Source organism: Myzus persicae, unplaced genomic scaffold (assembly GCF_001856785.1).
Source record: "Myzus persicae strain clone G006 unplaced genomic scaffold, MPER_G0061.0, whole genome shotgun sequence".
NCBI classification, from domain to species: Eukaryota; Metazoa; Arthropoda; class Insecta; order Hemiptera; family Aphididae; genus Myzus; species Myzus persicae.
Genome location: NW_019104155.1, coordinates 838063 through 910151, shown reverse-complemented (window position 1 = coordinate 910151; position 72089 = coordinate 838063). Strand labels below are relative to the sequence as shown.

The 72089-nt window shown below is 32.8% G+C and overlaps 2 protein-coding genes across 6 annotated transcripts in view; both read right to left on the bottom strand.

Moving 5' to 3' along the window:
- Window positions 1-24065, bottom strand: part of LOC111039382 — a 31741-nt gene extending 7676 nt beyond the window's left edge. Inside the window, exons 1-5 of one of the 4 annotated variants that reach the window (XM_022322889.1) lie at window positions 23965-24065; window positions 12524-12675; window positions 12250-12435; window positions 11275-11376; window positions 7393-7542 (exon numbers count right to left, since the gene is read on the bottom strand). In XM_022322889.1, the coding sequence (XP_022178581.1) occupies window positions 7393-7542; window positions 11275-11376; window positions 12250-12435; window positions 12524-12675; window positions 23965-23977 (603 nt within the window). In that variant the 5' untranslated portion in view covers window positions 23978-24065. Of the gene's footprint in view, window positions 1-7392; window positions 7543-11274; window positions 11377-12249; window positions 12436-12523; window positions 12676-23964 lie in introns of those variants that run through there. The other 3 variants (XM_022322890.1, XM_022322892.1, XM_022322893.1) reach the window with 3 other exon arrangements.
- A 28969-nt stretch (window positions 24066-53034) lies between these two features.
- On the bottom strand, window positions 53035-70905 carry LOC111039381. 2 transcript variants are annotated; one of them, XM_022322887.1, is made up of 4 exons: window positions 69952-70905; window positions 65927-66255; window positions 56188-56466; window positions 53035-53728 (listed from the first exon to the last, which is right to left on the bottom strand). In XM_022322887.1, the coding sequence occupies exons 1-4, from the start codon at window positions 70133-70135 to the stop codon at window positions 53531-53533; spliced, it is 990 nt and encodes a 329-aa protein (XP_022178579.1). In that variant the 5' UTR covers window positions 70136-70905; the 3' UTR covers window positions 53035-53530. The 2 variants fall into 2 exon arrangements, with proteins under 2 accessions (XP_022178579.1, XP_022178580.1); XM_022322888.1 differs by lacking the exon at window positions 69952-70905 and adding an exon at window positions 68552-68807.
- Window positions 70906-72089: the final 1184 nt, after the last annotated feature.

Below are 72089 nucleotides of genomic sequence, written 5' to 3'. Positions count from 1 at the left end.
ATTTTACCTTATCCAATGCAATAAAGTTGTAACGCCATCATAATATTATGGAAAAACACAGCGGACCGTGTTCGAATTTTGCGAGTAATATTATAACAGTGATGGCGCAATTATTATATTATTCAACTACTACGTGCGTAGTTGAGTTCAATTTAAACCGTACTCGTAGATATTTAAATATAATATATATTTTATTTCACATAACCTTCAGCTATATAAGCCATTTGGATAGATTTACATATTAAATTTTTTTTTATAAAAAAATGGATTACATAAAAATGGATAGACAATCAACAACAGTATTACAGCGGTTGAAAGGTATTAAATGTTAGTTAAGATAATATCGTCCTGATTGAGAGATTCTGAAAGTTTAAAATTTCCTCTTTTCTCCAGGGTGCACCTATTATGGGCGGCATTTAGTAGAAATATATTTAATTTTGATAATAATTTGACCACCGCCGAAAATGCATAATATTGTGGCGCCCTCTTATACCATTAAGAAGACGTATGTCTAATATTTTTATGTGGTCAATTCTGAGTCTTGTGTAATTCCATCTAATTAAATGGATAACTCGACATTGGGAACCAAATGACCAAATTCTAAGGACCAATGATTAATATTTCCCTTGATTTTGTGAAGTTTAAAGTAGAATGAGACGACCATTGTTGGTACGTCAAGTAACTGTGCATATTTATGTGTTTATTCTTTTTTTTAATGTTTGTATATTATCTCCGAGTGAGACGATTTGACAAAGGGTTGACTGTGCCAATTGTACTTTAACAGTATTCATTTATGCTAGAGTCACTGGAATATTTAAATTTTGAAGTTATTATAACTGTACAGAAATTACTCGAGTAAAATGAAAGCGCCATGCTGGACTAGGGATTTAGGGGTTATTGTGAATACAGTGAGTTCGACGCGGTGACCATACTATTATTGCGCGGTGGTAAAATATAATATATAATCATACATAATACAAATAATAATATTCATAAATAACAATATATAAATGGGGTTTGGTGGTTATTTACACATATATTGTGATCATAAAATTGTGTGATCGATTATCATCTAAAATCATATGGTATTCAAATAGATTGACTATAATTATTAGTTATAATATTAAGATACTCATTAGCTATAACAAATTACAAGACGGTAAGTTATATCAAGTGAATTTTCATGACTGCTACTTCGGGGAGAATAAAAATATTGTTTAAAACGAGTCAGTGATGACTCTAGAAATATTTTTGCTTTTTATATTATTCTATTCTTAGAAAACTTAACTAAATACTTTTCTATATTTTTTAATATTTATCTCGATTGATATGACCGTACAAGCTTGAAAATATGAATTTTAATTTTAACAATAATTAATAGTTTCTTCTATATTTTTGATAAATCTGTAGACCAAAAAAAAAAAAAGTCCCCAAATAGTCGATATGAGACCCCTTCCCCTTTAATATCAATTAAAGGAGAAAGTGATTAAGTACATACAATGACAGCACGCTGGGCGTCTCCCAATAGGTACACAAGTCGCTTTGTGTGGTTTCTTCAATTAACTGTTTGGTCGATCATATAAAGATTATCGGCTATCGTAGGGTTTTTTTTAGTTAATCTACTACTTAAAAAATAATTTGTAATAATCCATTTATTACATTTTCAAACGTATAAAACTAAATTACGCTATATTATTATGTTTCGAATTCATAGTTTGATTGTTTTCTAAATATGTCCCACTTGGACGTTCGATTAAGACGTATGTATAATGGACTATAATTTTCAAAATTTGAGTTTTTCACTTCAAATTGATTTCCAAAATATTGTATTTTAGACGTTATTACTTCAGTAACTTTAAATCAGTCATATATTATTATATGCATAAAAAAAAAAATAGTAATTAATATTTGTTCGTAAGAAAAACGAAAAATGTAAAATAAAATTTTGTTATTATATACTCACCTGCAGTAAAACGTAAAAGAGCGATTTAGTGTCTTTTAATGTGGAACGCCCACGATTTTTTTTTTATCCGCCTTGAGTTACTGCCGGTTTGTTTTTGAGAAAAATACATCGGATCCGCCTATATTTATTATGTTATTATAATAATATTTAATAATATGTGCGTTTACAAGGCGGGAACAGACGCGATTTAGTCACGCTCTGGCCGCCCGCCCACAACACACTATAATAATAATATCCGTGATAAATGGCTTTCCGCAAATTCGTTCGGAAATTTTACCTGGCCGAGTATAATGGTACCTACCCATTACACGCTATAAACTCGAATTAAGTAATTGTTCAACGACCAAAGTACCAAACCACAATAATATATTATATAGTTCTCATTGATGGTTTGAAGACCGATCGAACAATATTATTATTATAATAATAAAACCGAATAAACATAATGTCCTATGCCATGCGTGTCAAAAGATCTAGTCCGGATGAATGGATCTGCAGCCAACTGTAAGACATATATTTTATTGAATATATTGTGTTTACTGTTTATACTGTTTATAAATGCTACAAAGGTATGATACGTTTAGTTAAAAATGAGCATTTAATGAAACCGCAGTGAAGTGTCGAAGTGCTCTCGTTTATACACCTTTTTGAATTTGAATAGATAGTTGGGTAGCGATTGGCATGTATTCATGTGCGGTCGATCAGAGTTCACTGGAAATATAGTCCGTTAACGGGTAAAATGTTGTTATTATTAACAGTTTTCACTCGAATTCGAGCGTCTTCGATATTTAAGTGGGTCATAAAACAAATAACATGATAAACTAGGAGCTTTGTGATTCACCGTGCATTCTCACTCCCCACCCCCCTCTAATTATGAATCTTATTTTTATAATATTTAAGTAGGTATAGGTATTTAATAACAATATTTTCAAATACCTATTTATATTTTTTCATACTTTTTTTTAAAAAACAATTTTTGCTTTAAATTGTGAAGTAGATTATCTAAGGATAATAATGGTCAACGATAACTGATGAGAGGTGTAGAAGATATGAAGTCCATGATGATTTGAATAAAGTAATAACTAATATGATTAATCTATGAACATTTTATAATATGTAAAAATTGTCCACAAATAATAAATTAGAAAATACTATTTTTGATATTGTATAATTTATTTGCATTTCTCCAAAAAATATTTTTAAGGACTAAGATACTTAGTATATACATTTTAATAGCTCAGAAACTATTTCTTTGCATTTTTATTTAAATACATCAACATTTTCAAAAAAATAATTTTCTCAACAATTATCATAAAAAGTTGGTTTTTATTTTTAAAAAAAGAAGCTTGTCCCAGGACACTCCTTAAATAGTAAAAAATTACTTAATCATTGAAAATATATTGTGTATAGTAATCCCAAAAATCAAAATTGAATAAATTCATTATTAAAGGATATTATAATTGAGACATGATATGGTGAATCATTATGTGTCTATGTTTAATGTATATATATATACTGTATAGTGTGTATAGTACAATATCATAGTTCCAGTGAAGAGTAACTTTTGGAAAAGTTCTCTCCTAAAAATCATTTCGCTGATCTGGGCATTATCTTAGTAGCCAGACCAGTGTAAACACATCTATGTATAATGACTCATGAGATCGAATTTAACTTCGTTATTATACAGTGATTAATATTTAATAAATATTTTGTGTTTGATTTTTCGGTTTAATAAATTACGACATCAAGTCAAGACGTAATCATTATGTTATTATTATTATTATTAGTTATTACATACTACTGTACAGTCGAGCGGAAATATATAATTATAAAATCGATCAATAAATTTTTTAACCTTGAATAAATATCTCAGCGATTAACAAGACTAAAACGAAATAAAAATGATCATACTGATATTTAAAATGGAGTCAATACATTAGCTTCTATTTTATAGCAGTAATTGTTTAAAACTCATGTTCAATTATGCAGTCAATTTTATATTCAACAGTTATTATTTCTGTGCAATATGATGTTTTATCTTCGACTATACACCAATGACCAATATAGTCTCGAGTAGTAGTAAAAAAAAACCCAAAATAGTCATTGGAAAGGTTTTTACAGAAGAGTCATTGATTGGAAATTGGAAAGAATAATTTATTATTTATGGAAACAAATGAAAAAGTGCAATAAGACACATCATACAACGATAAAATTGATCGGTTTGAGGCTGCACTGCATCGTGGCAGCGTAGTTATTTCCCAAGATAAGAATCAGAGGTACTACGATCACGGCTAGCCAGACGATCGTGACACATTTTACGGATTTTTGATGAAGTCGTACTACACGGCGCTGATGAATGCAGTGAATAAAAAAAATGTAAAAGTTAACAGAAACGAATAGCTGATATTCTGTGAGTCTGCACTCATATTATTGTAAGTTACTTAGAATATTATTGTGTAGAAATCATCGTTGTAATACTCGAGAGTCCCCGCAAGTACTTACTATCATTACAATCGTCGGTCACATAATACGACATGGAAAATTAGAAACGATGTACCATTATAATATATTAAAGTCCCGTAAGTGCAACTAAGTGCAAAATATCTCTGATGATACCCCCTAAAACGGATGCATATAACTGATAATTGCATATAGAGAGCGAAATTTTCAAATTAGTAATTACCGTCAGCACACGCTGTAAAATCAATGATTATTAATGTAATATAATAACCCCTTATGCACAATAACTGCAAATTATCTTTAGATTTTAATATGTACCATAGCATAAAAAATTGAGATTTACTGTGTCAAATGAAAGAGTTGCCGTGACCCTTTTACCAGAGATAAGACCATCGTATTTTACCGATGCAGAGCGATTTATATTATTTTCACTTATTTACGAAATCAATAAAAAAATAAACAATTTATATGTTATTACTTATTAACCAAAGAAAATCTGTGCTTTCAATATCGCGTATATCACAAATTAATAATGTTATAGTAAATGTTTCTTTTTCAGAACATTGTTTGTAGTAGACCGATATTTAATGTTTACATATTACCCGGGGTAAACATGGGGTGGCACTTCGCATCACAAAAGTACAACTATGTCATGACGTATACGTGCCTACACTATGGCTCTATAATAGTTCCTATGTGTATCACAATTTACAGCAGCAGGGCGTGTACTCGGCTGACGATTATTATCCGCGGCGTGTGGGTGTGTGTTTGCTCGTGTAAATAATATGGTACCTACATAAATGTATACACTATACATTTATTAAGAATATATGTGAACACAATACGGATATTACAATATCGTATCGCGGCCCGAAGGGTTGAAAACGAAAATAAATAACAGCACGCTGCACGCACACACACACAGACACATCATAATATACTATAATATTGTTGTGATAAAAGTAAAGAACGGAACATCATCGTAGTCTGAAGTGGAAGAGCGGGTAATACAGATGTGTGTGTGTGTGTGTGTGTGTGTATCCTGGTTATGTGTCGCGTCGATCAATTCCTTTTATTGGAACGTTAAAACTGACAAGGTACACCTATAATGTATACACGTGTACAGCTACCTAGTTGTAAATCGGGTTCTATTTGACCTTTTTTTCGCAGCCACGCATTATGATATTGTACTACACGTGTGGTTCGGCGCGTTCAAATATAAAATGCGTCACGAAGACGAGAGCAGTTTGCAGGAGACCCCGGTCGGCCAGGGGTGGTGGACATTATTTTATTATCGGACGTTCGGGATCTCTTTGCAGCGCCCGGCACCTATAACCGCGACTGCCCGACAGACAGCACCGGCGCAGAACCTCTCACACACCCACACACACACACACACACACACACACACACCTCATGCCGTTTAAACCCGTCTCGCGGACTCGTGGAGCACCGAGCACACTCACACACACACATACCTAAATACGTATATGTTATGTATATAAAAACCGCCACACCGTTGCCGCGTCAAGTTTCGTTTTCTTCACGAGGCGATCCCTCGTATATAAATGATGATAGTATATCGTAGGAGCCGACGCATTATAAATAAAATGTGTGTGTATGTGTGTGTGTGTGTGGACTAAATTATAATCACGTACACACCGTGCTGCAGTGACAGGTCAGACAAACGGAAGCCCCGCACTGCAGCAGCCCCCCAAAACAATCTCATTGTCCGACACCGCCGGCAGAAAAGCCCGCTGCACGTATATACGTATGTGCTGCTATACTTGGGTGTGTGTGTGTGTGTGTGTGTGTGTGTGTGTGTGTGTTTTTGAGAGCATTATAAAGAACACGTGTTCCGCCGGCAGTCGTCGCGAGCCCGGCGGGTGGTGATGCCGCGTACATAGGTGGTACGACTTTTTTCGTATTATTATAATATGTGCCTATACATAATATATTCGTATACAGTACGTATCGCCGAAGCGTTTGTACCAAATGCACCTACATATCATATTGTAGACGTCAGCAGTCAGCGGTACTTATGTATATAGTATATTATTGTGCTCTTTGACGGAAAACGGTGCGGACCGTCCGCCGCCGCGCCACTGCAGTTCAAGTCTGGTGCACCGCGGTGCAGCAGTCATTTATGCACAATGTGTGTATGTACATATAAATATATATGTATACATGATCACTGCCGGATTTACTCAAATTATATGTATATATATATATATTATACAATTACCTAATACTCGTCGGGTACGCCCAAGTATGATGAGGTCGCGAAAGACTTGTAGCGATGACGGGGTGCGTTGGGTTCGATCGTATGGCTTATATTATATACTTTTATGTATATCCAGGATACGCGTGTTACATATTTTATGTGTACGACGGTACACAGTTATAATATATACGCGTGCATGCCAGGTGCAACGTAGGAGGTCCTTGATCAGCGCACTATTGTCTGCAGCGCCACCGAGAGACGTACGTACAAAACGTATAATGTACATAATATATTATAATAATATGTGTAGCGTTCGTGTCGATGCCATTATTGGGTACCGACACGGTGGCTTACGAGCTTATTACGCACCATAATAGTTAGGCACTTATATATTATGCGGCTATGGTTTATAAATTATAATAATGTCCGCACTGCACCGAAAGGATTTTGTCAAGTCAATTATGTGTAGGTACCTACTGCGAGTGATTCAATTGTCCCGAGCACCGGGGAATGTCTCAGGGAATACAGGGAATTTATAAATTATTTTTAATTAAAATGAATGATCCAATAGGTATTGCCGATTAGTGTTAAGGTAATCCCCTTTATGTGAGTATATAATAGGTTTCGGGTATTTTAAGATTCATATCATCATCGAGTATAAAAAACTTTCTGTATGTGTGATATTATTATACCTATATATGTACTTATAACGCCTGATTGATGTTTAATTTAAATGATAACTCACTGCGATAAGATGTTTGGATAGATCGTCTAACATAAGTTTTCTTATTGTGTAATTGGATATAAAATGTGTTTCGTTGAATAATCGCATTTGTTCGAGCGTTACTGAAAAATTGTGCAATGAATCCCGTAACACAGGCAAAAGTATAAACACCTAGAAAAATATAACACCATACATTAAAATGGAAAAAAAAATGTTTAGTCAATTTAATAAAAAATATTACATATTTTTTATTATTTTATTTTTGCACATTATAAATATATATTTCGTAATCTGTAAAGTAATTTTTTTACAATAAGCGAAAGCGTTGTGTGTTAATTGCTGCTCGCGTGAAGAACCCATCCATTGATGGAACTACGTGGTTAATTAAATTGAATAATGTACATTAATACATTTTTTCTTACGGGTAAGGTGTCATCAATTGAAAGCATAAAAAAGCGGGTTGCTTTCAATATTAATAATATCGGATAAGCCACTCTAATATAACTGGTTCAATCTATTAAATAGACCTTATTTTGAATTGTCGAAATCGTGAAAAATTGTCTCGAGTATTTTTTGAAAACCGTTAAGGAATAACTAATATAAATGTGGATTAATCCCCCCCCCTCCACCCAATGGTCAGCGAATAACCTTAAGTAAGCCACTAACTGAACTAAAATCTTGCATCTCTACTGCGACTCTGATCTTTTCCTTTTATCTATATTAGTTGAACCAGTGGATTCTATTCTAATTATACTCTATTGCGATCAGTCCAAGATCAGAAGTAATATTTTTGGTAAATTTGTTGACAATTTTTTAAAAACTGTGAATTTGAGTATATGTATTACGTAATTTGGTTATTTGGTTATATCCCGACTAATGATTTCTGCATTTTAACTTCATATATTTTGTAGTCCATCTATCATTTCCGCTTTGCTTCAATATTGAAATATTTTCAATTGTTTTTTTGTAAAAGTTGTTTAATATTTCTTTTTAGAGGTTAATCCTTGACCATACTCTTTGACTCTTATATATAATAATTATTAGTTAATTTTAAAATTATATAGAAAAGCTATTTACTTATAAATGACAAAATATAATACTACTAGCTGACCCTTCACATCATTTGCACATTCTTAAACTCCGTTAAATGTAAACTGCTCAGATTTTTAACACATTTATTTGGGTAACTAAACTATATTTGGGTATAACACCAGTTTTATCTATAACAATTATATTATAATTATATCCAATGACAATCTGTAATCAAAGGCTATCTTTTAAATAAACAAAAAATATTCGATTTCCGTGAGCCAAAATAAAACTACTAAGCCACCCCATAGAAGCAATCCTTAGGGGTTATTAGAGGTTTAAGTTATAAACACTTTCGAAGTCTCAAAGAATGTCTTGATATAATGTTTTTGAAAACGGTACAGTAGTTATTTAGTAAATAAAGAATAAACAAACTCACTAACAAACATGCATCCTAACATTTTTTTAGCTAATCCTCCTAGCTGATGTAAATAAATTATAATGGATTTTCCCGGCTTTAAACTCCGTTAAATGTACACTACAGATATTTGTTACACAGTAATTTGGATAGTTTTAAATAAATACAAAATACACTTTGCACGTCTAATATTAAATACAATTATAATGTATAATAACCATTTCATTTCATGTAACCAATAGCAAGTAAAATAATATTTTTTTTCCGCGAACCAAAAAATCCCTATGGGAGCCTCTCTTTAAAATGAAAAATTAAAAAATGGCTTCAAGTTCAAATCCTCGGGTATAGAATTTTAGAACCACTATTGTCATGGACTTCGCTGTGGATAATTTACACCCACAACTTTTGCGTTTTATTAATATGGATGCAGAAACCGATATTCAATCATAATCATTATTCAATTATCTGTAACTAATGGCCCTATAAATGAATAAAACATATATTCGATTTTCATCGGAGGAAACAAAACGTATGTGTAATATCGTGTAATATCTCGATCAATAGAGGTTGAAATACAAAACAACAAACCCCTCCAAGGCTCAAAGAATCTATTGATATAACTTTATTGAAAATGGTCCAGTAGTTGTTGAGTGTAAAGCGAATAAAGAAAGAAAGAAATACGAAAAATTCATTTTTATATAAATTGTTATGTAATTAATTCATGTTTGCAAATAAGATACGCCATTAAAAATATGCAATGTATGAATTAAATCAATGCATTTACATTTTGATAAAATGTGATGAATGAATTTAATTTCTAGGATTTATTTCATATTTAATTAATATAATTATAAGATACGTAACATTTTCTAAAAAAAACCATTGAAATATTTTGCATTTTTTGAAACATTTAAAAAAAAATAGACCAATACCTAAACAAAATATAAATTCGTTTACGTTTCGTCGTTGCATCAGTCGACAGTAATTAAGTAGAACAAAAATGCGTTTTGTAAACTATGCATAACACGCGTTACGACAGCACATATATTATTGTATATTTTATCAACGTGTCCGTTGACATTAATTATTAATATGTGGATCATCCCACTAACCTATTCAATTTAATGAGGTAATATTTCAGTTTTTTTTTGTGCACACGCGCGGGCTAAAAAATATGTTTATTATACTTTTTAGCTATTCTGGCACCCGTCGCCGTGTCGAATATATATCACTTTCACGTAGGTACCAAGTGGAACAGTAATTTATCTCACGGATTGTTAATAATCGTCGCCCCTAAATAGCCCACCGAAATTGCCACCCGGCATAGTCGCAATGGTGCCACGTTTCATCCGCATTACTGACCCTAATTTATAGTCTATATTTTATTAATATATTGTTTTTTATTAGGTACTTGTAATTTAGTGATACCACGTATATCATTGGTAAATGGTAATGATGTCGTTTGGATTTTATTACTTTCTACTTCCTGTTCACAAGTATTTTTTAACACCCCCCGACCTTCTGTTTTAGCCTTTAGGTAAGTCCTTAGGCCTGTTGCGATTTAATGACGTTAAACGCGTTATCGTCAAAAAAAAAAATCGAAAGCTATTTTTACGTCAAAAAAATTTCGATAAACACTATTCCTCTACCGGGAGTGTGGTATTATAATAATATATTATACTATTATACTCGTATACCTATCCATGTTACACAACCAAACCAGGAAAATAATTTTAAAATTAATTTCCACATCTTTATATACGCGGTGTACAACGGATTGAAAAATAATTTATTAGCGTTATTGTACAGAGTATACGGATGTTTACCAGTCCGTGGGATTTCGGATACACAAAATATATTTCTAACAATGCATTTTATCTTCGATATAAACATTCTTTTAATGTCTACAATATAAATTGTAATATTATTGCATCGTAAAGTACTGGCGTACTGCAGCGGTATAAACCATGTACGCGGATGTTTATGTGATAATGCATCGGATGGCATGTGTTAGGACTTCGTTGGTCGTTATTATACTGTTATCATTTGGCTATCGTACGGAATTGTTTGAGTAGATATTTTGTATACACGGAATAAGCCCCCAAATAGTTTTCCAGACTCTGAATCCGTACTTGAGCATTGCGATGTTCACGTAATAGCCGATAAGAGGGTGTTAACAAATCATTTAAGCCACTAAAATGCCACTCCTCTTGCCTATGGTCATATCCAGTGGATCGACCAATAATGTTTTTGTGCAAAAATGATAAACATACGAACGCATCACTTAGGTTTAGGTACAATATTTATATAACTAATTTCGATTCAAAGTCAAATACGAGCGGAAAGAGAAATAATATCATCTTATTTTTCGATCCGAATATACCTACCCACCCACCTATTATAATTTATAATACAACTGCGCATAATATGTAACAATTTTAATTAATTTTGCTCACCTTGGTGTCCTTGTCAAGCTTTTTGACGTGTTTCTTGTACCAAACCAGTGACTGAGAGGGCAACCACTCGTAATGATAATTTGTTTGCATCACGGTCTTTACCTGTAAACGAGTAAACGTATAATCATATTGTATTATCTTCGAATACATCGTCAACACAGTTTTGGACAAAAAAACGACAAAAAAAACCTATGTTTTAACACTTTTAACATTGATTTATTATATTTTACAATAAGTTACACGGATAAATATTTTTTTTTTGCGTAAAGATCCGGAAAAAACGTTGACACAACGTATTATAATATAATAATATATTATATTGCATTCAATTGTACTAAGAATTTCAGAAATGTTTATGCAAATTCTCACGTTAGAGATCTCCACTGGAATTAAACACTTGTAAAGTGGCAGACTGATATAATGTGAATACCATTCATTTCGGATTTTTTTTCTACTCTACACAGATATTTTCAAAGTCGTGTTTCTATAACATTGTACAGGAATAGTTATGTGATAAACTTGATGGGAGATTACAACAGGTACCTGGTGCACTGAAAATCACGTAATTTAATAACATTGATAATTTATGGTCTGATTGATATATAATGCTGGACTAAATGACTCTGAATGTATCGGTCTAATACGTCAGGCTATAATATTATTAAATATTTAGTGTTGAATAATACATATAATTGACCTCGGGTGCAATTATTCACACCAGTATTAGTTTTTGGTTTAATGTCGTCGTGATGTGTATATGGGTACATATTTATTGTTATGATAAATAAATAATTGGAAGTCTATAGGTCAAAGAAATAAACGGTTCAATTAGTGATAATGTTGCATATTATCAGAGATTTAATTACCAATAATAAAAACGTACAGATTTTTAAAAATCTTTTATAACAATGCAGTACAATTAATAAATATATATACCTAATAATGTTTTTCAATCCAAGGCTGTAATATACTTACATCCGAATAAAGCCGGGCGATTACTTCTCGGTTATTTCGAAAATGATTTCTAGCTACTTTTAGCTGCGTCCGCACTCTTTTCAGTATTTTGATGTCATTGTTTCTATTTAAGTTTATCGATTCTTCGGTTGGGTTGCGGGATTTCGTAGACATGTATATTTCGTTGTTTTTTGCGTTCGCGGCTATCTAAACAAAATGTAAGTGGTAAACAGTGTACAGATGGCGAAGGAAGAAGTATTCCCAAATAGCATAAATATTAAGCATTGATACTCACTAGAATATGACCACAGTGTCTTATGGTTAACGAGGTAATGGGCACGACCGTGAAGTCTAAATCGTTATCTTTTGCAGCCGCTGGCATTGCTAAACAGACCAATAGCAAAAGTGATACTCTAGTTTTAAGTTTTCGACTTATTTTACGACTGGCTGGAATACAAATAAAATTTTAAATTACTTTTTATGACGAATTTGATGCAACGCTGTTAAAAATTAAAAATTAGAAAGTTGTATACCATCCATATAGACGCACGTAAATAGTCGATGCAAATCGTTTCGTGAAACAAGTCATTGAATTATTATAGTGGGAACTTGAATATTATCAATTAATAATAATCAAGGTATTTTTCATTATATAACATATTTTCAAGATAATAAATAGATTACAACTTTAAATATCTCTATATCAATGTAGTTTAGAATAAGTACCTATTTAAATATACAAATTAAAAATGTTGAAGTGTAATTTATGAATATAGGACATGTAGATACACATATCGAGTTTGAAATCTGATTTTCAAGATTATTTAATTCTAAAAATGTTAATTTCGGGCTAAATTAATTAACGAAAACGTGTATTCATTCAATTTTGCTTGAAAAAAAATTATTAGTAGGTATTTATTATGTGGAAATAATAGAAGGTAATAATTTTTCGATAAAAACTTTTTTTATTTTTTAAATCCACATTCTTGACTATGGACTCACTTACCTACACACACACACACAACACTAAATTTGTGAATGTGTGTATAGTGCGTATGTCCGTATTGTGTTTGTGTATTTTTTTACGTGTTGATTTGTCCACACTCAAGATTTACAGTGGAGTTTAATATTATACTATATTACACAACCACAGTACTGCAGGGACATTAAACCGGAGACGATAGGTGGGTTTACTATCTAAAACAGAACCTTAAAAAGCAATAATAATGTATGATATTCGGTAAAAAAAAAACGACGGTGGTGCTGCAGCTTCGAAATATCATGTACATCAGACGCAAACACCGTTGTCACAAAAAGTCAGAAACACGCAGGACCCCTCGGCGACGACCCCGATTGTGCCGCCCCGTGAACCCGAGGGGGTTAGGTTTGGTTAGGTTAGGTCGAGGGGGGCCTCGACATAACGATCACGTATTATTATATTGTAGACTCTCATTGAGATATGCAGATAATATTGTTTACTCACGGGTGCAGTGTTAAAATGTAAAAGGTCGTACATTATAATTCGTCGTGTTTTGTGTGTTGTATTTCGAATACGTATAGGATATGTTTAATTAATGTATGTATACTGTATAGTTAGTACAAATTATCTGGACGAACAGACACACCTGGATAAGCACATTTATGAACCGATCGGCTAGTATTATTGTTATAATAATATTATTAAAACTGTGATGATGACTTGGTCTGTGATTATTATTGGTGGCTCCGTACAATATCTGGGAAGTACCTACCTGTATAGTGTATATAATTAACATTATCACAAAACGTTTTTTTTCATATCGATAAATATGGAGAACTATAAGAATCAGGAAATGTCTTTATTAGATATAGGTTATCGACTTATCGTTATCATTTTTTAAGTTTTATGCATTTTCAATCACCACGTACATATTCAATTTCATATTCTAAATCTAATTCTAAACTCGTAGTTGATTACTATGGGTAATGTGTAAATAAAATAGGTACCTTCGTACCTACATAGGCATTTAAAGTATTAATAGTGTTTTTTTTGTAGAGTAAAGTGCCATCATACTTTAGCCATAGGGTACCCCCAAAAAATGCTGGTGCAGTACTCCGTTCATTTTAATTTCGGGTTAACTGATAAAATAATCACCCTGTATGCATTATATAGAGTGGTTCAAAACTCTATACAGTATTTATATGCCACCAAACACCCATACACTGTGGCTGTATAATTAACATGTCACCATTTTAATATATTATGTAAAGTTTTAAAATATTAATACTTCATAATAAAAACCATATATGCACTTTACACTTTTGAAATGCAATTCGGGTAAAAATAAATTGAGGGACACCGACGATCGTCGTGCATATTACATATTATTGTTAAAATCGATTAATTAAACATATCACGCGAGACGAAAAAACGTGGCGCACACCCAAGTCACTCGAGTCTTGTGAATGACTGCCACCGATCGAACGGTCTGACTATAGTTGTGCCAGACGGATGAACACGTGTGGAGGCGGCAGCGCGACGGCTTATGCGAAGAAATGCATCGACAGGACCAACGTGATAATAATTTTAATTTACGAGTTATATTACGGTAACGGTTGCATAGATAACCCAGATAGAATAACTACTATTAAAATCAATACAGTGCACAGTAAATTATTATATTAATGAAAATCGCGATACCGTACTTTGCGACTGATGATAAAAGTTAGAACAATGTTTTTGCCTGTACATTTTTGCCCATTTTATCCCGAAATTCATCAAAAATGTAAATACGATCAACTCTCCTGCACATGGATGATATCATATATGATTGTAACTTGTAGTAAACACTAAAACGATTGTAATAGTTTATAAAATAATGCATGTGATGCGGACGTGTGCGACGAGCGCCCTCGCTCGATGAATAATGATCGATCGCCTTCCCGTCGCGGCGCGAGACCGTCGGACGACGCTATAATATTATTTTCCGGTACTATACGTCCAATTAATTATTTCGGCAGGCCATCAACTGTGTAGGTTCAATAATACGTACACCTATATAGGTATAGAGATCCGCGGTCTCAGCTGCCGCGGGACACCCGCCGCGACCCTCGAGTCACGACCCATTTTGTCAATAATATTAATAATAATAATAGTAGTAGTAGTAGTAGTAGTAGTAGTAGTAGTAGTAATTATAAATTATGTATTATGACATGTGTGTATTTCGTTTTGTTTTTGAGACGACCTCTTCGAGTCGGATCGTAACCGAAAACTTTGTGGTAAATACCTTATTATACTACTCATGTATATTAAATCTGTATACATTAGCGTTTCAAAATCAAGGTCCATTGCGTATCTACCTTTTGACTGTCGAGTCTCGGTATATTAGAATAATACGCAAACCATCAAAATATCATAATATTGTTGTCTTTTATTGGTACCCACACATTTTCAACATTGAAGTTCGTCAACTACATGCTACCCGCGATTGCCGATTAGTATATATTGATATATCAAGTTTGGAGGGGCCGAGGGGTGAGATCAATCTGATGTGTCATATTTAAAAAATGTTAACTCGTTCTGCGAGTATTCACGCGCGTTTTCACGTATAATATAAAGATTACTGAGATAAGGCTTAGTATATCATTATTTTATAATTAATACATTATGAAATTATGTGATATTTATACCTGCCTTTATTATTATATCTTATATAACTTTTTTGAATGATATCATTCATTTGCATTATCATATTCCAAGAACAGAATATTTTGGAACCTGAATAATTTTGGTCCACTAGTATCCGAACATCTAAATTTTAAATAATTATAACTTATAACTAATAAAAACTCGATCGAAATTCAATTTGTATTCATCAACATTCTCAGAAAAATATTCTGCTTTGATAAAGAGATATTATAACAATGGGTGTTGTAATGCAAAAAGTAAAACCTAATAGTAATAGTGATAAGATCGTAGTAAATATATAATTATTTTTCAAACATTTTGACTCATAAGTCATAATGAATATAAATTGAGAAAAAAAATGTTAAGCATGTTGAAAAACTTTAGGTACAATTAAGATATTGAGTGTTTACTGTTAAAATAACCACCCTAGCTGTATCTATATGTATGAAAGATTCACCGATATATTATCTCGACAAAAAGAGATTCCCTACACATATGTGTCACTGTACTTCCGGGGTTTGTAAGGTGTGTGATTTTTTTTTACCTCAATACACTTTATACGTTTATAACCCATTCATATTGGCGAGACTAACGACTGTGCACATGAACGAGTAAAACATTGGAAACGGATTTTTGTTGCACGTGACGTTGTTTTATGGTCTCGCATTATGACGTTAGACACATAAAAGCACACGGATCACTCATTCGTTTTACATAGAAAACAGTGGCTTTATTTTTATAGTATTTCAATATTGAAATTTAAAAACGCAGTACACGTTTATTCGATATAACATTGGATTTTAATAAAATGTTCAAACTTGATAACTATATAAACGGTGGTAAAATATAAAATTAGGTATAATAGTCCATGTCGATTTTCAATGTTCAAATATTTTCTGTATTTTAGGTAAGTACTAATATATTTTTCTCATTTATTCAAAAGGGATATATCTTATATAATTTGATTGATTTATTAAGATATTATTTTCTTAACAAGAGAAACAACATTCTCCTTTAAATTAACCAGCGTAGTAATCTATCATAGGATTTAGAATTACTTTCATATTATTATTATTATTATTATTATTATTATTATTATTATTATTATTATTGTACTATGTTTTATAATATAAGATAAATATAATGTTTTGTGTATATTGAATAGTGTATTAATCAAAGTTCATAATAGTTTAAACAGTTAAATTTTAAATTGAGAAGATATAGTGTGTAGAATTGCGTCATGAATCACGTGGACAACTTTACTTCTAAAATAAACTCCGTTGTTTATTTTTTTTTAAAGAAAATGTTTGTAAAACCATGCACATTTTACTTAATTTACTTTAATTGTTGAATATGGTTTTTAATTATTAAAACTATAAAAGTTGGAGTTATGATATTCACGAAAGTCACAAAATAAAGAAATAATTACTTGAAAATCTATAAAAAAAAAAGGAGATATAATATAATATTATACCATAAATAATAACTATTATTCAAATGAATTAAAAGTATAAAAAGTATTATTATAAAATCTATTGTTTTCTCGATTTTCTTAGGTACTTAAATAAACCATGAAAATATCATACTATAATGTACCTATTCCAATATTTTTGCAAATTTCTTCAGCGTATATTATATTTTATTTCGAACAATATTAATATTTCAACTAGATACACATATTATAGTATTATACTATAGAACCGAAAACGAGATACAGCTATTAATATTATATTATTAGGATAATGAAAGTGGGATTGAAGTATATTCATTAGGGAGAAAAAACACCCGAAAACCCCCGTCCTACTTCACTGATGGCTATACTAATCAAAAATTTAGTTTGAAATCTGAATGTTTAATATATAATATATAAATAAATATTATTTACTAAATATTTATTAATATATAATATATAAATAAATATTATTTACTAAATATTTATTAATATATAATATATATTATATAAACATCATCGTAGATAAAAATGATAAATAATTACTATAAACAATTAATTATTAATAATTATAGATGACCAGTTCATTAAATCGGCTGCAATATTCCCAAAAGTATAATTTATACTCAAACTCGACATTTTACAACATTCTAAAAGTGCAACATTGTTTATAAAATTATTAAAAATAACTGGAATCACCTTAAGACTAAAATACATTTTTAATGTCAGAGATATTTTTATTCACCCCTAACCTCCCCCTCAAAACTAAAATAGTTCATCAAAAATCAAGCCCAAGTGCAGTTTGAAAACAATTAAATTTAAAAGTATCTATATCAATAAGGTTAGGTTAGGTTAGGTTAGGTAACCTAACCTAGTATTAATAATTAATAATAATATCGATGAACAGTTGTGAAGACTTAAGCAATTTAATTCAAAAGAACTGAATGAAAATGTATCTTTTTTTAATTTTTTGATTTTAAAAATGTTTTTGTTGATAATTTAAATGAATACTTGATTTTTAATAAGACAATTTTAATGAACAGCCACCTGACACCATCAACTACCAAAAATTATAAATTAAAATTGTATAAATATTAAATAAATGAATGTTAGTACATTAAACGGTTATTATTTATTATAACTTAATAAGTATAAACAATTATAGTATACATTTAGTAATTTAAGAATAATGTTTTGATATTTATCGTAATTATTTTTAGTCATAAGTTAAATTATTTTTCTTCTTTTCGTAAAGAATAAAGGAGTTAGATATTAAAAAAATGTATTAAACACGACAACCAGCGTAATATATTCTAAGCTGTACGATGATTAATCATTTGTATTTCATTAGTATATCACGTAATGTCGATGATGAATATATTAGGCTGCAAAAAAAAAACTACTCAAATCGGTAGGTACTTAATATAGGCTGAAGACAATAAATAATATTAATATTATCAAATATTTTCAAAAAAATATCCTTTATCAGTCAAATATAATAATTATGATTACCTATAATATCTTATATTTTCAAAGAGACAAATAGTTAAAAAGATTATTAATTTTTATAGCATAATACGTTTAAAACGTTTTGCAACCTTTTGGTAAAAGCTAATTTGATAACGTGCCATTAAAAGATGCAAAAATATGTACACAAGTTTGCTAGGATAAAATATTATAATGTAGATGCAAAAATAATTATGATTAATTTGAGATCATAAATATAATTTGTGTTGTTTAACGTTTAAATTTAAACAAGTATAAGTGGTTTGGATCATAAAATTGATCAATTTACACCATCATAATATATGATGTACTAAATACCGAAAGAAACCTCAAACGCAAAGTGCAAATGATTTATGGTTAGACCGTTGCAATGGAAACACGAACTACACCAACATTTTGGCAAAATTATAAACAATCTAATTATAGTGCACGCGCGGTTACTGTACAATGTTATGAAAAAGTCCGTTTAAACGATTTCAAACATCAAATTGACAATTAATTTAAGCAGGACGAGTAAAACGATTCACTCGTCTCGCTCGAAGACGAATGTCGGCGGGCAGCGAATAACCGGTGGCCGTGGCAATCAACATAACGACGTCCATTAATAATAAATAATAATATATGCTGTTATGCTACCAATGCGCTGATCGCATGTGCCGATAATAATATAATACAAAATATGCATAACTTAATATACCGTGTGTGTATATTATTGTAATGGAACGGTGTGCTCTAAAATTCGTTTGCAGTTTATTCAAGACCAGCCGTTTCAGTTAAGTGCTGACCAACGGACATGATTTCGCAACACTTTACAATAATAACATTTAAAATAATTATATTTAGCTACATGGCACGCGCAGTGATCTATATATTAATATTATTACTATAACAATATGGAATATTTGCAATTTAGCCGTGGATATATGCACCGGTCGAAAGTTAACTAAAATAAACAAATCTATGTAGGTAACACTATATCGGGCGCAGACAATTTTTGCGTACCGAGGTATAAATCATTTTACCACACTGCAATATTCTGCCTGTATCATAGAGCCCGAATGTCCGAAAAAGCGACTATGCATATATATATATGGATATGTTATTGATGTAGTACTGCCTTTCTATGCATTGCATTTCTGTTGACCATCGTCGATGGCAAAATATAATAGGCACCTATAATAGGTAAAAGTGTTTTGTAGGTCACGTTTCCGAAATATTTCGTAATTAAATTGCTCGAGATACAAAACCTATTGTAGTCTATACCTAGTATACATTTGTGGTTTATGAAGTTTTGATAATTTAAAATTGAATAAAAAAAATGAACTCCTTTTGCATGACGGCGACGATGTACGTATGTTAGAAACATGTGATTATGATTATTAGATATATACTTTTTCCACTGCGATATTGTGGATTCCGTGGTTTTGATTCCGGGGGACCTGGCCGCGCTGGGCGGTGGTAAACTCTCCCGATTTTATGGTAAACTCTCCCGATTTTTCAAAGTAGTAAACTCTCCCGATGGTAAACTCTCCCGGGTTAATATTATGTTTACCTGAAGTAAATGTGTAAACTCTCCCGGGTCAAAATTATGTTTACCTGATGTAAATGTGTAAACTCTCCCGGGTCAACTTTATAGTTACCTGTAGGAAGTATGTAAGCTCTCCCGAGTTGTTTTAAATGTTATTGCTACACTACGAGTTGGCTACACTGCAGAGATTGTGATTGACTATTTTTAATAGAAACTTAAATGTATATTGGATTTTTTGAAATTTTATTTTTTATTGTATTTTGACTATAATATCATGTTCATAGCAGCTAAAGACATTAATTTATATTGTTATTATTATTATTATTATTATTATATATGATTGACTATTTTTAAACGCAACTTAAATGTATATTAAATTTATTTTATGATTTTTACTAGACTCGGGAGAGTTTACATGTTCTCTTCAGGTAGTACTAAACTAGACCCGGGAGAGTTTACACGTTTTCGTCAGGTAGTACTGGAGTAGACCCGGGAGAGTTTACACGTTTTCGTCAGGTAGTACTGGAGTAGACCAGGGAGAGTTTACACGTTTTCGTCAGGTAGTACTGGAGTAGATCCGGGAGAGTTTACCATCGGGAGAGTTTACCATCGGGAGAGTTTACAATCGCCCGCCGCGCCAGAAATCGAAATAATTACTTACACGGAGAATCTCAAAAAATATATCGTGGGTAGGTATATCATAGTTTTATTCTGTAATGGAAGTTTTTCCACTGTTTCACCACGACAATTGATGACTGTAAGAGACCGGGTAAAGATAACTTTGTCCCAAGAGTCAAGGGTACACAACATCGTGCAGCAGCAGTCGAAATAAGACATTATAGTGTCTAATCTCGACGATTATTATATAAACCGTAATAATATATATTACGTATCCGTCTTGGGACGTGTGTATTTGTATATATAACAATTATAATACTATATACATATTAAATATAAGACACAGGTAAACCTCAAACGTCGATCTGATAGCCGATTGTGTTCAGACTTCAAACATCAGACATAAATCTGAGGAGGAGAGCGAGACAGGCGATCGTGAAATAATAATGATAAAGGTAGTGTAAACTAAATAAAATAAAAAAGAAGAAGAGAAGTACACCCAAATATATAGCTCCGGGGTGTTTTTGACCTGACCTTGATGTATATAACTCGTTTTAATAATAATAATAAAAAACGATTCGAAATAATTTTTATTTTAAGTAGATACACATATTATCACTGCAGCAAGGTGCGATGTGACTTTAATCAATTTATTAAAATTATATTAATATAAGATACGGTCAGGAGGGTGAAACAATAATTATAACGATGTATTTTTTTCAAACATTACTAGTTCTAGCTCCGGCTTGCAGGGTTCACGATATTAATTACACTGTTATACACCCCCGAATCTAACTAACAAACCATAAAAAAAATATCTTAATTTTAATGATTTTTTTCTATTCCTGGAGTCTTGGCCCACACACATATTCATCCGGTCCACCACTAAGCTGCCCTTTTAAAGATTTGTATAAACGAGTAAAAATACAGGTACATCAATACCTTCCCATTTTCCCTATGTCTATGTAGACAACGGTAATCTGAATAAAAATCCCCAACTCTAGGAAAAAAAATCCCCAGACTACAAAATTACTCACAAACACAAGCAAATTATTGGATTGGGCAAATATTTTTTAAATTTTAATTACCTTGCGTAATTACCAACAGTATTAATATTTAATTACAAATATATACTTATACATTGTAGCAATATATACTTAAAATTTAGACAATGTTCAATTTTTATAGCTATGGATTGAAAATTTAAAATATTACAGACCTACGTTTTGTTTTGACTTTAATGTAAATAAAATATTATTAGGAAGCGTTTTTACAAGTTTAACTTTATATAGATGAAATATTTAAAACATTATAAAATAAAAACAATCATCAGACAATAGTTAATGAAGGTAGGTAAAAAAAATTATTTCGAATGCGTCAAATAATAATAATAAAATAATTATCAAATAATAGTTAACTCACTGTTAATTATTAGATTGTCTCTTAATATTGTGGCTTATACCGAATTCAAAAAAATGTTTAATATTTATTTTGCCACCTACAAACCTGACACGAAGTTCAATAATTTGCATATGTTTGTGTGAGTAATATTGTAGTCTGGGGATTTTTTTTCAGCAATTCAGACATAACACCAGAATAATTTATCGAAATAAAATGACAAAATATAATTTACTATAGAGTGATCATTCCAGGAGACTTCAGAATGATCCTGGAGCGAAAATGGTACATCGTCGATACGTCGATAGCCGTTATCCATTCGTCGTATAACCGGCCAACCGTAGATCGGTATAGCTGTAATACACAGATGACAGATGGGGTGACCAATAAATACACAGCTTGAGTGACCAATAAAAACACAGTTTCGCAAAGTTGATAATATTGTACAGTTTTTTAAATAATTAAAATATAAGCTATACAGCGTACATAATATATATTATAGGTTATAAATAAAGAAATGAGCAATAATTCCTGTATGCATATTTAATTTGACTCAATGTTCTTTGGAAAGTGTATACCTTAGCCAGGGTCGTCCGACCTTTTGAAATTTAGGGGACCAATTAACACATTTATAAAAACTAAATGGGTCGCCAAAAGAAAAAAATATATTATTATTTGTATTTTATTTAATAACAAATGTATTATAATAATATAATATAATACACAAGTTATCACAGAATAGAATAGTAATGCCACGGGGCACGAGAGATTCACCACCGAAGTTTTTTTAAATTTATCACACTTAGACTCTAAAATTATTAAATATATGTTTTCTAAGTACAGTGCCAAAAAAAGGCTTGAAGGGCCGCGGGTTGTAGCACCCTATCTTAAACTAAGCTACCTATATATACACGAAATCTTAATTTACCACCATCAAATCATCTAACTCAACCTAACCATTCTTGGACTCCAAAATATAGCAATGATTATTAGCAAAAAATATTCTATAGTGTAAGTACTAAGTATACGTATTCTTTAATCTACACAGTTTCACAGTCACAATGGAAAACATAGCAATATCATGAGATTCCATGATTCATGAACTCGTCTAGGACGTAGAAATACTTCCGGAAGTAAACGAAAGTCCAAAATACAAAGCACTGCACATGGACGCGGCACGCGTATTAGTTACATTATGTTATGTCTATGCGTGGAAAATCATTAATTCGGACAAAACAAAAAAAGCCGTAATCCACCACCATCAGAGGCGTGCTGAACAATTTTAAAAATCGAGGTCAAACTAAAATTTAAGGACCCTCCAACCCAAAATCCGGTGCTTAAAATATATTTTTTTACAGTCGAAATATAAAATCGCTATATTTTACCGTGACGTATTTGTTGTATATTTTACGTTTAATCTCCCGACTACCCGTTTTTGGCTTGAGCCAATATAGCCACACAAAAATCTTCTTCGGCACGCCACTGAGTCTACCACTATATACGACAATGTTAAATACCTACCACGTTATAATATATACAGTGTAAGTAAAAGTTATGCGATCGTCTCACCTTTGAACACCATGTCGTCGTCGGATCGTGTGCGGCGAGTCGGTGCATCGACCGCGCTGTCTGCAGCCCATCGTGTCCGGCACTAGTAAATAAAAAGAACTCACTGCGCACCGTCGGCAGCGCGCACACACGGCGTGTCGCCGCCGCCGCATTCCCCCCTACGACACCGCTTAGTACCCCCGCGGCCCCCGACGCGCCCGCCACATTACGGTGCACCACTACCGCACATCGTTGTATAATATTATTATAATAATATGACGATTACAATACTACAACTACGACACCCGTCACACACACACACACACACACACACACACACACACACACACGCGCGCACACTTGATAATGATATCGTTACGAAGCGATAAAAAAACAATAATAATGAGTGACGACCACGAAATACGCGTCGTCGTCGTCGTCGTCGTCGGCGTCGGTAGACTACGTGGTACCAGCCATACGCCGGCTTTAATAGCGCCCAATATAAAATCGTTATTATTACTATTATTATTATTATTACACTCACGATGTAAAGCGTGCTTGGGTAAGACCACCGTGCGAACTTATAATATTATCATGTGCGAGACTTCAAACAATTATTTGACCCACCCGCCCATCCATTTATTAACCAAATATAAATCAAGTCCCTATAGTACGTATACTATTTATATCTAACACATCTAATCAGTCGCCCACCCACCTACTAAAAAAAAAACTTTATGACTATACGACTTACAATTCTTTAGACCCACAGAAGTAGTATAATAGAACTACCCGAGGCGCCGCCACTGATCATCGCGTGAAATAGGTACCAAACGTGATCGCTTTGGGCGTAGGCGGATATAGGTACGAGAAAAGTGTTGGGATAGACACAAAACATGCACCCATTAGACTTATCGTCATGAGAGGGGGGAGCTTTTATTTCTGGCACACACCACGTAATTATATGGAAATATGGTTTTGCGATAATACAATGATATTTTATCCTGATTCAAAATACAAATTATACACGTAAAATCGGATTCCTATGTTGGCTGTTATTATAGATTATTAATACCTAAGTATTATCATACCATTATTTCAAAGTTCATAAATCATAATTTTATTTTAATATTATATGTTAATTTATTATGCTATTATATATCATATTAAAATTTAGGATATTTTCGGTACAAACATCAATAACACATCAATGTACAGTGCATCATAGTGTTTTTCAATGTTGTACATGATGTATACATTTATAGAATACACGTCTTAGGCCGGACAGCAAAGCAGTGAAAAAAAACTGCCTCGACCAACTGCAGCACGCGGCGCGCTGCATGCCGACTGCAATAGACTATATAGCCACCCGCACCCGTTTAGCACTGCAATAACCGCACCGCTTTGGTATGCGGCCTGCCTCAAACTGTGTACATAGATTAATCAATACACTATACTGCAGTGGTATACGATCGTGGTAACTGAAATATTAAATTCGTATTTCTTCTCGCTCTCGTGGTCGGCGCCAGTGTACAATAAATTATACGATTATGTATAAAATGTAATTCCGTAATCGTCGTAAGATTACATTGCGAGCACGGGAAGTGCATTGTAATATTGCGTTTACATCTCATATTATGCTTGCAATGGTCGTGTTGAGAGGTGCTCGAAAGGTACGTTTGTGAGGTGCTCACACATTTCACGGAATGATAATATTATGGTTCACTCGTGATACCGCCCGCCGTTGCCGCTTCGGCGATGTGACTCGCGAGGAGTTTCCGATACGAAATACCTACCTAACATTTCAAACGATACGTCAGTGTTACAGCCGCTGTGAACGGCCAACCGGTATATAATATGCGTATAATATACAATAATAATGCCGGTCCGCATACAATATCTGATGTTATTATAATATTATACAAAACAATACGATACGAAACTCCGATTAGGTATACTGAACGTCGATTTCAAAACATGACGTTGTGCGGCGCAGTCTCCAAAAGCGACCAACAGAAGATCGGTGTAGGCGCATATCATTACAGTGTTAGTCGGCCATCCATACGGGCCTCTAACGATGCTTGTTTGACGTTGATTCATGCAGTTCCTGCACAACTTTACGCTAATGGTACCGTACTAGGTAAACTATTTGTTTTGCACTTATTACATTTATTATTTTTTTCAAGTACCTACCAGAACAGACCCGGTAAATATTTTTCTCGAGCACCGGAACCAGGAACCATTATAGGTACTGATAGAATCGAGTCCCCCGTGCACATTTTTTATGTTTTCTTTACCGTAGCTCCAGCATTTAAATTCGACATTCAGTATACCACGTTGCAGCGGTATACTGGTATCGTACCATGATATCGATTATTTTTATTCTATATGGTACTGACATAAGTATATACTCACTTATAATTACCCATAAGATACCGTTTCTCTGAATAGTGTGGACTCTGCGTCTACAGTCAACTGCCGGTCCGGATGTGGTCAGCGTCTGTACATGCCGTTCTGTTCCACCGTCTGATGGTGCAATGAAACCTTACCTTAATGCTCGTTTGGCCTTGTGTAATGAATCATTAAATTCAATACAAATGTATTTAGTTATAAATTAATTTAATACTTGTAATTTCATATAGTTAAATTGCTGCACATGATTATTATTTATTTTAGAGAGTTTACTTTTTAAACATTTCACTCTTATATAAAAATATTAAATAATATATATTAAATATCTTGGCTCCCCATGAAGCAATTTACTTTTGATAAAAGAAAATGTGCCAGAAAATATTAATAAAGTGGCCCGAGCGCTGAGACCGGCCATCGGAAAACTTTTTTAATTCCCGATTTGTCCCCCCCCCCTTTATCGTCTTCGTAATATTGAATAATAATGTTTGGTACATTATTACATGAATTTTCGGCCATTGTAAATGTACCATATTAATTGTTTAAATACACAACGCTAAAATCACTACATTTTGTTAAAAACGTGTACCATGTAAAATCCGAAGTCTGCCTATGTATATTTGAGGCTCTTTGTAGGCGTTTCGTAGCACCGCCTGCGCCTATGGTATAGTTGCGACACCGTGCACAAGCCGTGCAAAAAAAATAACAGCGTTAACCCTTTTTGTCACGATCGATACGGGGCGGAGAAACAAGTCTCGCGGGCGTGGATCATGCGCGAACCCGCCACTTGTCATGTGAAATAAGTACCTATATCCGATATCGCGTTATAACTTAAAACACCTTGTATACGCAATAATAATATTATATCAAATGTGTAATCTTATCAAAATATGCGTCATCAACTATTATTATTCTATATAACATATTACAGTGTCGGTTGTCCTCAAAATAATATGTGCTGCTGAGGATATTTTGGAGGACCCACCTACCTACATAATATGATGGCTGAATGTATTTAGTTGAATATATAAAAACTTTAAAATTATCATCCCCATGTTATCCATCACTATAGGTACCGAAAAAACACATCACTAAGATATTTCCAAATTTTAAACAATAAAACAGTAATTTCTAAGCAAATCTAATTTATGACAAAATCGATTTTTTTTATTAACTCAAAATTGTGGAGATTCGAAACTTTCACCAAATTTTTATGTATAAAATTAGAAGACATGAAATAATTTTCAAAATATTTTGACTCATTTTGTGCTATTTATCTATGGGTATTAATGTATTATACTAAATTTTCAACTTTTTAAAGTTTTATTTGGTGTTATGTTATGTTGGCTGATGAATAATTATATATTAAACAATGACCCATTTAGTGCAACATTTTTGAAAAAATATGTTACATTACATAATATTGAGTTATTGCATAATAAACAATTATTAAACACCCAACATCCAATCACCCATTCACCTACCAAATGTTATATGTTGCTTAAGCGATATTCGAATTATGGTCTATCTTAAATTGTAGGCTATCGCCACTGTATGATATTATATAGTGTATTACACAAAATGTGTTCTGGATGCAACTGGTTTACGCCCTTGCACAAAACCTGCGGAAAAGTTTACGCGTTAACCCTTTTTGTCGCGTTCAATACGTGGTGGAGATACAAGTCTTACGTTGCGTACCTAACGTACACATTATGTAAAATTAGTATACGACACCGTGTTATAATATATTATATATACGAAATAATAATAATAATAATATAAAATACAGTGATCGCCACTTAATGGGAATCGTTCATCTATTTGACTACCTACTATTAATGTAAAACAAATTAAAAAATACTGTATTCGCCTAGCTACACTGTCCATTGGCGTCAATGTATACTTTTAAGGGAATATTATTATCATACGTTTCGACGATTATTGCTGTTTCTTCGACTCGTCAAAATGTATTTACATTTTTAAAATTATTTTTTTACATTATTATTTAAAATCATTTTGAAATATTTTTGAAAAATCAGAAATCTACTTTTATGTCTATGTAATAGTATATCGTTATCAGTTTTCTTATTTTGTTTCATCGTAAACGACAAGTGACAACATTCATAGAATGAAACACCTAAATAAATGCATAATAATTATGAATATTTATAAGTACCTACGTCCTACACAAGTACCAACTTAACCAAATTTAATTCATCTATTTTAAATCACAATAGATGCCTATAATATGTGGTTATATAGGTATATGTGACATAATAATTATTAGGTACTCCGTGTATTTATTTTTAGTTTTTATTCTTCGACCTTTCGCCTCAAATCGACTCGTTCGGTCAATGAAATCAATGCTAGGGTCCCGAAGTGACGGAGTCCTACTGTACAATATAATATTTGCGATCGCGTCCAATCGTATAATCGGTTATTATTATATATGGGTACAATACGCGTATATTACAATAATAATAATAATAATAATAATATGCGCATCGGATCGGGCACAATAAGGCGAGTGGGCACACATCGTGGATCTCGTACAATAATAAATAATAATAATAGCAATAATCGTGTGGCGGTCGGTCGCGGGGCGGTACTGCGATTTTTATGCGTAATAATGATACGGCCGCGGCGCCCTCCCGGTGGGCGAGCTCGCGCGCGTACCCGCCGCCGCGGTGAGCGACGCCGTCCGCCCCGGAACACGCACACAATGCCCGTTCACAACAAACGCTTATGCCGCCCGTGTCCAATGCCCGTGTTGTCAATGTTTTGCTCGCGGGTATTCAGACCGTCCAGCCACGGTAAATTATAATAAATAATAATTTATAATTTATTACAATATACAGGGTGATTCGTGCAGTGTAATATATGCTCACCCCCGTATTTATTTATTTGAATTCTGATTTTTGGGATTTTCAAGTATACGTCTTGCAAGGACCATTTATATATACTCGGGCTTTTCACAACGTTAATTAATGGTTTCCTGTACAAACTTATTTTTTTTCAAACGAGTATTGGATTAATTAATACTATGATTTTTAAAGACTTCTAAATATCTTCCAAAACTATTATAGTTGTCCGTGCACTATTCCGCTTTCATAGGCCCATAGAAGATCGACCTATAACTATCTTTAATATACAAACTACAAATAAACATTTTTAAGACTGCTTGTTTGAACTTCGATTGGGATGTATCGAATTTTTCAAGAAAGTCATCTGCTTTATAATTTACAGTAAAAAAGAATGGTTCTCGTTTGAAAAAATAGTAGTACAGCAATAGCAGGCCATTCGATATTTTTCCTCTACAAGGAAAATCTTTGAATCATGAATATATTTTTGTTAATAATAGTAACCACGAAAACGAAAATCTTTCGAATAATCGTTTAGAAATAAAAACTTGTATCTAGCCAAAAAATATATTTATGCTAAATTGTAAATAGAAGCTTCAAATCGTAAAACGTAAGTACCTAACAAGTGATGATGAGTGTAATTAGTAATCACTTTAGAGCTTAGCTGTTTTGATAACAATGTGTTCAATATAAATGTACATCTAACTCAGATTTTTTGTATGGTTGTTAACTTTGTAAATTAAATTGCTTATTATAACAAGTCGATTATTTCTATAATTTTTGTTACGACACCTAGCTAAATTATAACTTTATACATAGTTTTAATCATAAAAGTATACTTGTAATTGATATATATATATATGATACACATGCGACTAAATTCATCTAATATAAAGTAATAACTAATAAAGTGTGAAGGTAAAATAAAAATTAACTTTCTAACTTGGCTCAAACGTTTTAACAAGTCATTGCCTACAGTTGTACATATTATATATATACCTAAAGATGTTGTACACTCGTTATGATACGACTTTATGACATGATGCGACCTAATGTGTGTCGTACGACATAATATAATAATTATATTATACACTGTCATTCACATATACATACATATAGGGTGTCTCGTCCTGCGGCGGCGTATTTGACTTGGTTTTATTACGCCGGTGGGGGGTAAGCCTACAAGTTATCTTACTAACTATGACACCCGGTGCACCTACTCCCACATATATATATATATTATGTACCTACACAATATATTTTATGTACACAATAAAATACTTGTTTGCATACGGCTCTCGCCCCGATTCTGCCCGTCTGTTCGTCTCCCTCGGCCGCCGACTCTCCGCGTTGTTCGCCGCCGCCGTACACCTATAATACTACCTTTTATCATCTGCGCGCGATGCGTGCGGTGTTCGGGTGGGCGCCCGCTGAGTGCCTACCCGGGTAGCTGCAGAGGTTTTAAACGGTAGTTATAATGACGTCGTATACACCGCGAGGTATATATGGGCAGGCGAGTAATAATATACTACACAAAGGCGCGTGTATCGCATGCGGGCGGCGCGGCGGAGGCGGCCTCGTCGGAAGCCTTTTTTTCTCCGTCTGCTGGAATTTGCCACCCACGCCATAATAATAATGATATCGTCAAACGACCGACTCGGGACGTCGCCGCGATTCATACACACACATGTATAGCAATACTAATAATAATAAGTGTTATATAATAAATAACGAACGAGCGTCGCGTCTCGTCGCGTACAATGCGCGCGATTGGCCGGTCGGAAGACCGAAGAAAAACGTTCGCGGACAATGCAAAGTCGACACCGAACGAATGTCACACGGTTTACGGATCTCCTCTCCCCCTCCCTCCTCCCTCACTCGCCCACCAATAAATAAACGTGTCGATGTTGTTTGAATAGACCATATTTATGCATTGCCATATATTATTGGTATTTGGTGGGCTCAAGTGACGGATTCTTTAATTGAATTCCGCGACCGTTCTTACAACGAAAAGTACAATTTGATACTGACATTGTGCATTATATTAATATAATGTAATTTAATAGGCCACTTTGCTAAGATTATTTCACCGGCCATCGGCTATTATTAATAATAACTTATTATACCGATGCAGCCGATGATCGATACGGTAATTTTAGTATCTCGTCGTCATCGCCGTCGCACTGTGAAATCCAACATACATATTACATAATACTTCACATATTTTTTTACACGCATGTAATTTATAACAGTGTTCAGTGTGTTCACTGTTCAATGATTTTCAGTAGGAAAATATTTATAATTTTTACGACTATCGTGTTTTTTCTACCTACTTGTTTGAAACGTATTAAGGCTTGTTTTCGACATTAAATTAATTATAGGTATACATTCTTTCGTTTGAAAAGGAGTAGGTGACTGTATGTCCACCGCTAATTAATGTACTTTATACATATTATTATACTACATCTTCAACACGGTCATTAATGTTTGGCTATGTGCAGTAAATTACGAGGAACGTATTATAATGTTTGGAACATTCGCTTTGGCACGTATCCACGCCTCACGTTTATATCGTATTCCGCAAATGGTTCACACTGTGGCAGCGAGTCGCGTCTTAAAAGTTTAAGTGTACCGGTTGCACATTATAAAACGGTGTCTTTGAAAGTTTGAACGCCGACAAAAGTACCTACGTGATGTAATACTTTTTGGAGCGTCAAAATGACAGGCTATTTATTTGAATGATAATAATTTATAATTTGTTAATAGTAATATAACATAATATAAAGCAATTAGAATTTATATGTTATTTAAATAATATATATATTATCTATTTAATATTTCTGCTAAAATATATAGCGGTGTACTCTGAACTATAATTTTGTATTATTTATTTATTATGAACACCTCGGCACCTCGCTGGTTAAAGTTACAGAGTTTACAGTTTTAAACTATACAAATTAACTAAATTAAAATATTCCAAATATAAATTATACATTAAAGATATAATACGAATACTGAATGAATTAAGTTATAGTATATTTTTTTATTACTTATACTCAATATGTAATGACCTTAAAGTATAGAATCATGAGAAAAATCGGAGTTTTCAATTTTGTTGCTGGAAACAAACGCCGAAGTCAGATGTTTGGATTCACTTTGCACTTGTCACGGTGAGAGCAATTGAACGGGTTCATTCCTCTGTATAATTCATACAGGGACAGTGAATTCAGCATAGACATTGGCCCCATACGATGGAGGTAAAATTTTGAATTATGGAGAAACTCAGAATCAAACTTGATTAATATTTAATTTATAAGTTATTAAAATATGTCTATATATTATTTTTCTTCACTTCTTAATAAGATGTCCAGTTGATTCCAAGCTCCCTTAACCAGCACCTTTATATTAATGGACTTATTTTATTTAAAGTTTTAAAATAATAATAATGTTATTCGCACACCATTGATAAGAATTGTGAACATTGTAAATATTCATATAATTCATCTGTTCTATTCAATTTCGTTTGATTCATTTAAAAATCATGTTTCTACTATTATAGTTTTACATATACAAATTGATATACTTTTGACTGTTAATTATTTGTAGGTTTCATTGTTAAATATATTTTATGTATATTCCTAATTATATTAATTTATGCAATTGGTTCCAAACCCGTTTAATACGTCAATAAATAAATAAATGATTACACAGTTTATTTTAATAATATGACCTCTCAGAGTACATCGGGTTTTTTTTGTTTCGCAAAACATTATTTTACCACTCACGCAGTCACGCACTTGTATACTCGTGGCACATAATATGTATTTATGAGAGAAAGGGTGGCCGCGATTATAATTTTATTATTTATCATAATAACAATAAGAGTTGATGTGTTCAATATTGATCGGTATTTACCGTTTTCTTTGCTGTGGGGCATCGGAAACGGTTTTCGATTGAAACGAATAAATCGTCGGTGGTGGTTCGTTACAAAAACCCGAGGCGACGACTAGCTGCAGTAAAATAATAATATTATCATCGTCATCATCATCATCATCATCATCATCGTTGTCGTCGTCGTCGTCGTAACTGCCGAGGAAGACCACAGCGATCTCTGTATTGTATATAATATATTATATGTAAGTATCTACACCTATCCTCCGGGGCGACCGTCGATCCGATATCGGCTTTCGATCGCAAAACATAATTTTGCTTGCCAGAATAAGGCGGCCTTGTCTCGTTTACGCGTTACAAACTTACAACCTATATATACCTGTGTATACGAACGGTTGAGATATTATACGTGTGTGTACTACACTATGCCATTTTCTCTGGACACCACCTTAATCGACCACCTAGGTGTGCCGCCACTCGTCAGCGACTTGCCACTAATACGAGTATTATATCAACTGGTTTGTCACTTGTTGCATACACGAGTTGTCGTTAGGAAATCAAAAAGCCGCCCTTATTCACACAATAAGCCACAATTTCTTATCTATGATACCTAGACTTTTGCCAATGTAAATACGATAAAATATTACATTAAATTAGGTACTGTATTTTTCACACTCTTAAAAGTTTACAAGCCCCCATAATATGTATAGACTCAATAATTATAAGCTTATTATAATAACATAAAGTATATTATAATATGGTGAACATTTTATTTTATTTTCATCTATTCATTTTTTTTTTTTTTGTAATGTAACATATTATAATGTATTAACAACTTGTTCATCGTGACCCACATACTAATAAATAATATAGAATATAAAAATATAGTATGAATTATGATGTACCTACACCTATTTTGATGCATGAAAAATATTTCGTAAAAAAAATATATATTTTTTAATTTGTTTCTATGGGTGGGTTAATACTATGAGTATATAATTAATAACTTTACTCATTTTTCAAGAATAAATTTGTTTATTTTTTTTAATCACAGATTCGCCGATGATTATAAAAAAGTAATAATTATATTTAAATATGTATTGAAGACTTAATAGTAAACACTCAACAGCATAAGCATTGAACAAACATATACAATTAAATAATTTTACCATATATGTACCCAATATATCTATATGGCTATATAATTAGTTAAGCACTAAAGTACCTATATTGTAAAATATAGTATTTGCAGTTTGAAATGCTTTGGAAAACACTGATTAAGTGCCAATAGGTATCTTATGTTTGTTTTTTATACATTATAATTTATACATTTATCATGGATTATATTATTGACCATTTAAAAAATTATAAGACAACAGTTAAAATGCATTGTAATAACATATTAGATATTATACAAGTGTCATGTCTATTAGTTTATTATTTAAATTTAATAATATCAATTATTTTATTTCTTTTATTAAATATCTTATATAAATTATTAGATGCCAATTAAAATAATACATCTATAAAATAAATAGATATTGTAATAATGTAAATCAGTGTTGCTATTACAATTTTTTTTTAAATTATGTATTATTATAATAGAATTCTAACTTTTACTGTGTTACAAATTTACAGTTAAATATAAACTATGAGTAAAAAGTAATGTATTGTTGATAAGTAAATGATACATGTTGCCATGTTGAAATGTTTCTATAATGGTTAATTTTAAGTATTGTAATTATTTAGTGTATTATTTCCATTTACCACCAACTCTATTTGATAAGACTGTGTTATACACTTGTGTATTATTGACGATAATAGGTTAATATTGTGTAAATACACACATTTGATCAAAATAAAAAATGTAATTCATAAATTAATTGTTTATTATAGGTTTTTTTTTTAAATTTTTATTAAAATGGAAATATTTTATATAGTTTTATTACTTCAGGGTACTTCATGACATTTTCTAACTACCGGTATATATAGGATATAGGCACACATATAAATAATAAACATTAAAGAAAACCATGATTTTACAATTACTTTTCGACGAACACTACAAAATTACAAGATTTGTTGACAAAATATACCCAACCTGCGTGTATGGGTTTAATAGTGTAACCGTTTAAAAAATGACACTTATTATGTAAAGTGCTGATTTCAAATAAACATTTAAATAATTATAAAAGACATAAATAATTTTGATTATTTATGGATGTTTTCATACATCATTATTAAAATGTGTTCGTGATTTTCGAATACTCATTATTACACAATCATATAAAACACATACGCTGCTTATACAGTGTATAAACATCTTTTTTTATGGCATACACGAACGAAAAATTGCATGCGAGTCGAGTATTGATAGGGCTATTAATTAGTGTACAGTGTTTATAAATATTATGTCTATAGAATATCCTCGTGTCGCATGGAAACGATTGCAAATGCGTTTAGTTAGTAAAAATTGAAATCATATGTGACTACATGTCTACTTGTAGATTTTACGTTATTACACACGGGACTCAAATAGTTAGTGATTTTAAAACCGTAAAAAAAGTAGGCAATTAAAATTCCATAAAATAACGTTTCTCGGCCAGTATCATAGGTCATCGTTGAGCAATAAACACGATTTATTATAAAATCAAATTAATTCTGAGTACAGGCGTGTAACATAACACGGTATATTATAATTTATAACACACGAGGTGTCTAAATATTTTGGGTACACCGTACACATCTCCTTACTCCTCAGTATATTTTCTCACGGTACACTGACTGACTTTTATCACACATTCTTATTGCGTGAAGTGCATACTTTACAGTAGTTCTATGGGTTTATAGTGAAAAACAATTAGTTAATTTTAATTCAATGAACCCGTGTAAAAATTATGCGTAAAAGTTATTTTTAAGTCAATGACGGTAGCGTTAATAATAAAATTAATCGAATAATCGATTAGACACGTTTTTAGGACAGGTCACTTCTCACCTCGGCGATGAGAACATAAAGCCGAAAAAAAATCCGGATAAGAAAACTGTGGGCGCGAGCCAAACCAGGCCATAAGCCAATTGTGTATTATGTTTAATGTACGATGTATGTCTTTATACCGAATACGTAGTATTTGTAGTCTTATTGTAAACTACGACAAAGTCAAGGAAGCAATCTGAAACTAGTTCCCCAGTATTGTCGCTTTACACAAAAAAAAAAAAAAAAAACGAAAAAAGAAACAGACTTTTATTAAAACTGTCGGAACGAAATATAATACAATTGCAATAAATTATACCAGTCAGTCGGTCCGTTTTGATTTTGATGTACAATCAAGAGAAAACAAGTAAATAGTCGCGTGTCGTAAATAAAAGATTTACAATAAAACGATTATATTATTATTATATCCGGCCGTAAAATATAATATACGTTAGAGTTATTTTCTGCTGTTCAATACAGACTGACAAAGCGACAAATTATCATGGTCGGTACATAAACATTTTCCAGCGAGTTCAAAGGTGAGACATCTGAGATATCGTTACGATCAAGCCAGTATATACTCAGGTCAGCGCATAACATATGGTAGGCGTTGTGAAAAACTGAAACTTAAATTTATAGCATTTCGTTAACTACGGTACTTTAGATTTACAACTATATTTTAATTGCACATATGATTATTTGTTTTTAAAGTGTGAAAATCGTTGGAATTTAACGAACTTAATAATATGTAGAAAACGTCCATGCCAAGCATCGGAGATATTATGTAAAAGAAAATAGTGCTTATAGGTACTAAACGCATTACCGTGGTTGTGTGCATATTTAAACAGGAATAGTGGAAAAGTGATCGATGAGTGAATAATGAATATGTACATTGTTATAATATACTCACTATACACCGTTATTTCGCTAGTTTTTCGTATATACTGTACTGTGTTAAAATCATTCGACGTTTCTTTTTTATTAACGTGAATATTATTATTGTACGTGACGCATGTTAATAATATTGTCTACATAATTATAATATTTTCATAAACCTACATAAGAATTTGAACGACTGCAAATAAATCAGCGTTTCAATACTCATTGTAATACGTCATTGTAATTTATGAATGGTTGTATTTTCGACCAAAACAGTATTATGATGTCAAATTGGCTCTGTATATAAGATGTGTATATTTGCTGTTCAGACATACTTATAATAGATACGCATTGTAATTGCATATTTCAATATTTGTGCACGAGTACTTATGTATAGCTGTATGAGGTATTGAAATGTATATTTGGTATCTACAAAAATATGATATTCATAATGACCCATGAATAATGATTGAAGAATTATACGTGTCACAATTAAATTCGTATTATTTATAATCACTTACCATATTTTATACTGTGGTTGACAATCGAGTTAAAATCCAAATTTTCACAAATGGAAAGTAACCTCTCCCCAATATTCATGTCTGTTCTTCTACTAAGGAAGACTATACTCGTTGGTTAAATTGTAGGTATTATTAATAGGTACGTGAAGTAAAGCTAAAAAAAGGTAGTCAAAATAAACGAATATATTTGGTATAACTGCTAACTATAATAATAGTATAATATATATATATTTATAATAGCCTAAGGTCAAGATAAAACCTGATTCGAAAACCATTGGAAATGTATTTCAACTTGTAATGGGTTGTTGTCATAGTGAAAAGTTAGCATGGTAATTTAAAATAAATGGTCTCACAAAATCTACAGGTTTTCAGAATGTACTTCTCCGACGTTAAATATGTATTGGCTATTATTATTATAGGTATGTTTGCAATCTATATACCTACATTTTACAATATACATACATATGTTATGTACACGTTTAACGTATTATGACGTTTAAAAGGTATCTAAAATGTTTAGAAATGTTAAACGCGGATTAACTACGATTTAAAACGTTTCAAAATTTAAAATAGCATGGACACTGTAGCTGTATAATACGCATACGTAATAAATATCATAAACGCATAACGCATGTAATAAAATATTATTTATTAATTTCAATATGGATTTACATCATATTATCACGTTAGTTTTAATAGGACCAGATTATAATTTATCAAACTAATAGAAAGGAATAAAGGGTGCATATTATTATTATGCTTGGTGTGAAAATTAATATGCGTTATTTAATTTCAATTGATAGTCAAGTAGAGTGAAAAGTGACTACATAAAAATGTATACTTAATATAGAAAAATATTAATTTATTGAGATCATAAAATAGGATAGCAAAAATATCCAGCTATAATTGGTTTTTGTATTTCTATTATTATTTTTAACATTAAATTTACCTCACGTTAATTAAAAAACAAATTTATGGCTCAAATTATTGAAATTGAAGGTTTTAAATTTTAAGTTAATTGTGTATTCACAATTCCAATAGATTTTTTTTAATCGTTATTAGGTATTGTTTATTTCCTGAGACAAAAATGATTGGGTACACCTTTTTTTTTTAACCGATTTTCGTAACGCTTTGTTTATTGCTGCAAAAAGTAGAAACGCAAATCAACAATGCATACAAAATTTAATTTAATTTCTAACAAAATGTAGCGTGCTACACATATCTAGATATTTTCTCTCTACGCTATATACAAAAACATATCTATCTATGATTCCTCAATTTTCCTTACATAGAAAAAATATCTAGTAATATGTTCCTTAATATTACAAATACGGTCGACATTATTTTATTTTATTCTTGCGTAATTATTTGGAAAATCCCTGTTAGCTGTCTGATAATACAGGCACTGTTTCGTTAAGCTGTTAACTGATCGCAATGCCATTTTTAAATACACTCACTATAACATTTTATTACACAACGGTAATAATACAGTACGTCAGTACCCAATAAAAATAAATAAAAATTATAGGTGCAAAATTATAGGTGTAAGTATAAAATTCTCCCTAATAACTCAAACATTATTATTATTTGTTTATTATTCAAGTTCAGTAATAAAAATATAGTCATGAAATAGTTTTTTATATTATTAACTAGTTTGGAAAAATATTTTTTGTCTAAAAATATTCAGTATACCTATCTTATATATTTTAATAATATATAAATCAACGAGCGTCATTATGAAGACTGTATGTGCATACTGCGTACAGTAATTAAATTGATTCAGTTTCATTTGTTTTAACCTTAAAATAAATTAAACTCCTTTAATAAATGTATTTGCTAATAATAATAAAAAATAAATAAATAAATGTATTAAAGACAATTATACAATATACAATATACATAATTAGTAGTTACATTGGATTTTTAAGCTATTATAAACAAAATACATACATTTACCTATTGCATATTAAATGAACTAAAATCTAGAAATTATTCCATCTACAAATATAAAACTACAAGGTTACATTATATAGGTATAATAAATAATAAACCTACTTTATGAGTCAAAACCAAATTACTACATCGATTTTAATTATAAACGATTTAATAATAAGTATCGTATGATCATCATATTTTAAACACATCACTTCCAACAATTAGAATTTCGCTAATTGTCTGCATTCTACACCATACAGCATACGTCTCGGCAATAATTAAATCAACCTCTCAATGTATTTCTCATGTATTTACAAATAGATTTTATTTTATGTGCACATTTGTAGGTACCTACTTATTGTTTTAAAGACAAATTTCGGAGTATAAAAGTCGAATAGTTAATTTGCTTTCAAGTTAATCATATGGCATAGAACACGGCCATTATTCAATAAATTATAAAAAAATCTGACAAATCAATTAGATACTTATTATGTAATATTTTAACTTAATCAGATTATGAAAATAAAGTACACGTGTCGACATTATTGTTTTAAATCGATGATGTTAATAATGAATACCTAATTAATAATATTATGTGGACGACCCGCTTGGGATAACGCTTTCTAGTTATGAATAAATGATATAACTTTTAAGTAATAATAACACATTTTTTCAGACGATTATGTTAATTAGTAACAATGGTTCATTGATTTGCGTCATTTGTGTGACGTTGTTGATGTTATAACAAAGTTTCAACACACAAACGATAATATTTCCACTATATTTTCTACCTTTGAAAATTCAAACAGTCAATAGTGCCTGGTTACAATTTACTACAAATCAAACAGTCGTTTCATAAATTCGAAGAACTTTCGTTTTTTTTTTTAGTCACGTTTTTGTTAACGACTAGACGACCGTACGAGAAAAAATAAAATTTCAACGGAGGGAGGCAGTTACAGCGACGTATAAAAACAAAATGTTTTTATACTCACACCATGAACTAAGTAACATTTTAAGCTTATATATTTCTAATATTTATACCAATTTATATCAATATTATATTATGAAAAATATTACTATGCCTCATGTCTATTTTTAATAATGTAGTCATAGTGTGAAGCTCCATTTTACCCTCCCATTCGGACGCTTTTGAGAACGGCAGTTTTTTTTAATAAACGGGAAAGCATTAAACTTTTTTATCAACGACATATTATATTTAAGCAGTAATCACCATTATAAGGTCTTTTTGTCAGTATATTTTATACTGTTTTAATTTGATTTGGGTCGTACCTACTCATTAAGTTTTATATTATTATATTGCTTTTAAATAAGTGTTCTATTTTAATATTTATTTATTAAAATTCTGTGCATTTTGATTTTAATAAAATATCACGATCATTGTTGATTTAATTAATTACAAAACTAGTACCTTGACAAGTTAACCCCCAATTTATTAAAACATAGTTTGATATAGAGCTAATGCTTAATAGGGTAATCGGAATACAAATCCTCAGACTACAATTTTTCTCACAGACACGAGCAAAAATTATTGAACAAATAATTTTTTTTAATACTAATTAGTGTAATTACTGATTCCCATCATTATAAATATATTTAATAACAAATATATAATTAGTATGTATATACTAATAATATTTTATTTTATACTGCGATATTATGTAAAATTCTGTAAAATTAAATTCCTAAAATAATTTTTTTTTACTTTTCCTATAACATTTTTACGATAGTATTATCTGCAGTATAAGAATTACGAACTTCAATTGTTACGTATTGCTGTGTAAGGTGTAGTACTGTAGAGTGTACCATTGATAATCTATAAAATAAGGTAATTTTGTTTGTATTAGGTATTTAGCTTATTTATATCGATCATTTGATATATTTGTATGCTTGTATATAATTATGCTATGTTTTAACTTTCGAGTACCTGCAGTGTTCATTACTTTAGTGTAGTTTGATAATTATTTTTATTTTTATTTTATAATCTTTTAAATATCTAGCATCTATGTTAAGTATAACTAGAAAAAAAACATCCTAAAAATATTATAGGTATTTACATTATCGTCTAAATATAGTAGGATACGTAATATTTTCAATTTTCAATTCTTAGCTATACAGATTTATATATATTTTCTACATTTTAAGTTTATTTTTAAGTATATTACTACACTATAAGTATATATTTGTAAATAAATATAAATAATGTTGGTAATTACACTAATTAGTGTTTAAAATAATATTCGTTTAATAATTTGCATGTGTTTGTGAGAAAAATTGTAGTCTCTAGATTTTTTTCTGGAGATTTTTTTCCTAAAATCCGTGTTTATTAAGAGAATTACTCAATATAACCTACTTACCTTCATATTTCATTCAACCTTTGAAATTCTATGCTTTGCGTGATTGTCTAAATCTGTGATTCCTACATCCGATGATCTACATAATATACTAATACCGTCATATTCAATGTTTTCTTATGGTAATATTATAAGGTATAAAATATTAAATTAAAACAAAATTACATAAATAGCCAAATTGTAAATGTATGCGTAATTTATGATAATTGACCATACAAATGTTTGGAAATCTCAGAAATATTGATTGTCGATTGGAAATTATTATTTATTGTATCAAAACATTCAAAACCCCACTGGGGCTTAAATTATTAAGAATGTTGAAGAATATATTTTATATGCACTTTCCGATGTCAGATTACTTACTGTTTTAAATGTGTATGTATGAATTTGTTAGCTTCTTTTCTATGTTATGCAGATATATCAAATACTTGTCAATTTTTAACTTAAAAGCTATAGGTACATCAAAGTTATTTTCAAAACAACGATTCAAAAAACAAAAATATTATTTTAAATGACATATATTATTACATTAAGTTTTAAACTTTAAATATATTTACTTCGTGAAAAGGTTATTGAATACAAATCTTTCAGCAAGATATAAATCGGACCACTGATAGTACTTGTGAAAATCTTTCGTTTTAAACAGTTTCCACTAGTAAATTTGTAGGTTTATGGAGCAATATTTTACGGGGCATCTGAAATATTTTAGAACTTTAAGTGATTTTAGCTGTATGGTTCATTTATTATCTCTTTATACGAAATAATATCTTCGTATTGTCAGTATCGAATCCAAAATAACACGAATTTTACAAAAACAACGTAGTATAGGTTCTTGACAAAAATGTTATAAATCTAACATGCTATAACATCCATAATAAGAAGACTGTCTCACAGCCAGTATGCGACGTGCTTTACAAGCTGCAACTGTGTGGCAACTCCATGCAACTAAATATTCTCCCATTGGACTTTTAACGTTTCTACTAACGCAAAAGTGACATTTATTATATCGTGGAGGTTTTTTTTTGCAAAAAATGTCGAGTCTCTACTGCTATAGCATTCTCGAATCGAATCTCATGTTCCTTTTCTACGAATACATTGACGCGGCGCTGTGTGTTGTTTTATATGCGGTCGAGTTTCCCAAACAAACACGATTTTTCAGGATTTTTCGAAGAAAAACGATCGAAAATTTATACATCTAGGTACTTGGCGTGTGCACGAGTGTACGTGTCGTCGTTTAACACCTTGCTACCTGAAAACATGTACCAATCATAAATTATACCATAGTTATATAGTTATAATTGCGGGGTCAAGTTGCACGTATACGTGTGCCGAACTCGAACAATTATTATATCCAGTACAATGTAAATGTCATATTATTATAAGCTATAGTCGTTGTAGACAAAGATACTTCACGTGCTTCGTTTTGAACGAATTCAAACTCAGAGTCCTCCATTAACGATGCCTTCTTGTCTAATGAATAGCGCGCTGCTGTGAACGGAATTTCCGAGAATACGAATTATCTTTACTACCTATATATTGATATTATTATACCTAGTGTGTTTATTATTGTCCTACCGTATAGGTACTTGAACGCGTAGCGGAAAAAGACCTAGAAATGTGGGTTAAATATTTGCAACAAGTCATATTGTTGTAGTAGGTACACGTTTCTATATGAGTTGATTAAAGACTATTATATTACACCTCGACATTGAAATTTGCTGTACACTCGGCCTTTTTGCTCACACGAAACATTGCAGATTGATTTTTGAATTTACCTATACAGATTATCACATTCAGAATCAGCAGCAGCTATCCTCAAAATAGTGTTGCTTAGGATGCAGTGGTGCGAGGACCCACCTACCTAAACGATGCTAGTAATTAAACTGGAATTCATAATTTCTACAAAAAACTAGTTTTTGACAAAATTGAATTGTATACCTATTGTCATAAATATTCTATATTAATCACTTTTTTTTCTGGCCCTAGTTTATTTTCGACTTTTTTTCTTCGCTTAATAATAATTATGAATCGAGGGTGAATGTGGTGCCTGAAATTAGGCACCACACTCAGCTGGTGGTCGTCGGTGAAAAACCATCATGTAACGTCCAGAGCTGCTACGATTTACTTGGCATTCAGTGTAGGATAAAATAAAAATAATAACCCTATAACCTACTCCTATATAAGTAATAATCTTTCACGTGGTTTTCGACCACCGCGAGAAAAGACGGACAAATACAATTAATCGTTTATGAACACCACTAATACTACAAACGAATGGTTCAGACCATACGAGTATGCCAACACCAGTTGAATATAATGATAATAATACTTCGACGTAGTACTTGTGACTCGACTCGCGGCTGTTAATATATTATTATATTATTCTAGTGTAATGTACGGTGTAACTGAGGTATTTTATGGGTAAACGAACCACCTAAAGCATATGTTTTTTTCTTCTTTTAAATAGGGGTTTTTTTCATGAGCCTTCACCACATGAATGTTATATTGTACGCAGCGTAGGTAGGTAGTGAGCCATTAGTACATCTTTTCTATAGAGAGAAAAGAAAGGTTGCCGGTACACCAGAGCTCGACGAACGTTTGTTGGTTTTAAGGTTTTCGCCCCGTTGGTTCACAAAATACTCGAACATAAATTATCCCGGGAGTTGTTAGGTGTTTCCGTCCGAACCCAAACTGCGCCGTACGGATATTGTTCACCTCTGGAGTACAAAACAAAAAAAAAAACTGAAGTGATTAAAATGTCTGTATAGGAAAAAAAATTTGGTTTTAGGATCAAAATTTAAACAAACTCAACTTGAGATTACAATGCCATGTAGACTTATTTATAAATAAAAATGTATATAAAATATATTATTATAGTCTATAGGTATCATGAGTAGTTTAATAAATAGATTTGAGGTTAAAACATATTATTAACCCTCCGATTCCCACAATACTATTTATTCAGAATACCATCATTCAGATTGATAGAGATATATAAACTTAATTTTAATTTTAATTATTAAGTGTGATTAAATTTTACGAGTCCCCAAAATTAAATGTATTTCCTTAGAATACGTACTTAAATATATTCACAAATAGAAACAATTTAATGATTCAAAAGCAAGTTAATAAACGATTTTAATGTAATTTAATAAATGTTAGATACTCGATTAGTTGTAAAAATATAAATTGCAAAGTGTTGTCACTCGACCTTGAAAAATGATCACCCCTGTGGTATATTATGATCTGTGAGATCAGCTGTGAAATACCTTATTGAATAGATTGGAATTCTCGGTGCTTACAAATTACGAATTACATATGATTTTTTTTTTAAAAGCTTCAAGCTTATAACTATTACAGCTTAATAATTAAAATAGCATTATGAACGCTTATGTTTTCATATTGTCCGTTATAAAAAGTAATAACAAATCGCAAAAATCTCGACAATAGAATCGGCCTTAGTCGGGTGTGTTCGGATCGGCTGTATGTTTTATAAACCACGGACGCCCCGTCGAGTGACGGCGGCCGACTGTCAGTAAAACAATGGTGTCAGTTGGGTTGCGTATGGGTTGACGTAACTCAGGAACCGGCGCGAGTCATCTTTAAAACAAAAGCAATAATATGATATTATTATGTCGTTATTATTATATTATTTTGTTTTACTGTAAATTATTAAGCGAATGCATTTATTGGAATGTTGATGCATCTAAATCAAAATTTAAAAATATAGTTTCTGAAATATTAAGGTTCGTGTACTAACAATAACAATTATTAAGAAGCTATACCCGGCTTTTTGTCCCCGTAGTGTAGGTACAATAGCGTAAAATATAGGCAATGTATGTTGCCGTGTTGATCCCTTCAATTTGAATTGTATTAATTTTTAGAGTGAATTGATTTATTTATCTTATATCTTTTAATATATTATAATATTATGACGTGTTCTAATGGAGGTGTTTTCCCAATATTTAAATTTTTAAGTTAGTAATAATTTAAAAATATTTTGTTACATACCTTATGTAGCTCTATTTAATATATCCAAATAAACCTCCAGCAAAACCCAGGCAATATTATTTTTTTTTTCTTTATATTATTGAGTTACCATTTACTTTTAAGTTTGATGATAAGCCAATTTTATTTACTTGAATAGTAAAATTAACAAGACCAAATATGAACTGCTATACTTACATTTTCCATATTATGCATTTATGCAATACAGTACGTCTTATAAGATAGAGACAATGAGGCAAATGAGAGTCCTCTTTATAGTAGTTATGATGTTATATGCGTCAATCATAAAATAGATGTATAATTTAAAGTCTAATTGTTATTTGTCACATATTTTAAAAATATTTATATAAATTAAAGATTGTTTAAATAAATAACCATGGACGTGCTCTAAGAGGCGAGGAGTGGTTTATAATAATACATCAACATTTTATAATTTGTGAAAATTGTCAGAATATAATATTAATACTATATATATTCAATTATAATGATCATTATAACTTAACTTAGTCTACATTGTATTTATGTAAAAATATTTTTAAAGACTATTCAATAGTAGTAAGTATTTCATCCTTAGTATATTAATTTTATTAACCCAGCAACTATTAGTTTGAATTTTGATTTGAATATATCCAAAAATGCACAATATAAAAAGTCGTTTGTTATATTTAAAAAAAAATATGGAAGTTAGGTTACCCTGGGATATTCCTTAAATAGTATAAACATAAGAATTTTGAGTAAATTCATTATTAAAGAAAAGAATAGGGATGACTAGGCGAGCATATAGGGAATCTTTGCCCCTCTATTATATATAATATATAATTGATTTATATTAATTTCTATGTATTAGTTTCAATTAATATTTGATAATCATATAGCCTCCATCATAATATACATTCATGATCATATTTACTAAGCCTATTAGCATTAACTATGAAATTATTTTAATATCAGTTGTGTATTTTGTTAGTCTTGGATGTTTCAATGAAAAACAAGCAGAATTAGCTTCATCCAACAATATATTATTGTTCCTCTGTTTTGATTTGAAATAATTCATTGTTTAAAATAATCTTTCACCGAAATTTATGTTGCCGTGAATGTTGAATTTATTCGGAATGAGAGAAAATAAATTTTTTGTCAAAGTATGAAATATTATGTCTGGAAGCATTGATAGCTTTATTATTGAGAAATAATAAAAACATTTGCCTATATTTTTTTTCACCAAATATTGCAAGATTGAATAATGAATTAAAAATATTTTTACATGCTGTGATAACGTCCTCAACAAGTTTGATAACTCAGATTTAAAACCAACTCGTTAACAACATCGAAAATCTACGGATTTCGCGAAGATTAATATAACGTACACAATAATTATTATCATAGAATAAAAATTAATAACCGTATTTATTTATATTTTATTTTGTTAATATTGTGGACGCCCAGCCGAGTGACGGCGCCGACTGTTGTTAAAACAATGGTGTCAGTTGTGTTGCGTACGGGTTGACGTTCTTATTAAGAACCGGTATTCATCATCATTAGAACAAAAATGGTTTTATTGTTAAAATATTATAATCAACAATAATCAAATGAAATTAAGATGAGCCTGAGGTTTACTCACTTTTTATTTTTTTCGGATAAAATCATAAAAAATTCGAATTCAAACGTTTTTCGACAAATTCATTTGAGAGTGATACATTTTCATATGCGTGCGTGTACCTAGTGCTTACACTGGCGCGTAATCAGGATTTTTAAAGATGGGAGGGTTTTCAAATAATATTTGAATACAACTTGAGGGGGAGTTGGTTACACATCTTATTTTTTTTTAGATTATACAGACGAAGTGGGGGGGGGGGGGGGGTTTATACATCTTATCTACAAGCCTGCATCTACGCGGTATTGACATTTTTCTTATAAGCAATTAGTTATATATTGATTATAATTGAAAATATGATAGGAAATTCATCTTTACGCTAACTTCACTGTGTAGAAAATTGCTACTAATACAAAGGTAAGCTAATGCTATAATGCATGTACTAATAATTGCACAATATAAAAAATGCTTCAGGTCAGAAGATGTATTTCTATATACCTTTGATTTCATAACGTTGGTACTAATGATACTGATTTCAATTATGTATCATAGCGTATTATTTTCCGTAGGTAAACAAGGTATATGAATCAATATTCTGTTTTCACACAAGTTGTTATTTCCATTAAATTTGTACAAAGCTTATAATTTTCATTCATTGTCAAATTACGTATTATTATTTATTTCTATGTTATTATGAGTATTATACATGTAGATATATTATTTTATCTTATTTGTACTTAGGCACTACAAAAATAAAAGATAAATTTAGTTTTTTTCACGACTTATAAATTTATTATTGAATTAATTTTCTATTAAAACGCAATACTCCTGAAAATACGTCGAAACGTGTTATTTTCGGAACCAACACTTAAAAAAAAAAAATAATATCATTTAGAATCTATTTATAACGAAAATAAAGATAAATTTGCTTTTTTTATAAATGTGGTGAATTGCTAATGAATAACTAATCATAAAAAAAATGTAATTAATTAAATAACAAAATAATATGTAAGCATATCAGTATTGTAATCGGAAATTATCTAAATTTGGCTTTTTTTCTTAACAATGTAAGTGCAGAATTCAGGGTCACCGGTAGTCATCAAAATAATAATAATATAATGCGTATTATAGATTTTGTAGGAGGCAATAAATTCATTGTATAATAACGATTGACCACTTATATCTGATCATATGCCACAAGAAGCAACCATATAATATGGTTAGGTTAGGATAGGTTACTATTGATCACTATTAAAAAATGGGACTCAATTTCCACTCATCTAAATTTTAATGTAAAATACTATAGAAACTTTATGCACTCGATTAAGAATTCTATATAATAACAAAAAAAAATACAGTAGTATAAAACGACTTATTTTTAAAAATCCCAAAATTATGTGTCTGGTGTGGTGGACCACTGCAGTATACTTTTTGGACGGAGTAAGAAAGCATCCAGCATTATATAATTTATTCAAAACGTATAATGTAAATTCACCACCACGAAAATTGCAATAAATCATTAACGTTAAAACAAAATCAATCTAGCGGTTGAACAAAATAAAAACAAAAATGTAGAATGTTATAGATAATTTTCCAATGGGGTTTTTTTATAAAGCCACTCACTGTTTAACTATCTGACTTTATCCGGGAAAAAATAAACAAATATAAAATATTTATATACACAAAATTATATAAAATAACGTATTATATAATATTTATACCACGGTGTATCTCCGATCTCGGGTTTTAATGTAGCTTAGTTCACGGGAAAATCAGCGTCGCTGAACCACGCTTTGTGTACCAATTTAACCGAGATAGGTAACCAGATTGTGTCGGATTGGATATAGCACTTGTTTTATTTTTGAAAGTAATTCAAGTAGTGCTCTAAACTTTTCTGATATTTCTAAGAACAATTTTTGAAACTTACGTAATAATCGGTCTAGTAGTTTTTGCGTCTATATACTACACACATATGGACAGTATTTAATGACTAGCCCTATATGGCTATATTATATAAGCAAACACTATTTGATTTTCGTGAGCAGAAACAAAATTCATGTGTGAGTGACGTCTTAATTCTCAAAAATATGTATGCAAAATTTGCTGCCAATTGTTTCAGTAGTTTCCAAGTCTATAAGCCTCATCAAAACGTATACATTCATTTTTATATAATAAATATATAGACAATATTGTGTCACTATAAATAATATGTATAATGATGATTTGTTTGATATTTATTTTATGATTGTCGTTTGCAATGTTTATTTGATGTAAACACTAAATAGGTATACATAAAATCTGACTATCAAAACAACGAAAATATAATATATAATATCCGGTATTATCGTAAACATGATTTGTTTTCCAGTTATAAATTTTGTCATTTGATGAACAAATAAAAAAACATAATTATTATACATCGGATATCGATTGTCGCTCAATATAGAGTAGATTGCATTTGGATACCCATCTAATATTGTTAGACAAACCTAACAAATTTATCACGTATCTATGTGAAGTTAGTCTAACCTAACTTACTCGGTGATATCCACTTCAAACCTCCAACAATATTTTGCAAGTAATATGTAAGTAGCTACACATTTCTTTTGAAACTATAGGGTTAGAATAATTGCCAATTATAAGTTATAAACCACTTATAATCAATTTTAAAAATGTAACTGAATTGTTTTTATCAGACCAATAAATTTGTAATTTAAAATGTTAATCGAGTAAGGTACCAACAGCTTAAAAATGAATCATACTGGAAAAATACATTAATTTTCGCAATGTGGGTCTATATACTTTACCTATATATACGGTGAATTAATAATTATTATGACTTCATTCGATTTTTTTGACAAAAATGAGTTCAAGTTTAATACACAGTATTATTAATAGTAGTATAAATAAATTATAAAATATCCATAGAAATGGAGGTCGACTATAACCTAACTTGACACCTATCACGCGGTATCTGCTAGAATTGTTTTTCGTATAGATAACATCATTTGTGTTTTTGACAGAATACTGTTGTAATATTGAATTCAAATTTAACAAATCCACTACAGTGATCTATTTAATATGTACACTGGAAACCATCTATACAGCAGAGTGACTTCCCCGGTTTATTTTTTATTCAAAACGTACATTTGCATATATGTACCAACTACCTACACATTGTACTTTTCAATTCATAGATAAAATATTGTGAATGAATTATATTATTAAGTTTATTTCGCGGAATTTCGTATACTTCGGAATTTTCAGCGCTCACATATTTTAAGCGTATATTTTCTATTTTTTAGTTAATTAGATTTACAACACTAATAATAATACAACTTAAAGTTAGTCATTTGTTTCTTGTTCGTAGGTAATGTACTTTATCGTCTGACAGTATAGAAACCATTGGCCGGGAGGGATTGGAGGTTCAATGGTTTTAAACGTCTCTTCGGATTACAAAATTATGATTTCGGTTAACACCAATATTCAAAACTAGACTTTTCCAAGTGTTAAAATATCATTATATGTCGTCCTTTTCTAAAATCAAATCGTTTCGTTTTTATTGTAACAACTAGCTATAGCTTGTAAAAAATAAATATAAATACACATTATTCTAACGTACCTACGCGTTGCCACTATATCACATACACTGTCGGACACTAACACGCGTCGCCGTGTACGCCATTTATTATTATTATTATTTTTGTCGTCGTCGTTTTGTGAGCATAGGTACCTATTGAAATTGCAATAATAATGTCCAACAATGTATACCACACACGCGCCATCGGGTCGTTCCGGTCGTCCGCAGCTCGACCAGATGGAAACGGGACGAGAGTTTTATCCCGTTTTCACGGTCACGAATATTATCGCCGGCCGCGGCTTCTTTTTGATATATATTTTTTATTTTTTTTTACTGCCGTTTCAAAGACCGTCTCAACAAAATTATATTTCGCATGCACATAATATGGGTATTACGTATATTATACAGCCTTGCGATATTTTCCACAACTCGTTACACATATATAATATCGATGTTATTGTCGTACGAATGTAAAACTCCACACTGCACGTACTTACAATAATAATAATGATAGTGATATTTCACCTTCATATACCCTCGAGAGTCATCCTTAAGTGGCAATTTGCAAGCAGTCCGGGAAGGAAATTAGTGTCGGAAAAAAAAAAATTATTCGTCACCGCGGCTGTTTGCGGCACCGTCGTTTAGGCACAGTATTATATAATACAGAATGATTTCTCAAGCGTGCTCAACCAAACTTCCCTATAAAAATGAATTATTTAAAATTCTGATTTTTCACATTTTTAAATAGTTTATAATTTTAATATTTAAAGACGATATTTTCAAGTGATTGAGTTTTTGGTACTACTTATGAGGAGTTCCTATTTTATAAACTTCTGTTTTTCAAATGAGAACCATTCTTTTCTACTATATTTAGCGGATAATTTCTATGAAAATGTTGACTTATCAAAATCCAAATTCGAACGAGTAGTGTTTGAGGTATTCAACTTTGAGTACACTGCTGTACACCCATTTGATAACTCTGAAAATCAAATTTCGAATAACTGAATTATTATCGAAGAAAAAAGGAGTGTCAGTATGCTTGGTGAATCACCCTGTATAAAACACTTGGTGTGTACACTTACCACCCGTGTGATTTTATGCTCTCATACACGAGAACGAAGACATGTCATATAATTTGTATTTTATATTATTATTATTTTGATGATGTATAGCGCCCTCCCACGTCCGCTGCGAAAACCTTTCGATCCCTTTCACCCGTTTACGGCAACGGTTATCCCGCAGCGCAAACAACGCCGAAGAGACGTAAAAAATCCGTTTCACACGTGTAGTCTACTGCAGGGATGAAATACCTGATAAAATGATTAATATTTCGAGTATACAATAGTTGTGGGTGAAAAATATCATACAACATTTATATTATAAAAAAATAACAAATAGTTTTAGGTTTTCCTTTTTTTTTACAGTACATACCGTACGTGTGTATTTATTAATAATGATTTATTTGTCATAACAACACTGATTTTTCCTTTTAAGCTTTTATACTTTTCAATAATAACTATAATAATAATAATCATAATAATAATAATAATAATAATAATAATAATCTAAATAGGCAATAAAATATCACAGACAATACTTAAACGAATACATCAAGTAACATACCTACAAAAAAATATTCGAACAAACAGTAGGTATATAATAATATACTATATTAATACGAGGGACAACAGCTGTATAGGTAAATCGCCGGATCTCGTGTAACGGACTCAACACTACGATAATAATGAAAATGATGATAATGATAATGATAATGATGATAATAAAAATAATAATAATAACTACAATGACTTTAACAAACTAGACACAATGTTTGATACAATTAGGTCGTCGTAAAAACAATTCGATAAACATTTATACAACGTGTAAATAACAGTCTGGATACGCAAAGGTACCAAATAAATAAATAAATAAATAAATAAATAAATCAGTAAATAAAAAATTGTTAACACTAAAAAATATATATATCTAACTACCTATAGATATAATACACATTACAATAATATGATAATATACGTACGCGGTAGGTAATATAATAATACGTTTGTACGCTAGTGCGCGGGTCGTTTAAAAACAAATCGAATAAATCAAAATCATAAAACAAATAATGACTTAAAACTATTTTACGTAATGCATAATATACGAAAAACAATTGGAACGAGGTGATGGCGAGGAGGTGGGAACGGTAGCGGTGGATGAATCGGAGGGTCTGGAGGTAGAGATGGGGATGAATGATTTACGTTTGATAATATTAAACATTTAAGCACAATATAAATATTATAATTTTACACGTAATTAACTAAACGTTAACGCGCGGCGTCCGTATCCGTAGTGTCATATGTATAGTATAGTAATAATAATAATAATAATAATAATAATAATAATAATAATTTATATATATGTTGTAATAATAAGTGACGTGTGCGGAAAAGAGAACGAGTGGCGACGACGAATATTTATCACAATAATAGTTAATAATAATATGTATCAGCGGTGATGATGTGTTATGCGGTCAGAGACAGCGGCGGCAGTGGCGATCAGGACGCGTCTATTATCTTTTCGTCTTCAGGTATCCGAAAGCTTCGATCACGTATTGGAGACTGGTCATGTACTCGCGCAGTATTAGCCAGTCCCTGAGCGACTGGTTGTCACGCGAAATCCTCGACTCCATCGGCATGATGTCCCTGGATACGTGCGATTCCGGGGTATCGTTGATTTCGTAAATTGCCATCGACACCTCGCACAGGATCTGAAAGAAAACAAATTCAAAACGAAACCGTTTTAGTACAGATAGATAGACCTACGATGAAGATAGTACCATTGTAATAAACACAGGTGCCCTCTACGCATATACGTTATATACTATAACCATTAGGCTAGGATTTTGTAGAAAATGTTTTTTTGGCAGGGACTGTGGTAGAAAGGTAATCCTTAAGTATAAAATCGTTTCTGAAGTGCGCTTTATTTTGTTTCTTCGCCCTAGCTGTTGTGTTTTTTCCCCTGAATGCATGTTTTTACATAATTTTAAAATCATTCCCACAAAAACGCAATAAAGAGTACCATAGTTGTATTAAAATGACTGTTTTGACTTTTGGAGAGGATAAAAAGAATTTGCTTTGTATTTTACAAGTTTAGACTACATAAATGCTTTTTCGAAAATGTATTTTGATACAAAATCCTAGTTATCAAACTATATCTGTATCTGAATTAAAATAGTACGATAACAACGGACTGCAAAACGCACAATCTCCAGTGGGCAGACAAATAGTGCCTATACCATAGCAATTGGCAGTGTTTGGGTGTCAGACACCTACTCTTTTCGGCGAGACGTTTAAAATAAACGATAATATAATTGATTTTGTTTTTCCGGCTGCGACTGGCGTATTTGAACATATTTTAAGGTCTATCGAAAGAACACGCCGTGCGTATATTATTATTTAAAACTGCAGTTATAATTAATGGCAACCCACGCCGGAGCCGAGAACAGCTGACTTTAAACGCCAAATAGATATTATTATGATAACCCCGAGACAAAGGCGCTCGAGGCAATATACGTGGAATAGCGTATCCCAACGGTTCGTAATAGCATTGATTTTATAATATTATACAATCAATAGTAATAGATTTCCGTCGGACGGACAAACGTACCTATATTATAATAGACGCTTTATATTATAGGTATTTCGAAATTATATGTTATCAACAGTGAGCGTCTCGGTAAATGTTTAAACACCATCTATAGATTACAAGGGTGGGTCGAGGCGTATTCGTCTATCTTCCGTACTCGCATCACCGCTCATCGTGTTAAGTACAATAATAATAATATTTATACGCAAAAAAAAACGCCAATTATATTTGAATCGATAAAAACGTATAATATATTATAATTACATTTTTTTTTCGCGGCTTGTATTTATAAACCTAGGTACGTATGTAACATAGCAGAAAACTATAGACTGACAATAATTCGAAACGATTTACAACCTAACCTAATGGTTACGAATCTACGCTATTATATTATTACCGGCATCGTGATTACGCGTGTTTAAACGGTTAACTATTTATAATGCGCACACGTGTGATATTTAAGCGGCTAAACGTATTATAATAATAATAAATAGAGCTAATTCTTTTTTTTAATTTTCACGCGTCGAAAATTAATATTATTTTATCGGTGTAACCATTGAATTAATAATAGGTATATAATGTTATTATACGTTTATAGAGATGATGGGTTTTTTTGCACGGTGATTCCGGTAGCGCCATAGGAAAAATAAAAACATCACGGCTAGGAGGTAGCCATTATTAATACTATTATACAAACGTGTAAATTATTTCCATATTATAATATCGTACTAATATCGATGGACCATAATGTTATAACAGAGCGGTATTATATAGGTACATAATATTATCATCATGGCCCGTTGTAAAAAAGTACGTTAATTATCACGTATAATAATAATATTATTATAGGAGCGCCAGAGACAGGATAATGTAATATTTATTTTTGACTGTGCCAAAAAAAAAAAACAAATTGTGTACCGTACATAGTAATTGGTATACGTGCGAGCGATCACATTCGAATATTATTATGTATCTACTTTATTATACATCATCGTCAAGAAAAATGTTTTATTTTTTAGCCAATTTATCGATCGCGCATTCTTCGACCAAACGGTTTTCAACGTCATGTTATAATATTATATAGTGGTAAGAGAGGATTTGAGAGCGGTAACTGAGTGCTTCTATACATAGTTACGGTGTTTTAAGCACCGTCTCAGTGGCAGGTATTAAATTTGAATGTTAAATTTCACGCTGACATTTTTATACTATAGGCAATCATCAATCTGGTTAATACCTACCTCGATTTAAGATAGATATCTTAAATCGTGATACCTACACATTTATTTGCAAAACTAAATAATTCACTTTTAACACGACGTTTATTTATCTAAAACATCATGATAACGTATCGTTTTACTACGATTATACACGGTATTTCACGAGATGCACAACGTCTGCAGGACTCGTTGCACTCGGCGTGCGGGGCGAACTCGGCTGAACGCTTTCCAAGTGAAAGAAAGAAAACATTTCTAGTTTCCTATTTACCCAGACGAAATGGCGCTTTTACGATTAGGTTGGTCCTCTATTTTACCACAGAGTTATTAACTACACCTATATACTGCACGTGAAATAAATACTTACAGTTCTAAGCTTCAAAGTGGTCTCGTTGAAGTACTTGGCGTACGGGAGCATCTGCCGGTCCTGGTCCCACGCCACTTGCTCCAGCCCCACGGCCAAGTTTTGCATACCAACGTACACGGCGTGCAGTACGTCCCTGAACGTCAGACTGGCCAGATATGGCTTGCTGAGCGGCACGTCCAGCGCTTTGGGCATGTACTTGGACAGCTCGAGCCAGTCGAGCGTGATGCCTTTCCAGTGATCGTGGTTTTTCTTGACGTCCACGTGAAACGTTTCGATCACCTGCGCGAAACAGAATACAAAAATTCACCTCGGTTAGAGCATGACGGTAACAATATATTTATTTATTACACACATGTATTATATACATATACATAAGTCGGTGATATGTACCTACAGAAAATAGGGGTGGCGGGTCCTACATATTAAACTTTTTTTTATCAAACTTTTTATATAGCAACATAATATAATGGGTAATAACGATAAAGTCCGGTGTCAAATCTAACGGGATACGTATCAAACTAGCATAAGTACATAAATTATGTGTACCGCGTCGCGGCTCGCTCAAAAGTCCATCGAATTTTTTCGCTCTCTATACGACCACCGGGCGTTTATGTCGTATTATAAACTATCCTTATGGCCGTTGAAGTTTTATTTTTTGTTTTATCTTTATTTGCGGTTTGTGCGCACATATTATAGCGGTTGTATGTGTGGTGTGTGTGCAGAAAATATAATAATTATTAATGATACGACGACGACCGTTGGTCGGCGCGGCCGGTCGTCCGAGATTAAAGAACACGGGCGGCGCGGCGGGTGACGAGACCGCACGACGACCATATTATTAAACTCACTCTCTCGTGTACATAATGACAATACTCATAATACAACAATACGACGAGTGGCCAATTGACTTTTTTTCACGCTCGTACACCGCGATTACAGAGTCGTATACACACCGTAGTACTCGGGCTGGCAAAACGACCGAGGAAAAGTCCCATAAACATCCGCAGCATAATAATAATAATAATATTGTTATTATTACGAGGGTAACATATTATACGCATATTAAACAAGGCAGTAAATATTGAGTTTACGTATCGTTTTATTTTCGGTGGTGCTTCCTGTAGACCTTACGATTAGCTAAAATAAGAAAAAGATCCGAATCTGCTTTGGAATAAGGAATTACAATTTGTACGTCGCCGTTAAAAAAGTAGAAACTTAAAAAACTGTAAAAATATATTTTATATAGATAGTTTGTATACATTTGTAAAAACAATATTTTCAAAACCTTCAAATATTTTTTAAATAACGAGTGTTCTTTGCTAACAGAATCACCCGGTATTGATGTAATAATATTATGTAACACGAAATAATATTATGGTAGTTATATCGTTATTATAATATATATATATATATATGTCACTAACGCCAGCGTCGTATATAATATTATTATATCTCGGTCACACAATACGCGCCAGTTGTAATCGCGTCGGAAAAAATCCAACAACCAGCCCCTGGATCGTGAAGTGTGATGAGTTGACGGTTTGTAGCAGTTATATTGTTGTCGTCGACGTGTCCGTCGTCGGTTTTGAATTTTAAGAAAAAAAATCGATTTTTTTGTTGTTGTTATAAATTCATTTTTTAAATACTTAAATTTGTAAACAATAATACTCGGCGGTATACCGTCACTCCCACCATTATCCCCTGAATAATACTGCAGACCGGTCAGTTATATCTTGTTATTACGACTTACTTTATTACAATTACTATACGAATAATAATATTTCAGTAAATGTATGCGCACATATTTTGAAGCCCATACTTACGATGTGCACTGTATATAAGGCCCGTTAGAATATAATATATAGATATACCTAGTACAATTATCATTTTCCGATTGGTCTCTTATTTATATTATTATTGTTCTAATATTTTTTTTTGCCTTGGCCGGGTTTTTTTTGTAACAGGCGCCTGGCAGCGACCATGACGATTTATTTATATTATTATTGTTCTAATATTTTTTTTTGCCTTGGCCGGGTTTTTTTTGTAACAGGCGCCTGGCAGCGACCATGACGATCGATTGATCGATTTCGATGAGCGTTATTGGGCGTTTGTAAGATTTTTTTTTACCATTCACTATACATTGTACACAATCTGTCCCTACGCTTCATTCGTACATTACGTGAAATTTATGACTTGTCAATTTGTACGACAAATAATTTATATATTTTTTTGTTTTTTGACGCGTCCGATAACTTATTTATAAACGTGACCCCCCAAAACAATAATAACGATAATATTCGGTAGGCCGACAGTGTACTGTAACACTTTGTTGGGAGTTAATTCGGAAATATCGTCGCGTCAACGGTTTCTAATATACTGAGTACAAAATAATAGTATGCATTGTGACTATTTAGTGCGAGGGAAGAAAATCAACAACATCTATAGACTATAATATAAAACCAAACATTAATACGATCCCATAATAAAACGATGTTATTTAAGAATAATGATTATAATAGGTGCCATATTATATACAATATATTAACGATTGTGACTTATTTCACGTTGGGATATTTTATTTTCTCAGTGGACTTGATTAATTTGTAAAAAAAACACCACCGAATCGAAGTTATTGAGAAGGACAACAATAAACTGCAAGTAGGTACTCGTCTGAATATTGTAGTTACTATATGAGAGTGTGAGACAAAAAAAAACAATCATAATTATTATTACACAATTATAGCACATACCTAACATGAGTCAATGCATAATAATATATGTTTTAATCGCAACAGTTGAGTATTATACATGTTTATTGTACCTATATAATATCATACATTAAATGCATAAGACGTGCGTTTTTTATAAATCCACCATATAGTATAATTGCGATTTTAGTTTTGAAAACAAAGTCGAAACGATAAAAGAAACTTAACCGTCATTCGCCGGGTGTGTAAATAATATTAACTAAATAATATAATATGTGTCTGTGTGTTTAATGTAAGTTACACCGAAAAAAAATTAATTTAATAACAAATCGGCGAGAACTCGTTATGTCATATTATTATCGTTTTATAATCGAGTGTAATATAATAACGTCAATATTTATCATACTATTCACGTACTCGTGTAATTATAATGTTAAATGTGTTATGCATAATATGACCATGTTGGGAGTATAATTATTGTTCGAGAAAAAAATATTTACAACATAATCAGACAAATCGGTGTCGGTTTATTTTTGACTTTGTCGATCATAATATGATATTATTCTATGATCCGAAATAGGGGGTTGCTCGTGGGACTGGGGTAGGATGTCAAGATTTTTAATTTGGCTTTTTTTGTCTATTGTTTTATTGTAATATATTGTCAAAATGAAAATTGATTTTTTTCGTATGCGACAATGCAATTTTCTTTTGTCATAAAGTTGTCTAAAAATAGTCAAATATCCACCTCCTTCCGATCAAATAATCTAAGCTCGTCAATGTAGATCCGACATACAGTTAGGCATAATACCTGCAGTGTAACATTATAGACAATGATACAAATAAAAAAGGAATTTCGTCTATGAAAATTATGTTCTACCGTCCTTATATTATATCCGCCGCGCTTGGTCTATAGAAAAACAATGAGCAAAAATTTTTTTGTTTTTAAATTATTGTCGAATCCAGTCGGCGGCATCGTTTGAAACACGGTACGGTACCAGCCCACATCATTATCGAGCAGTATTATTGTTATTGTTGTCGTGTCGTTATAACAATGTTGTGCGACCATCGCATGTCCGGTCGTACGAAGAGCTGAGCGCGCGATAACCGAAGGCGGCGAGCGATATTGATGTTATTACAATGCGCGTTGCGGTGCGCGCGCGCGCGACGACGGTTTTCGAGGAAAACTCTTTTGTTTTTCCGCCGACGCTGTCACCCGAGCTGTGCGGACAACACAACAATATTGTAACGACGTTATGGCAACTATCGTGGCCGGTCCGCCCGTGCACGATGAATGAGAAACGGCCCGCCGGGATTTCGCTGAAAATGCGTCCGACGGCGACGGACGGTCTGCGGCCGACGACCGGCGCCACTCTGCACGCGTGACGCGTCTGTCGCGGCGGCGGCGGCGGTCGGAGATGTGACGGGTGAGGGAGGGGGGCAGATTGTGCGCACTCCGTAACGGTCCTAATCGCGGATCGCAATGCTTTTATCTTTAATTTTCATGTCGTTTAGTGTGTTTATTTTTATCGTATTCAAAATATATATTATAATATTATAATTGTCATATTTTTATATAATGCCTGTCGTGTCTTACTATATAGTGATAGTTTAAGAGGCGACGGACAATACAACACTTTCATAACATGCTATTCGTAATGCATATTAATAAGAATGGATATGATATACTATTTTATAGAACACAAATCCTTGTTTGGAGCGTTCATCACTACGAATAATAAGTTATATAAGTCAATCCATACATTAACCATATTTTAATATACGTCCTTACTGTTCTGTCTTATCTATAAATATATATTATCATTAAACCTATATGCCTGTCTCCGTATATTATGCTATCACTTATCACTTATAACATTCAAACAGTGTCATATTATAATATCGGGTTTTTAAAGTCTACATAAAGTGCTATAATAAGCATATGAGGATCGTATTATATTTGTGAAATCACTGGTGATGTCCCACCCAGTCATTTATATAATATTCGAGTAGTTCGGATGCTAGATAGTCGAGAGTCCTTTTTTATACACAGGAAATTCAGGATTTTGGCATGGGAAATTTCCCGGAAACTCGTAAAAGAACGGCACCTTATAATATTTTCTTACACACTCAAATCGTTCCATACTGTAAGTTGTAGTCGACGTACTATAATAGCATATTGCAGCAAATCGACCTGCAAACGTTCACAAACTGCAAGACTATTCGTGTAAAATAATATTTCATTATCAAGTGTATGATTTGAATTTGATTTTTTTCCCACATATACCTACACATGCATAATATTAACTAGTACGTACGAGTGTGAAAATTGTAGATAAGATTTGTGGAGTCCGATGTACAATATAAATAATTGCAAGCGCACAATATATTAACGATTAAGCGCAAATTCCCCCGCACTGTCGTCGTCCCACGGTCGACATTGCAGCACATTATTTTCCCCGACCACCGACTCCGTCCTAATTAATAGCAGATAGTATAGTTGTTTTTTGACGATTCTTTGCCGTACCGTTATAATATTGTATATTAAAGTAAATGCCATTCGAACTCTGCTTGCAGCACTTTTCGCGTAAGCTCACGAGTATGATCAACCCGTGTCTGTCATATTATTATGTTCGATATTGTTTGCATCGAGTGGCCCATCAGTAAGAGACCAATTTCCAATGTGCTTGTTATGTAGATAAAATATTATGCAGTCAACACAGTGTCGAGTAATGATTTATAAAAATCAGAAAAAAAATAATCACAGGTGCCGTCCGTTCGTTCGGTGTCTGTAATAACTACTTACGGGACGAGTGTAATATTATAATATTATTTATCATATTTTACCCCGGTTATTTTTTACTATCGTTATTATTTTTTTTCTCGTTGTTGTGCCGCCAATAACTACTAGCAGTGTAACAAAAACATACGCACGAGAATAAAATAACGTAAACGGCGTTTTTTTTTCTTCAAAACCCCAGCGTGTGTGATTGTTGTCCATTTTTCGTTCTCCCACGCAGCGGCGCATGGACGCAGAAAAAAAATTATTTTTGGACGTCGTTTATTATACACCACACACACACACACATAAACACATACATCTAGAAGATATCGAAAATAATTATCGTTGATTTTTTTTTTCCGCTGATCGTGTTGTATTGTTATAGCGCGTATAATTTTACGGATAGAAAACGAAATGAGTCATCTAGAAAAATAAACGCATTGAATTTTTGTATAAATCGTGCGTACTGCGTACGCATAAAATATAATAATTATTATAATCATTACGAATTTAAACGATAACATCATAACGAGGTTTCGATTGGGTTAGTCTGATTTAAACGCGTTCTAAACAATAATTATCCTTATGGGTATAGAAAGTGTCAGTTTTCTATGCATGCCTCTTGTGTTCGTCTACGTATAGAAAAAACGAACTCTAAAATAAAAACACGGACAACTTTAGTGGGTAACAATTTGGTAGTTATTACACATTGTCATTTATACGCTTGAATACTCGTACAATAAAAACATTCAACAATTAGTAAATAATGATTATATCATCATCCAAAATCTTGTCAAAAAAATGTTCACTCTATAAAGTCGTCTAATTTATAGGATGTAAGATGTAACGAATGTTTCCATTTATATAGGTATATAAATTATCAGAGTGAACGAAAAGAAGAATATCATTGTTATTATTATTTTTATCGGGAAAAGACGAATTCTTAGAGACGCAATAATAGCCACATCGTTATTTGTAAGGGGGTAAACAAAATATTTTTTCCCTTTTGGCACTTTTTATTTATTATTCTATATAATAATATATAGAGTTTGGAGCATTTCCTTCATATACTTATACACTTGAGTCGCGATAACTCGAAAACCTTATATAAGTAACTCGAAATTTTGCCTTGCCCCTAAAGTGCTCATGTCTTTTTATCTTAAATTATGTTATATTTGAGGTATTAGACGAATATGATTTTATCCTTTTTGAGTTTTGCGTTCTCGATACTTTACTGTATAATGTATCATAGATGCGATAATTATTTAAGTTTACCGTCGAATTTCGATTAGAGTCCGCATTATATAATTATTGTGCTGTGGGCGTTATAATGTTGATTTATCATTTGGGCAGTTCAGAATATTCATATTTATTATTATTGTTATTGTTGACGAGTTCGTATTTATGTAGGTTAACCGAACGCATTATAATATTTAATTTTATCGTAAACACCGTTATTGTTTACACGATCTGTACACGCGCGTGCGATTGAGATTTTGTCACTCTCCGTATTTGTGAATAATAATAATAATAAATAAAACTAGACGCGAAAGGGTTGTAATTATATAGCTAATGTGATATTGTTTTTTTTATTCATCTTAACAACAACTCGGCAGCAAAGGCCATTATAAGATTTTGTTTTGTTTGATCACTTCCCGAGTTGTATAATATACACATTCAGCAGCGGTGGCGTAGGCGGCATATATGAACCACGCACGTTCCGGCGGCGGTGATGTCGTAATTTCGCGGTGCACTTCGAGGAAAAATAACAACAAGTGGTATACGCTACGATCGACAGAATAAATAAATCGTTTTGTATAGGTATCGAGCCGTACAGGTACATCATAATACAACACGTATACGACGACGATTAATGTATTTTTTTCATATTACTTATAACTTATAAACGGCTTCGATCGGTAGTTTTCGCAACGGAAAACCGATACGTTTCCGCAACCGCCGCCGACGGAGTGTACTTACGTCAATAATTCTGCCGCCGCAGCTGTGCCACCGACGCCTTTTGTCCCGCTCGCTTTTTCCCGATATTTTCCCGTACAACACATAATATAATATCGTATACAAATATTGTTTACGATGTACATATATACCGTGGCTCGTCGACGCACACACACAAACGCGCACGACGGAAACAATAATTTAGGTGCGAACTAATGTATTTTTTTGAAACCGACGACGACTCGTGTTTACACACATTGTCGTACACATCGCGGCGGCGCATATTATCGCGTGCAGACCGTGGGAACTTGACGTGGCGGTGCATCGTTGGTTAAGTGTCGTTTGAAAGTTCGAAAAAACAATAATCCTTATACGCGGTCCGTATTATAACAATATTATTACCTTCTTTTAGTTATTAGTTATAATAATATATTAGATTAAAGAAACCGATCTTCAACCGAAAAATCCGTCGTATTGGACCATCCTAGTCGGAAGATCATTGCATTACGAGAACTTGAACCCTACCTATATCTTCGTCCATCTAGCCATTCGATATTATAGTGCCCATTAACGAATTTGAAGAGCGCTACAATATTGTGTGTACCTAACAAAAAAAATTAGAGTTTTTTCTTTTTTGGACTATTTATTATAATATACAATGACTAATACAAAGTATATGAACTTCTTCGTTTGACAATATGTATCACAGAGCTCCCGAAATACATAAAACAGCGCTGAAAACGATATAATTTCCCCTTTTAAATTCGATGTTAGAAAACCACGGCCCTAAGTGGCCAAGTTGTATGAGATATAAATTCTTTTTCAGGTGGTAATGTGGTATCATTTCGTTTCCGTCAAATCGCAGACAAACGAATTTTAAATTATTTAAAAAAATGTGATCCGATGATAGTTTTATTCTCAACAGGTTTTACCGATGACACATCACGGAACTGCATCGCGAGATGCTAATCACGATCCTATGCCTATCCGTAGGCATATTATTAAAATCACGTGACGTCCTCGTGGCTTGGTGCAGAGGGGGTTGAACGCTCGCGGTGCTTGCGGTGACTTAAACGTACGACCACAAAAATATCGTAGACAACGAGCACACACACACACACACACACACACGATCCTTATTAACTGTATACACCTGCACAGGTCGTCGGATTCGTAATACACTTTACCTGCACATTTATATTTTATATTTTATGTTTTTATTCCGTCCGGTCGGCGTTTCCGTCTGCGTGCGGTTTGTTCGCACATGCGACAACAATGTAACTAGTTTTTTACGGACGTATTTTACGGTACCGCCCCTGAAAATATACGACCTCCCAAACACCCGAGTGGCCGCGGCGGCGGCGTTGACGACCGTTTCTAATCGACCGCCGATGATTCTCTCTGGCCGCCGCCGCCGCGCGTATTTCATTCATCTCGACCGTCGCCGACGCGCGACCCCCTCTAGCTGCGGCGGTGCAGCCGGACGCACGCGCGCGCACTCGAAACGCACGTGCGGCGGCGCCACACGAACACGTTGTCATCGCCGCCGCGTGCCGCCGGTGAATCACATTAATATGTTATTATTATAATATATTAGTGTACACCTACCTATGCGATGTACAATAATATCATAATACTACTATTATTAAAATTAATGCCGATAAAATAAAATATTATGCTCACGTCGAACCGATCATAACAACATTACATGCAACTCGACGGCATTTGTATATACGTTTTTTTGACCAACTAGCCTACCTATATGTATTATTTTGTCCAAATAGAGCGGACTGTAATATTTTAACTGTTATTATACTATTCTCTCAGGGGGGGGGGAGAGATCGGGTGTAATGTGATGGCGAAATCATGGATAATATTAGAATATAGACAGGCCACCAGAATTTATAACTTGTGGTAAGTTAAAGTAAGGTTCAATAGGAAGTATTACTGTTGACTGCTGTACTGACCGAAATTCACACCTAATTCGGTTCAAAAAATAACCTAAAAGAGTCCGAAAAGTAACGTAAATGTTTCTTTCTATTTTACAGACTGTCGATACATAATATGACAACTATATTTTAGTGAGAGCATCAATTTCTAAAATATTTGACTGAATTAGGGTTATTATCCGATGGAATTCAACCACATAAATATGATTCCCGGTTTGTGAATGATCTATAGAACTCCCGTAAAATTTATATTGCGTCGGTTATTTTTTTTTTTACTATTCAATCGCAAACTTAGCAACAACACTACTTTAAACATATAGTTTTAGGTGTCATATGGAGGTACTTACGAAAGCACCAGTGAACTGTTCTGCGTGCGTCAGGGCCTGATTGGCGGCCACGACAATGCCGTGGATGATGTCCTCTTCTCGTCGCATGGCCGAATCCGATTCCGGTTCCGATTCCATCATCATAATGTCGTGGCCGACGGCACTGCTCATCATGGCGCCAGTGGCACCACCGCCGCTACCATCATACGTCAACAGCGTGCCGCAAGGGTTGTGCCAAAACGGCGTGCCGGTTGCGATGATGGAGCGCGGCAGCGTCGGAGACTTTGACGGTTTGGCGGGTGCAGACATGGCGCAGGGCACCAAGATCAGTCCAATGACGAACGAACCGGCTGCGAAAAACGAAAAATAAAATAAATAAACAACGAAATAAATTTTAATCAAACGTGGATAATATTTTGATTGTGTAGGTGTACAATATAAATATATTATATACGTTTTATTTATAATCATTACATACAGTTTGCTACTGAGTAGTGCGCGACAGGAACAAGAGAAAGAATTTTTTAAAGACCAAATCGGAAAAGAAAACTACCTAAACGAACGCGGTTGTCTCATATTACATATATAATTGATACATAACTCAATATTGTATACCTGCGTGCAGCGCTAATACCTAAACCTATTTTTGAACATTATAAATCGGCCAAATCGTGCCGATATTGCTCTTGCGGACCGGCACGTATGCACATATTATACTAAGCTATACTCTTAATTAAATTGCATCTTCGTCTGGCACCCCCAATTAGTATTGTGTACTCTGCGCGCGCCGATCGCACCGCGCGGACGAGGGTGGCGGCGGGAAAGAAACCACCGTCGCGTCTGCACAGTGCCCGCCGGGCTGTCTCCGATCCGACCGTCGTCGTGGTCCATACGTGGTCGTCGCAGCGTCCGAACAGCGGCTACAGATCTCTCACACACGCAGCGCACATTACTGACTAATTATTATCGTCCGGCCGGCCGGTCGTTTGCGTGTGGTATTGTTGTCGCGCGGGGACCACACACACGCGGCGGTTTGAGAGCGCGAGCGCGCGCGCGACGACGACGTCTTTGGCCGCGAAGGTAGAGTATAGGTATACAACACAAGAGGGACGACGGAGACGAAGACGAGTGGAAGAGGACTGTAAGAGAAGGACGAGGAGGACGAACGAGGACGAGGTGGAGGAGTAGTTGCAATAATATAGGTATATTATGTAGTTGCAGGTAGGTTTTTTTTTCGCATCGATTATTTATTATTATTTTTTTTTTTTTCATTTCGTTTGGTATAACATAGACGCGACGGCGGTTTTTTCTTTCGAAAAGCTCGGCGAGCAATTAGCGAAAAATTCACGGCAAACCGGCGATTTTACAACGTTTTTTTTTCTTTTTTATCTTAAACCCCGTGCGATTTTGCTAACCCGTTTGCCCGATCACCGCCACTGCAGGTGATGCGATGGGAATTATTATAGGTCTTCGATAGGTATACACATTATAGGTATATATATGCTATGCGCTATATGTATGTACAATGTTCCTATTTGTCGAAGCCGCTGTTCATCTCAACTCGTACATTATTACGACGACATCAGTCGTACTTATTATTGTATATATATATATATGTATAATATCTATTATAATTGAATGTGTGTGCGTGTAAGTGAATCGGAGGAAAAAAAATTATATAATTGTTAATTGTTATCCTCTTAGAGAAACACCGTTTTAAAGTAGGTAGGTATATTATCGCGTTGTATAGAAAATAGTGCTCGCCGTAAATATTTTTCCGATATAATATATACCTATATACTCCGCACTCGTATATCATAGTATTATCGTTGTATTATCGAGTATTTACAACCTATATATATATATATAATAAATACATGTCTTATTATTTGAACACGGCATCTGTTTTGTTATTGTTGTCGAAAATGACCCACCTTATTAGATGCCATTTGATTAACCGATCGTATTACAACACCGATGGTGTCTGTAAAACATAAATTTATTGACCACCATGAAAGTCCAAGACGAAAAAAAACCTACATAGCTTAGAATTTTGTTTTAAGTGGCCAAGATTATTTTTTTATTATCTTGCATTATAATGTTATTGTATTCGAATTCAAAGTGCGAATTCTGCTTATTTTATATGAATCCATGGCAATTTATAATAGTGAGTATTTTTTCTAATATTGTTATAAATAATTAGCAAAACATACTCACAGATTTTTGAAATAAAATCGTACGTTACCTACCTAATAAAAATGCATTAAACAAGAATCTACCTACTTTTTAAAATCATAATTATTCCTAAAATTTTAAAAATAGTTCTCTATACATAATTGTATTAATTAATTATAAAATATTAAGTGCCTATTATTATACCATAATTATAATTTACTAAATGTATAAAGAAAATATAAACATTTTTTATGTACCTATAGCTGGAACAGTGTTAATTTTTTTGTTCGGTAATAAATGTGTAATAATTTAAACAAAAACAAACAAAACATCATATTAAAAAAAAATGTAATTATTCTCAAATACAAAACACGATTTGTTCCAGTAAAATAAACAAAAAATTTTTTTTCGCTATTTGTCAATTACATTTTTAAAATATGGTTTTGAGTAATAAAAATTAATTAATCGTACCTATAAATGAATTAAGTCGGATTCGTTGGGCCATTAGCAATTCGAACGACCATATTTCTTGAATAATTCGTCTACATCTCTAATCCAGTTTAGGAACTAGTGACCATGTCATCGTCACAGACAGCACAACACATAATATACCGCTATCACGAAAGGCACAACGACGTCGACGCGCCGTCAAGCGACGACTAATATGTACTGTGAGGACGTGAGGTACACACATTGCACGATTTATTATTTTTCGTACATAATTATTAATAGTTCAGTATATGGAAACATTCACGATCAATCGACGACTATCGATGTTATCGGGAGGCCGTGATTGTTTTATTTTCATTTGTTTTCCATTAAGATAATTAGTGTACGAGTATACGTCATTTTATTTCTATGTAATATAGAAACACATATACATGTTATAACCGAAACGCGAATGAAAATCACTTGGCGCGGTACTCAAAGCTTATCGAGTTGTAAAAGTATGTCAGAATAAAAAAAATATTAATTTATATATATATAATATAAATACATATGGATCGATTACGATCACGCAATATAACTTGTGACGAATAATCGAAAACCGTAACAACTGTCGATCGTATTGCAATGTCGCGCACACGGTGGCTGTCGACGATTAATATGCCGCACACGTGTACTTGTAGCGATATATACCAAATGACAATAAACTAAGTCCATAATATGGATACCGATGAAAAGCCATTGCTTTTTATTGTTTTTTGTAGGCGAACTGCGTTCAGTATACTACCAGAGTAGTAAGTCCAAACAGTCGAAATAATAAAGATACGAAGACGGGGACAGAGAGTGTACGTTGCAAGTGTATCGTGATGAAGACTATAGAGACAACATAATCAAGAGATTAATGAAAAACTCAATGTAAAGAGCATGTTAATATTATAATATACTATTGTCACCGTCATCGTCATCAATATGCGGTGTGAGGTAAATTTTCGAACGGCTCTGGACGAAATGCAACCGGTGTCGTTTGCCGCTCGCACGGCTGCTGCAGACAAAACAACATTGCACGCAAAAGAAATGATAACAAAAAACGCTAACGTGGTTCCAGCGATCAGTCGGATTTTTTTCATTATTATTTTTTTTTTATTATTATTGTTAGGTGTGATAAATTATAATATTATATGTATAACAATATTAAATTATCGTCGTTCGTCACAATATAATACATTATATTATTGTAATATTCTCTTTTTGGGGGATATGAGTGCGGTGATTGTTTTACAGCACGGTCTTTGCGAATTCTGCTCGAAAAATTACTTATACTACAATATATGGGAAGCAAAGCACATTCGATGGGATGTACGGTACGGTTAACATATTTAGGTGTATAATGATATAATAATGACAACTCGTTGCCGGGGACTCACCGATAAAAAGCCGACACGAACGGCGGGTGAAATCGAATCTCCTAGGGGCAGTTTGGCAGCGGTTCATCTGTGGCGACGGCGTCCGGCGGTCTGGCGCGGTCGTCGCGATCGGCACCGAAGGCGTTCGCTGCCTGCAGTGTTCTCGGTAACAATCGACGCACCCGGCGCCTCCGTAAGACTCCATAAGGCCGACGGAGGTCGAGTCGAAGTGTAAAAGAAAAATTAAAAACGGTGAAAAAACGTACTCCGTCGAGAATATTAGGCACGTCCAATCGATTACGGTTAATATAATAAAATACGAATATTATGTCACACGCGTACCGAGAGAGACGTTGTTATATTGTGCCGGCGAGCGCGATGTCGATACGAACGTCGATAAAACAAAAATAATAATAAAAAACGATCGAAAAACAATAATAATAAATTAATGTGTGCTATACCGGACGAACTGAAAAGTCTGTTGTACGTATACGGATAATATTTAAATTACGATACGATTGAATTTAAAAATTAATAACGATATTAAACAAATAGTGTGAACAACTCGCGTGCAGTATACGGGACGACAACAATGATGATGATATTATATTATATATTTATACGGATGACCACCGTCGACCGAAAACGATCAACTGAGATAGCCACCTGACTCCGGTGGACATTTAAGTCTTGACGGTGGACCGAGCGGCGGCAACAGCAGCAGAAGCGGCGGCGGCAAACGTAAGGGCGGCCCGCCGGGCCCCCACCCGCGCGACCGTGGGTTTTCCACCCGGCCACCGGTTGACCAATGGCGACCTGTTGAACGGACGGGAGGACCGGCCCAAGGCGACCGGGGGTTCATTCATTCAGGACGCGCGCACGCACACACGCGCAAACGTATACGCACACAGACGCGCGCGAGGTGAATTTCGCGCGCTCCCCTCCGCGGACGACGACGCCGCCGCCGCGGAGAGCGCGGACGGACACGCGGTGACGTCAACGAACGATGACATACTGCTCTGTCGCCGCCCGGCGTCCGCGTTCGCTGTAGTTGTCCTGTCGCCACCGCCACCGTACGGTCCAGAACACACCGTGGGGGTATTTCCCATCACTACTACACCAACAGCCCCCGCCACTATTGTACCGTCACTACCACTACCACCCTATACGGCCGAGCGGCGGCGGTCACGTTGTCACACGACCGCCGTCGGGGATGATGGCCACGCAAATAATGTTATTATTATTATTATTATTATTATTATTATTGTTAAGTGTTACGATAACGATACATTGCACCGTGCAGCGAGTGTAGGTGTACCCACTACCATGCACAATATGCTCGGAGGATAACGTCATCTGTGTGGGCTCAGGTCTCGGCGGTAGCTATATGCGTACATAAATACATAATAAGTGTTATAAATAAAGTAGGAATATAACGATTTTCGAGGGAAAAACAAGTTCTGGTGACACTTGGATACGCGATATTACGTATATAGGTACCCGGGGACTGGACGTCACTACACGCACCACGTGTCAAGTAGGACAGCTCGCGAGAAACGCTAATTTTGAAATTCCAGTAAATTGAAAAATTGATCTTGAACATTATCATCGTCATCCCCTATGGCCCATATAAAATACTCTTTATACGTCAGTTAGTATTCCGACGTATTGGTGACTTCCGCCTGCACGTGAAGGCAACCTAACCTTAAAATGACACAATTGTCCCACACACAAGTGGTATGACAATAAAGTGTATATTATCCCTGATGTGAGTATACCTACGCTTTTGTATAAACTAGATACAGTGTCAGGTGGGTTACAATTCACAAATCAAAAATCTATATGATTGTGTGATCAGTTTTTAAAATATTCCATATTGAATGAAGGTATAACTATTAGATTCACAATCATCCAGCCGTCGATATTTCTGTTTAATGTTATTTTAAATGGTTAATTATTATATTTAATTACTATCGGGACCACAGATAAGTGAAACTATAAACTGGCGTTTATCTAGGGATATACTTATAGATGCTTTTATAAAATATATTATTATGTAAGAAAAATAATACTAAGATACAAGTAGATAAACAAAAGTAAGGTGGTAAACATAAGGTTTTGCTTAGATGAAGCACATGGACTGAGTGTGCGGATTATTT

Excerpts from the sequence above, each read along its gene's own strand:
- LOC111039381 (XM_022322887.1), bottom strand. The coding sequence starts at position 70,135 with ATGGAGTCTTACGGAGGCGCCGGGTGCGTCGATTGTTACCGAGAACAC. Across the intron at positions 66,256-69,951 it reads TTCGTGTCGGCTTTTTATCG|CCGGTTCGTTCGTCATTGGA; the intron begins GTGAGTCCCCGG and ends CGTTTTTCGCAG. Across the intron at positions 56,467-65,926 it reads AACAGTTCACTGGTGCTTTC|GTGATCGAAACGTTTCACGT; the intron begins GTAAGTACCTCC and ends TGTTTCGCGCAG.